The following is a 54,848-nucleotide window of genomic DNA, read 5'->3' as shown; positions in this document are numbered from 1 at the left end:
TCACATGACCTGCAATCGCTTGCGGGTTCCAGCACTCTGTCTGTAAATTATGCCAGAAAAATCGGCAAACACGGCAGCCATGTATCGGCCGATGCCGATACACATAAAACTAGCAAATATCGGCCCGATATATCGGCCGGCCGATATATCGGTCTACTACTAATAAATTCTTCATGCAAGTCTATTGTTGGGCCCACACAGTTTCATCCATGCAACTGTACACAAAGTATAAGTGTAATGACGTTCAAAGCGTGAATTTCATTCTTCAAATGAGATAAAGAAAATACACAATAACATCCTGTATCCTGACTGTATCCTGGCTACATACAGTACAGTGGATTGTAGACCCATCAAACAGATTCACAACAAGAGTGAGTGTCATCTTTTATCATTTCACTGAGCATTCTTATGGACAAAACACAAACATCCTGTTTCTCTGGATCTGCACAGGACACGGAAATCAACTTTCCTTCCTCCTCAATCCATTCACAAGCTCTCAACCCAAAACAGTACCCCATTACACACACACACACACAAGCACACAAACACATACATAAAGAAAAGCATTCTTGCTCATTTTCGATTGTGCGTGCACACATGAATAATACTTTTAATCACATAAATTACAGGGTTACAGAAGTTTTTCAAATTCTCCTTCTAAGCCCATCCATAAAAAAGCTAATCCAAAGAAATGAATATAATAGTCTCGCAAACTCTCTTCATATTCAGATTTCTAGCTGTCACATCCAGCTCTGCAACTATGCAACAAAAAATCTTTTGTTATCAAGCCAAATTAGTAGAGACAGATTTGATCCTCACAGCTTATAGACATCCTAAAACTTTACTGTCAAAGCTCTCTTTTGTCTCCTTACAGTTAACCCACATATGTAATTAATGTGAATGACAAATAAATTGTGCTTGGCAGCGATCACCTCACCAACACCTTTTACACACTGACAACAGATGTATGCCGGGGCCAAATAACAAACAGAAATGTTCCTACAGGGCAAACAGCTAAAAAACACTGCAGAAATGAAGTTTCGCTTTGTAGCACCTTATAAAATCTGTGAACCTGAATGAAACATGGGAATCTGCCAAACACATCCACGTTTGTGTGTAAGCAGTGCTGTGTGGGTGGACTATTGTCTACTCATTAGTATGCTTGTCTTTTCCGTTTGATTGTTTTTCTTAAACACAGCTGTGTGGAGAATCACACTCATGGATTTGACAACCTGAGAGTTACCACTTCCTATACAGCTGGACACTACTGTACAGTCCCCCACACACGCACACACATACACACGCACGCAAGTGTCCTTAAAAATACGATTCATAATATTCGTGTGCCTTCACTTGCCGTAACGGAAGGAAGAAATTGATTCTTGGCTACGAAGTTATGGATGAAAGACAAACATCCTGAATCTTTCTAACCCCTCCATACTTTTATTTAGATATGTGACATCATACGGAAGATTTGAGATCGTAACCAGGTCTTATCAATGAAAACTCTTATCAGTCTTAACAGACTCCGAGCCAGCTGTGACAACACATTTCCAAAGCAAAGAGAGGACACATCCTGGCCAACTCAGTGCACTTTCTGTAAAGCTAATTGTATTGTTTGTGGAGTGTTGCATCGGTCTGAACGTGATAATTCCCTGATCACAGCTGCTGTATAATGCTTATCGTCACAAACTGTTTATAATTAGCAACTTAATAGTCAAAGTATTGTGAGAACTATTCATAAAAAAGATTAATGCCAATGTCAAATTTTAAGCACAGTACATTTGAAATTAAATAGTGGATTGGGTGGAACCATCATTAAAATCCCATCATTTAAATAGCACATTAAAACCCATTACATAATTTGATGAAACACTTATATATTTAGGGCCCGAGCACACCGGGGTGCGAGGACCCTATTGTTTTTGCTCGGTTTATTATTATTATTATTATTATTAGGGCCCGAGCACACAAGTGTGAGGACCCTATTGTTTTTGCTCCGTTTATTATTATTAGGGCCCGAGCACCGAGGAGCAGGCCAGAATGGCCTGCACCGTGGGTGCAAAGCCCTATTGTTTTTGCTTCGTTTATTATTATTATTATTATTATTATTATTATTATTATTATTTTCCGAAATGAATCGCATTTTTGAAGGCCTAAACATGCTCAAAAACTCATGAAATTTTGCACACCCGTCAGAAGTGGTGAAAATTTACATGTGGTATAGGCGGCAGAAGTGGGCGTGTTGAAATGGCTCGATAGCGCCACCTGCAAAATTTCAAGAGAACAGCCCCCCCGCTACGAAAAACATACAGATACGAATTTTGGTAGGATCGTCTATCACCCCAAGACCTACAAAAAAGTCTCTTGGAACTAAGCTCTTAACCCCACAGGAAGTCAGCCATTTTGAATTTTCTCTGTCATTTTTTCACATTGCCAAGCGTCGTACTTTAACGAACTCCTCCTAGAGATTTAATCCGATCATCATCATATTTGGTCAATCTCATCTAAAGGCATTTGTGATGTTAAATTGCGGAGATCTTGACTTTTCGTTGGAGGGTGTGTCCGTGGCGGCCTGACAAAGTTAGGCATTTTCGCCATGAAACAGGAAGTTGTTATAACTCAGGGATACAATGTCCAATCTGCCCCACATGCTTCACATGTTTGATAAGGGTCTTGGCCTGAACACATTTCAATGCCAATATTCAGCTTCAGTCATAGCGCCACCTAGAGGTAGCAGGAAATGCCATGTTTTGCGTTGTGATTTACTGCTCTTAGAGATTTAATAAAATCATCATCATATTTGGTCAGACTGATGTTAAGCCCTTTGCCGTGATAAATTGCGAAGATCTTGACTTTTCGTTGAAGGGCGTGTCCGTGGCGGCCTGGCAAAGTGTGATGTTTTGACATGAAACAGGAAGCTGTTGTAATTCAGGCATACATTATCCGATCTGCTCCAGACTTCACACGCTTGATAAGGGTCCCGGCCTGAACACGTCAATATAACAATAATCAGGTACCATCATAGCGCCACCTGCTGCACACAGGCGGTGTGGCACATCATTTTCCCTTTGAATATCCACCTGTATTTACCCACTTTAATTTATACCCCCCTGGTTTACTGTTTTACTAATGCCATAGGGTAGCGGTGCACATGCGTGCGAGGGCCCTTCCATCGCTGCTTGCAGCTTTAATTATTATTATTATTATTATTTATTCTTCTTCTTCTCCAAAGTGAATCGCATTTTTGAGGGGCGAAACATGCTCGAAAACTCAGGAAATTTTGCAGACATGTCAGAAGTGGCGAAAATTTACATGTGGCATAGGCGCCAGAAGTGGGCGTGTACAAATGGCTCGATAGCGCCACCTGCAAAATTTCAAGAGAACAGCCCCCCCACTACGAAAAACGTACAGATACGAAATTTGGTAGGATCATCTATCACCCCAAGACCTACAAAAAAGTCTCTTGGAGCGAAGCTCTAAACCCAACAGGAAGTCCGCCATTTTGAATTTTTGCCTTGATTTTTGTGCAAATTTGGTCATTTCCAGCCTTCATACTTTAACGAACTCCTCCTACAGATTTAATCCGATCATCGTCATATTTGGTCAATCTCATCTAAAGGCCTTTGCGATGTTAAATTGCGGAGATCTTGACTTTTCGTCAGAGGGTGTGTCCGTGGCGGCCTGACAAATTTCGGCATTTTCGCCATGAAACAGGAAGTGGCTCTAACTCAGGCATACAATGTCCAATCTGCCCCACGCTTCATACGTTTGATAAGGGTCTTGGCCTGAACACATTTCAATGCCAATATTCAACTTCACTCATAGCGCCACCTAGAGGTAGCAGGAAATGCCATGTTTTACGCCGTGATTTACTGCTCTTAGAGATTTAATCAAATCATCATCATATCTGGTCAGACTGATCTTAAGCCCTTTGCGATGATAAATTGTGAAGATCTTGACTTTTTGTTGGAGGGCGTGTCCGTGGCGGCCTGGCAAAGTGTGATGTTTCGCTATGAAACATGAAGTTGTTGTAATTCCGGCATACATTGTCCGATCTGCCCCCGACTTCACACGTTTGATAAGGGTCCTGGCCTGAACACATAAACATGGCATAATTCCATAATAGTCATAGCGCCACCTAGAGGCAGCAGGAAATACCATGTTTTAAGCTGTGACTTACTGCTCTTAGATATTTAAACATATCAACATCATATTTCACCAGTGTAATCTCAAGACCTTGTGTGATGATAAAAACCAACGACCTTGACTTTTCATCAAAGGGCGTGTCCGTGGCGGCCTCGCAAAGTATCGCTAAATGAAACGCATTTTGACAGGCTAAACAAGCTCAAAAAGTCATAAAACATTGCACACACGTCAGAAGTGGCGAAAATTTACATGTGGCATAGCCGCCAGAAGTGGGCGTGTAGAAATGGCTCAATCGCGCCACCTGCAAAATTTCAAGAGAACAGCCCCGCCGCTATGAAAAACCTACAGATACGAGATTTGGTAGGGTCATCTATCCCCCCAAGACCTACAAAAAAGTCTCTTGGAGGGAAGCTCTAAACCCCACAGGAAGTCAGCCATTTTGATTTTTCGCTGTGATTTCTGTGCAAATTTTGTCATTTCCAGCCTTCGTACTTTAACGAACTCCTCCTAGAGATTTTATCAGATCATCATCATATTTGGTCAGTATCATCTAAAGGCCTTTGCGATGTTAAATTGCGGAGCTTTTGACTTTTCGTTGGAGGGTGTGTCCGTGGCGGCCCGACAAAGTTCAGCGTTTTCGCCATGAAACAGGAAGTTGTTATAACTAAGGCATACAATGTTCAATCTGCCCCACACTTTATACGTTTGATAAGAGTCTTTGCCTGAACACATTTCAATGCCAATATTCAACATCAGTCATAGCGCCACCTAGAGGTAGCAGGAAATACCATGTTTTACGCTATGATTTGCTGCTCTTAGAGATTTAATCAAACCATCATCATATTTGGTCAGATTGATGTTAAGCCCTTTGTGGTGATAAATTGTGAAGATCTTGACTTTTTGTTTAAGGGCGTGTCCGTGGCGGCCTGGCAAAGTGTGGTGTTTCACCATGAAACAGGAAGCTGTTATAACTAAGGCATACAATGTTCAATCTGCCCCACACTTCACACGTTTGTTAAGGGTCCCATCCTGAACACGTCAATATAATAATAATCAGGTACAGTCATAGCGCCACCTGCTGCATACAGGCGGTGTGGCACATCAATTTTCCTTTGAATATCCACCTATATTTACCCACTTTAATTCGTATGCCCCTGGTTCACTGCTTTACTAATGCCATAGGGTAGCGGTGCACATGCGTGCGAGGGCCCTTCCATCGCTGCTTGCAGCTTTAATTATTATTATTATTATTATTTATTCTTCTTCTTCTCCAAAGTGAATCGCATTTTTGAGGGGCGAAACATGCTCGAAAACTCATGAAATTTTGCACACATGTCAGAAGTGGCGAAAATTTACATGTGGTATAGGCGCCAGAAGTGGGCGTGTAGAAATGGCTCGATAGCGCCACCTGCAAAATTTCAATAGAACAGCCCCCCGCTACGAAAAACGTACAGATACGAAATTTGGTAGGATCATCTATCACCCCAAGACCTACAAAAAAGTCTCTTGGAGCGAAGCTCTAAACCCAACAGGAAGTCCGCCATTTTGAATTTTTGCCTTGATTTTTGTGCAAATTTAGTCCTTTCCAGGCTTCATACTTTAACAAACTCCTCCTACAGATTTAATCCGATCATCGTCATATTTGGTCAATCTCATCTAAAGGCCTTTGCGATGTTAAATTGCGGAGATCTTGACTTTTCGTCAGAGGGTGTGTCCGTGTCGGCCTGACAAATTTCTGCATTTTCGCCATGAAACAGGAAGTGGCTCTAACTCAGGCATACAATGTCCAATCTGCCCCACGCTTCATACGTTTGATAAGTGTCTTGGCCTGAACACATTTCAATGCCAATATTCAACTTCACTCATAGCGCCACCTAGAGGTAGGAGGAAATGCCATGTTTTACGCTGTGATTTACTGCTCTTAGAGATTTAATCAAATCATCATCATATTTGGTCAGACTGATGTTAAGCCCTTTGCCGTGATAAATTGCGAAGATCTTGACTTTTCGTTGAAGGGCGTGTCCGTGGCAGCCTGGCAAAGTGTGATATTTCGCCATGAAACAGGAAGCTGTTGTAATTCAGACATACATAGTCCGATCTGCCCCCAACTTCACACGTTTCATAAGGGTCCTGGCCTGAGCACATCAACATGGCATAATTCAGTATCAGTCATAGCGCCACCTAGAGGCAGCAGGAAATACCACCTTTTATGCTGTGACTTACTGCTCTTAGAGATTTAACCATATCAACATCATATTTCATCAGTCTAATCTCAAGACCTTGTGTGATGATAAATAGCATCGACCTTGATTTTTTGTTAAAGGGCGTGTCCGTTGCGGCCTCGCAAAGTATCGCTAAATGAATCCCCTTTTTGACAGCCTAAACGAGCTCAAAAAGTCATGAAACATTGCACACGTGTCAAAAGTGGCAAATATTTTCATGTGATATAGGCTTCAGAACTTGGGGTGTTAAAATGGCTCTATAGCGGCACCTACAAAAATTCAATAGAGCAGCCCCCCCGCTACGTTAATCGCACAGATACGAAATGTGGTAGGATCATGTATCACCCCAAGACCTACAAAAAAGTCTCTTGGAGCAAAGCTCTAAACCCCACAGGAAGTCAGCCATTTTTAATTTTCTCTGTAATTTGAGTGCAAATTTTGCCATTTCTGGCCTTCGTATTTTAACAAACTCCTCCTTTAAATTAAATCAGATAATCATCATATTTGGTGAGTGTCATCTAAAGGGCTTTGCAATGCTAAATTGCGGAGATCTTGACATTTCAATGGAGGGTGTGTATGTGGCGGCTTGCCAAATTTCTGTGTTTCTCAATGAAACAGGAAGTTGTTCTAACTCAGGTTTAAAAAGTCCAATCTGACCCACGCTTCACAAGTTTGATAAGTATCCTGTCCTGAACACATCAATATGGCAATATTCAGTAAAAGTTATAGCGCCACCTGCTGGAAGCAGGAAATGACATGTTTTACACTGTGATTTACTGCTCATTGAAATGTATTCAGATCATCATCATATTTGGTCAGTCTGAACTTAGGGACTTCACAATGATAAATTGTGAAGATCTTGACATTTCGTTAAAGGGGCGTGTCTGTTGTGGCCTGTCAAAGTTTGATTTTTCGCCATGAGAAAGCTGTTGTAACTCAGACATGCAATGTCCGACCTGTCACAGACATCATACGTTTGACAAGGGTCCTGGCCTCAACACATCAATGTTACAACAATCAATTACAATCATAGCGCCACCTGCTGCATAAAGGAGTAGTGGCACTTCAAAGTTCCTTTGAATATCCACCTATATTTATCCACGGAAATTTCAATCCCCCTGGTTTATTGCTTTACTAAGGCCATAGAGTGGCGGTGCACATGAGTGCGAGGGCCCTTCCATCACTGCTTGCAGTTTTAATTATATTTATTAATGTTTGAATGTTGGGACCATTTGTTCACTGCTCAATATTTCATCCCCAATTTAATATCTTTTGCAGTTTAGCTTTTCAATTATTATCTGATTCATGCAGCCTAAAGTAAATACTGTGATCTAATCTAAAATGTATCCTAAGTGCGTCATGTCTTTGGTTAAAAGATTTGGTTTCTCAGACTTTTCCCAAAAGATGAATAATGATAATATGTCCATTTCAATGACTCAAGTGACAAGTGATTACATTTACTCCAAAATATGCTGGGTTGTTTAAACTTTAGGCTTGCTTTAATATGATAAGACTTTTAAAGTTCCCGTTCTTCCTGATCCCATTTTCAAACTTAAATATTATTTAAAGTATTATGTCAGTAGGGCTGGGCAAAAAAATAGATTTTTCAATTAATCGTTTTTTTTTATCGATTCTCAAAGAGCAGAATAGATTTGTTTTCATATTTTTTTCTGCAAACATTGAACGTAAGATTAACGTTAATTAAATTACTAGTCTTCTTCACTAGATGTCACCCTCTTTTTATGTTACCAAGGAGCCTGTCATTCCTTTATTCAGTGCTTAAAATGGCGGTTTTAGGTGCTTCATCAACGTTGATGCCACCTTCACATAAAAAGTAAGAGGTATGGAAGCATTTTAGATTTCGCAACCAAGACGACAACAATACTGTTGTGGCTTTTAATTTCTTTTTAATAATTACCCACTTGTAAACTTATGTTCACTGTTATTTTTTATTAATATAGTAAATGTATTAAATCTATATTCATTGAGTTGAATCGAGGATAAAAACCGACCCGAGAACCGGAACCGAAAATTAAATCGAGAATCGAAATCGAATCAATTTGATAGCTTGTGAATCAAAATTAAATCAATCTGAAACATCTGAATCGATACCCAGCACTATATTATAGCATAAATAATATCTGCAAAATGATAACGCTCAAAGTTCACTGCCAGTCGATATATTTTCTTTAACAGAATTCACCTTTCAAAGCAGCGAACGGCCAGTTTGGACTACAGCCTTCTACTTCCCAATTGAAACGTCAATAAAATAGCTTTTGACTAAACTCCGCCCACAGGAATACGTCAGTCGTCGCCAGCTTTGGCTCAAATGGCTCAGGTTAAGCTAAGCTGCTATCGAATCACAACACACTAAACAAACTACACATTTAGAACTCGTTACGTATTTCTGAAGGAGGGACTTAGAACAAGGAAGACATCATGCCGTTTTTTAGGACAGTGAAAGCAGCGGTATACAGATAAGTAAATTATGTGAAAAATACAGTGTTCTTTTACACATGGAACATGAACACATGTTATATTGCGCACTGTAAACACAATTAAAGCTTCAAAAACACAGAAAGAACTGGACCTTTAATTTGGCCCAACTACAAGTTAAAACAACCCAGTCGTTTTTAATGTTTTCCTTTACATTTATGCACGTTTTTGTTAAAAGTGAATTACAGAGTATTCAAGATAAACATACGTTGGAACTTTTAAACACCATGCTTTGTTAAATTCCAAAATACTTTTAATATATGCATAATTGGATATGAGAAATGAAATAGATTTTGCATGGTTTTCATGTAAACCTAGTCAAAAAGAGAGTAAAACACGCCTCTGTTTCACTGTGATCTTTATCTTAGGTCATGCCTGTATATTTCTGATTTGAACCACTGTTGAATAAGGTGTGCTATGAGGTAGGGCTTAAAATTGTGTTCATTAAGTCTTCCAGACAGTTTTGCAGGTATAGTCCTCAGGGCAGCTGTCAGTCTCCTGCTGCTGATAAATGTGAAGTTTAATATTGCTTTGGGGAAAACGTCAATTTATTTTGGTATGCATATAAAATTTCTGTTCTTGGGGGGAAAAACAGCCCATGAGCAAGTGTGATTTTTTACAGAGTATTCAAGGTCAATATTATTCACCTGAGTCGCATGCAGCTTTCTGTCTCCAGTTCTCTAGTGCATTACTAGAACTCAAGCCAAGTTTGCCTGAAGGTTTTCGGTCTGTGAAAGTTTCGATAGTTTGCTTTTTATTTGGAAATGAAATAAGCAGAAACAAGAATATGGGACCTTTATTCATTTTTACTAAAACAAACAAAAAAACGAGTATTCGGCTTGATTTTTCATTTCATTTTAGAAAATGGACAAGCGGATTCAATATTTGTTTTCCACATGTGGGCTATTCTCTTTATTTTATATTTATAGTTAGTTGTCATTATCATCCATAGTGTGAACGGCATATAAAACAATAAGTATTCATCATATTTGCGGGGTGGAAAGAAGCAGGATTCCGACACCTTAGTTAACTTCAAATTCAAGGACCTTTCAAGGACTTTCCAGGTCCAATACCCTCAATTTCAAGGACTAAATGTGGGGGACACATTTCAAGTGAGAGCAAGGTTACATTGTGTTACCTTTTAAGATACATTGTTAGTTTCCTTTCGAGGGAACTTGCGCTGCGTCACTGCGGTGAAACTTTGGAAACGCCTCCAGGGGTAAGTGCGTCTGAATGTGTATATAAAATTCAACCAATGGTGAGGCTTAAGACAGGGTGACGCGTGAGCCAGGAAGTATATCGCTATCTGAAACTTGGCCAAAGACTGCGTTACAGGAACAGTTTAGCACGTGTGCTTAAAAAGTCTAGAATTTTTATGATATTATCCTACACTACACAGGGAATTATATGGACTTTTGCCAGAAAACTTCTTGCATAAAATAGATTCAAGCACTTTCAATGACATGTATCTATGTATGTATATTTTCACAAATTTCCCAGGGCCTAGAATATTTCCCCCAGAATCACAAACTTCCAAGGATTGCAATTTGCAAGGACCCGTGGGAACCCTGAAGAAGATTGAAAACCATACTTGGGTAAAATTACTGTTAGATGTGCCAGTCACATTTGTATCTACCATTCTGTTGTATTTACATTTGATTGTCAATTTCTAAATGTTTACTTGAATAATATAGGTCAGGATATGCATATGTGAAAACTTGTGTTCATATGTATAGTGCATTTAGAAATCATTCAGACGCCCTTCACACTTTTATTTTTGCCATGTTGCAGCCTGATACTACAATCATTTAAAGTGCATCTATGTCAATTCTAAAAAAACATTTTTTACAAAATGATTGTGTATTTGATATAATACAATTATTTTCCACATACCTTACATTTTTGTAGCTCCAGATATATTGCTTTCCTTAACGCATTGATTTTGTACAAAGTTCATTGATCTGAAAAGCGCTGTGTCCCCAATTGGCCAGCTAATCTTCACAAACACTCACACTATAGACCAGTGGTTCCCAAACTTTTTCAGCGTGCGGCCCCCCTTGTGTATGGTGCATTCCTTAGCGGCCCCCAAAGAAAATTTGTGACAAAAAACTGTTCTAAAACTCAACATTTTAATAAAAAAAAACATTAAATTATACAAAAAAGTAGTGCTTTTGGTTAGTAGCCTTATTTTTTTTAGACGTAATTACACAGAATTCATGATAAATTAAAGCTCCCGTTCTGTCTGTGATTTTGAAGCTTTGATTGTGTTTATAGTGGGCAATATAACATGTGTTCATGTTTCACGTGTAAAAAAGCGGTATTTTTTTTACACAATTTACTTATCTGTATAGCGCTGTTTTCACTGTCCTCAAAACAGGCTGATGTCTTCCTTGTTTTGTGAAGTCCCTCCTTCAGAAATATGTATCGAGTTCTGATTGTGTAGTTTGTTTAGTGTGTTGTGATTCGATAGCAGCTTAGCTTAGCAGAACCATTTGAGCCAAAGTTGGTGACTGACGTATTCATGTGGGCGGAGTTTAGTCAATGAACTGTTTTACTGACGTCATTAAAGCAGGAAATAGAGGGCTGTAGTCCAAACCGGACGTTCGTTGTAGGCTTTTAAAGAGTAATCCTACTGAAGAAAATAAATCGCCTGGCAGTGAACTTTGAGCTTTATCATTTTACAGGTATTATTTATGCTATTATAGCAACATTACACACTAACTAGGGTTTAAAAAATGGTATCAGGAAAAACGTGACCTTTAATGTATTTCATAAAATGTCATAAAACTGGGGCCCCCCTGGCACCAATCTCGCGGCCCCCAGTTTGAAAACCACTGCTATAGACGGTTTCATCGGACGCACATACAGTGACGCGATTACGCGTTTGGTCCGAACTTTACTTCCGGTTTCAGGTTTTTTATAATGGTCTGACTAGTTGCTGGAACTGAACACTTGAACAAATTCCTCGTCGAAAATAACAAATGATTTGGTTTCCTAGGTAATCTGCGTGTTGTTTATTTTGCTTCTTATATAAATAAACTACTTTAAAAGGACTTTGTTGTTATTTATTTTTAGCGGTGTTTACCGGAAGTTACGCATTGACCACGAAAGACGCTTGTTTATGTTGTTACTGCTGAAACCATCTAGTTGATATAGTAGTTGCCTAGCAACATAAAAATCCGCCTTGCATTTTCATGTATTTAAAAAGCTTTTCGTGATCGGCCCCAAGTCCTGTTGAAAGTTAACCCTTCGGCTAAGTCTGAGGTCCTGAGCGATGTGGAACAGGTATTCATTTATGATATCTCAACCCTGACCAGTCTCTCATTCCAATAGATCCCATCACTGTTTGGATAGTACTGAGCGGTCCAAAAACAGTATAACATTTAAAATTGAGAGCAAACAGTCTTAATTGCTCAGTTTGACCAGGCGACCAGCTCTTGGAAAAGTCCTTCTTGTGCAAAACGTCTTCTATTTGAGAATTACAGAGGACGATTTTTCAGCGCAGCAGAATTTTTTGTAGCCTTCCCGAGATCTGTGCATTGCAGAGATCCTCCAGGCAGTATCTTGGTCCTCATGGCTTGGTTTTGCTCTGATATGCATTGTCATGTGAGTCCTATAGAAAGGTGTGTGCCTTTCCAAATCATGTCCAATCAATTTAATTTACAAAAGATTGACTCAAACCAAGATGTACTGTAAAACAACTTAGAAATGATCAAGAGAAATGAGAGGCACCTGAGCTTAATTTCAAGTGTTGTTGTAAAGAGTCTATGTAAATGTGATCATTCAGGTTTTTCCTTTTAATAAATTTACAGGCATTTCTAAAATTGTGTTTCTATTTTGTTTTTCATTTATCTACACTCAGTACCCCATAATCACAAAGAATTTAAACAATTCAAGTATCAGGCTGCAACATTAGGGTGACAAAATAAAGGGGAAGTGGGTCTTAAACCTTTCTAAATGCACTGTGTGTTCAAGTTTTAAGTGTTTTTATCATTAGTTATTGCTGAACATATTATTTGTATACTGTATGCTGAAGTTCACCAGACAGTTTTACAGGTATAGTGCTCAGGGCAGCTGTCAGTCTCCTGATGCTAATAAACCTAAAGTTTGATATTGCTTTGGGGGGGGAAGTATGATTTATTTTGGAATGCATATAAATGTTATGTTCTTGAGATGATAAACAACTTATGATTTTTTACTATGTATCATACTAAAGATTTTTCTCTCATGTTCTTTAGTGTATTACAACAGTGGTTACAACATTTTTTAATCATATGCTTACTATGCCAAGAGTTTCAGAGAACAAGCCTAGCTCTTATTGCACATGCAGCATTTCATTCACTGGACTGAATTTAAGAAGCCTGCAAACATACTGTGGTACTGTAGTCTGATCCTGAAAGTGATATACATGCTCCCTCTAGAGGCTACAGAAAGATGCTTCATCCTGTAGCTTCTGATACTTATGTCAATAAATATATCCCTAAAGATATAATTTCTTCTTTTCTGTTCTTAAAATATAAAGCTAACTTAGATTATGTCAGAAATGTCTTTGTAGACGTGCTCACCCATATTTACTTTTTTTTTGCTATATTTGATTGCTCCAATTTGTAATTTTACTTGTACATTGTTGAATATGCATATGTAATAAACGTCTAATAAAATAATCAACAGGAAATGTCCCTGTAAACTGAGCGCTTTTTATACTAAATGCTACTTTTTTTATAGATTAAAGACTCCCAACTGTGATGGTTGGAGTAAGGGATTGGGGTAGGTTATAAAATACAGTTTGTGCAGTATAAATATATTCCTATAGATTCTGGAATTATTTCAATGGTTACAATTTAATATATTCTGCCTTGGTATCTCAGGTTTTGATTTTACACAAATAATTCTATATTAACAACTATGTTTACATAACTTATAGTTTTATAGTGACAAGTAAATTCTCCACAGATACAGCATGAGGTTTTTTTAACACGTAGTATTCTGTGGTTTCATTGATTCCTTCCATTCCAAGGTTAAGAGGAAATCATGTGAACGTATAATTTGGCATATTAACAATGAACAAAATGGGAACAAAGCCAATAAACTCACTTGGCTTTGAGATGATATTGCATAATTCACCTGAATGATTGAAGAACACGATAAATACCTTGTTGAGTCAGAGTCGGCACAGGACCAAATAAAAAAAAAACACCTTGACTTGTTTCAATTCAATCCATGACAAATTAGACAACTTGGGTGTCCTGACAGCCTGAGGTGTGAAGCTGTTTTTAAGACTTGTCTAAAGCTCTGTAGCGACTATCATTATGGATTTTCAGACACATCCTTACCTCTAGGCCTATAACTACTGGTTCACAACAGGCTATTTTAGGCAAAACGCCCGTTGACTAAAGTGATAAAGCCCACAAGAACATTTCTATGGCTTTCTTACCCCCTACACAGACTAAATATAAGTGTTTTATTTTTGGCTAGTGTTTAAAGGAAATTACATCTACATTTTTGGGGTTTGTGACTTTGCTTACCTCGACACTCTTGATCTTGTTTCTGTCATTTTTGGGATTCACTAGCACTTGAACTTTCAAGTCGTCGTTTTCTTTCTTTCTTTAAAGGATGTTTTTTGGCGGCAAAAAGCGGGTTATTAAAGCAATTAAATCAAAACAAAGGGGAGTGTAGTTCTCGGCAACGTTGCCACGCTGAATTTATAAAAACAGTGAGTACGTGGTCGAACATACGTATGGTTACTGTACAGTAGTACTACGTGGTCAAAATATTAAATTATCTGTTGCATGAACTTAATGTCACACTAAAAAGCTTAGTTGATAAATTAAGGGTGGAAGAACTTAGAAAACTGTTCACATCTGTCGTGTCGTGGCTTCTTCTGTCACTCACCCAAATAACCTAGTGATGATGGGTCGTTCGCGAACGAGCCGTTCTAAGAACTGATTCTTTGTAACGAACGAGCAGAGCCGAATCCTTAGACGCAGGCAGGGGTGGGACCGTAAGAGCCGGCTCTTCTAAGGGAGCCGAGCCAGAAGAGCCGAATCTATGAAAAGAGCCGGAATGCCATCACTAAAATGTAGAGCCGGAGCTTTAGCCGAAAGAGCCGGACTGCCCATCACTTAAAATAACCACAAGGTGGAGACAAAACTTATATTTCCACGAACTTGTCAAAAGTTGAGTAGGCTATTTCTTGCTCTTGTCTTGTAGTAAGAATCTTTTGTCTTATGCATTATCCCGTTGTTGGCGTGCTAATAATCTAATCTATGATAGACAGACAGATCCAAAATAACCAAATGACCTTAGGCCAAACGTCAAGACTTAAAATAGCACACTCCCATGCCTACAATGTTTTACATTCACACTATAAACATTAATAAACACTCTAATTACATAAATAAGATTATCATGCCTTAAAGGGGACATTTGACATGATTTTCACAAGATGTCAAATAAATCTTTGGTGTCTCCAGAGTACGTATGTGAAGTTCTAGTTCAAAATAGCATATTCATAATTTATTATGTTGAAATTGCCACTTTGTAGGAGTGAGACAAATGTGCTGTTTTGGGTGTGTCCTTTTAAATGCAAATGAGCTGATCTCTGCACTAAATGGCAGTGCTGTGATTGGATACTACAGATTATCATTTGCAGGATATCCTGCATAGTATTATCCCCTTCTGACATCACAAGGGGAGGCAAATTTCAATGATGCTTGCAGAGAATGGTTTACCAGAACTAAGTTACTGGGTTAAAACTGGGAAAAAAACCTTTAAGATGGACAGCAGATGAACCAAATTCTTCCACATTCACCCGGTGGACAAAACAACAACTCACAGCAACAGTTTAAAACTAGACCAATTCTGCAGGAAAACCACAGACTTGGCAACAGCACAGTGCACATACTCTCTGTGTTTGAACTGTTCTTTAGGCAGTTTTAAGTAATGTGTATCTACTGAAACAACAGTGTTATCCACAAGAAACTAGAAGTGTAAATGTCTCAGGACACTTAACATAAATGACGCAAGTTGAGTGGAGTTATTAATTTGACACTTTTGAGTCAAGGGTTTAGTAAAAAGGGGATAGTGACCACCTTGGTAGTTGCGTGCTCGTGTGTGTGTGTGTGTGTGTGTGTGTGTGTGTGTGTGTGTGTGTGTGTGTGTGTGTGTGTGTGTGTGTGTGTGTGTGTGTGTGTGTGTGTGTGTGTGTGTGTGTGTGTGTGTGTGTGTGTGTGTGTGTGTTGAAAGGAAGAAAATATTTATTCCACACATTCATCTCTGTGTGCCAGAATTTGTGTTTTGTTTAAAGATCTTCCAGCATGGCAGGACATTTCCCTCATTCCAAAGGAAATGAAAATGAGTTCCTGTAGCTAGGAAGGATGCACTTTTATCATGAATGACAGGCAGATCAAATCCTTAGTCATCCCTTATTTTATAACCTAAAATCTAAATCTAAACACTGTCATGTTACTGTACCATCCACATAAATAGAGCAGTGACATGGCAGGATCACAGAGTTTTGTTGTGTCAGATGTGATATATGACCCAAGAGACCCAAGTGCAATCACAGCAAATTGAAGTTAATCTCAATGATCCGATTAGAGTGAAAAGACAAAAAGAACAAGAAAGAAGAAGGAAGATGAGGAAAGCATTCAATTAAATAAAAAAGATTTCATCCAGATTACAAGTCTGATGTTTAAAAAACAAGAACAGACCAATAGGGTTTTGATGAGGATGATACGAGAAATGACAATGGCAGCGACCAATTTTTCTATAGAGACAGAGTTGAAACTTAAAATGGCTAAACAAACAACTTTTTTTCTTTCTTTGCTAACATATACAGTAATAAGTAATAAGTTTAATTTCCTCTATATGATGACTAGATGTGTTATTACAGTATTTTTCTGTTAAAGAGGCAATGTGACAAACCTACGCTAGTGTGATATTTATTTATTTATTTGTTCTCCTTTCTCCTCTGTTAATGCAAGTTTCGTTTGTTCAGAATATGTATTGGATGTGTGACTAAGAAAAGGTAGAATTAATTTATATCCTAACAAATAGATGTATTGAAAGCCTAACTTTGTAATCGAGTGTGATTTTTGGCTTAAAGGCTATAAATATGGAAGTCACTGATTGATCAGGGCCGAACCTCGTGGGGAAGACTGCTCGCATTTTATTTTAAATTACAATTGTTTGCTGTAAAAAAAACTTCATTAAAGGGAAACCATATGCTTATGGTGATTCGTAAACTTCTTTTAAATAAGTCTGAGGTTTTTTTAAGAATATAGTTTACACTTGAACAAATCATAGACCTGAGTCCCAGAGCCGGATCCAGCTGAGCCTGCACGTACACCGCCCACGGTTACTGAAAACATCAACGCACAAAAGTCAACGGTAATAAAGAATCAAATACTTTGCAATGTGGTTTTCATTTATTGAAATGTTCATTTGCTTGGTTATGTGGATGATGAATTGCTGAATCATATGTGTGCAAGGTATTTTGGGGAATACAGGCGGTATATCAAATACAACACTATTGTAGTTTTTCCCTAACTAAAAATATGTTTTAGCAATTGTGAGGAGCTTGGCCATATAAAATGGTGTGATGTTTTGAAGCTTTGTAGTTTGAACATAAAATGCGATTAAATAATAAAATCATGTTTTTTAACACACACTGTGCTGTCTACAATCACTCACTGGTCCATAGTAATTGTTAGTCCCGAACAATGACTCGTGCTATCTGTTCATTATGGCAGGTGCAATATACCAAAGAGTTATGAAAAGGGGTATCATTAGCCTGGAATGAAAACAATGAAAGTGTGATGTAGTAAAACAAACCCTTGTGTGTATCAGAATGGCCAAAGTAAAGTCCTTTGATGTTCTCTGAAGTTGCAGGCACCAGTAAGGTTAATGTAAGCAAAGCTTCCTCACACAATGGATACCAGAGCCAAGAAACAGCCTGCGATTCAATGTTAGACAAACACCAGCTATCAAGTGCACAGAGGTCACATATGGGGTTTAAGAAACAAAAGAAAATAATTTTTGATGGATTGTGCAAAAGAACTCAAGTGCATGCTGTCACGAAACCAGAAAGGGGACGATGCATTCTTGTGATCCATTCATTTTATATTAAATAAAAAAAAGTTTTTGTTGTTATGGTGCATGCACCGTGCAACCTTTGAAGTGACCCATTTTATAATTATATTAAAACAATAATGAATATAAACAATAGCTCAGTAAAAAGTCAATCCCAGGTCTCAGAGCTCTCGATGGCCTTGTGCATGCTATTCTGGTCAGCCATTTTGAGACAACCAAACATAAAGCTTTGTATCAGCTTTGTTTCCTAAGATCTGTTCACAACTACACATACACAATAGTACACATGTGCTCCCCCCCAAAATGGTCTCATTCACAGAGGCTAGCATGCATTGTCTTGTTCTCCCACATGCACACAAATAGCATGGAAAATAACTAAAGATAACAGGACTTTGTCTCCTCACGGTCATTGAGAAACAGATCCAGGAAGAGTTAGGTCTCCAAAGATGCACTCTTTTGCAGCAGCCACACACGCACATGCACGCACGCACACACACATTTTGACTGGCAAGAGATTTATTTAAAAAAAAAAAAAAAACTAATAATATAAATGTATATTATTAAATCATTATGGCAAAATACTGACATTTTCATACATGGACAAAAAGGCCCTCATAACAAACTGTACAATCAAAAGGCCCACCAAGAAATAAACCCAAAAAACAAGAGATTGAATGCAGAGAATTCAAAAGATGAAGACAAATAATGAAAACAATTCATATACTTAATCGTCTAACATTCCAGTTACTATTTACTGTGCGGCAGGAAGTGGGCGTGACTCTGTACAGGAAGTGCCGTGGACACACCGAGAGGCCACTTTTGCTCTGCAGTCTGTGTAAACATGATTGTATTGCCAAGGCTTTCTCTCTTAAAAAATGGCATTTATAAGAATTAAAATAAAACTCTTATCTCCTCCAAAACAGTCTGGTTCAACACAATATATTACATTTATTTCAGAAACAGAGTATAATGAAAGATAAAGGTTAAACGTGTGAGTGGTTCCCTTACACATACAATTCAAAGAATTAGACGAGAGTCAATTCAACAGTTTGTTGTTGTTGGATGATACAGTGCATATGAAGTCATTACGGCTAATGACAGGAAAACCTAATATGAAAAATGACATTGAAGGTTGCTACTCATTTTAGAAAGGAAACTGCCCTTTGGCTCCTGTATTATTTGTATGAAATGAGCTTAAAGGGATTCTGTGTGATGTTACAATTAATGTGAAGGAAGAACACAGTCCGAAGCTCATCTAGATGTTACACCGGAGGTGCGCTATAACGGACGTCCGTAAGGAACTTATCGTCTCTCCTGGGCAGTGGAGGTTTCTTCTGGAAGTCTCTCTTCAGAATCATTTCCTCATTGGCGTATATGGGAGCTTCTGCGTCATCGGAGTGGTAGCCAGACTGGTAGCCGCTGGTCTGATTGGAAGACTCAGACGCCAAAGACTCCTTACTTTTGCACCGCAGAAGTGGGCTGAGGACGGAAGCACTCATGTTTAAATCTTCCTGGTTTTAGTGTATAAGCCTGTACGAAGGCCATGTTTACCTGACAATGTTTTCAACCAAAACTAGAACACTTTTTATGTGTTTTGGGGTCCTGATCCTGAACAACCTTTTGAAAACGACTTTGCAAACTTAAAAAAAAAAGAAACAATGCCACTATTATTTCCATCTATACTACAAAAACGGGAATCTGTGAAAATGGAGATGTCATGCAAAGTGCGAGTACTTGACAACCATAAAAACAATGTTGGCCTACAGGACTGTGTTTGTGATACTCAAGATACTGAGTTTATTATGCTTCCTCTTCAAAGCTTACCAAATGTTGCCAAAAGATGTTGTGACAAATGCAAAGGAGAAACTTAGTAACATTGTCATGTAAATATTTCCTAAGATCAAGATCATTGTGTATTGCTACTGTACACCATACCTGAAATTTGGTGTTCTTTGCACCTGTCGATCCAGAGCTTTCATCTGCTCACGTGATAAGCCCAGTCCACGGTCCATGTGACCGTTCTGTATGGAGATTATCATTATTTTTATTATTGTAAAACATGTATTTTGTGACACAAAATGCTTTGCAAGGTAATCTGTGGTAAATTTGCTATTCAACAGGTAACAGCAGCAAGGTCACAGGTTTTATTCCCATGAATTGGGTCTGCAATTTATGAATGCAAATGTGGTAACATCTAAATAATGGCGCTTTTCCATTGCATAGTACCCCACGGTTTGGGCTAGGGTCAGCTTACTTTTGGGGGCTTTGCACTGGGTGCAGTTCAGGCTCAACATTTCTACTCTGTTGTATTACTAAATGATAGTAAACAACGGTTTAAGAAGAATTAAATGATAGTTTTGCAAAACATTAAAGTTGTATGATTTCCTAAATGCCATGTGATGCTACTGTCTTAGTTAAGTACGAAATTACAGCTACTGTTAGCCAAAAACTTCAACCCCGTCACATTCAACCCTGTCACATTTTTATTATAACAGGGTTGAAACGTTGTGACGGGGTTGAATATTTGACACTTTTTAGTAGAGTACTCAATTGTAGACTTGTTATATTGTGATGTGACCTGTTAGAAATAATCGATTATGGTATTTTATGTTCAATAAAAATGGAAAGATCGATTGATGTTTGTGATCAATTAATCCTTAATGCTTTTGATTTAATGTTAAATACTTACTAAAATGTTTGTTTGTTTTTGCCAACTTTAATAAAATAAAATTTTATTGAATGTGATATCATTAATTTTACAGGTAAGAAATCCATGCTATATTAAATAATGATCATCACTTCAACCCTGTTATCATTTTCAACCCCGTTATGCTGAGTTCAACCCTGTTATTTGATAGTTTTTATTAATATTTTGGTGATAAAACGACAAATTAGGTCAATGTTTGTTTTGCTGTATGCAGAATTTACAGGACAGTCTGAAAAAAATGAAAGCCTGATTAAATTCTAATGTTAATGCATATTTTGTGATAAGACATGAAGACCAATGTTAGATAAAGTTTTCGTGACCTGATTTGGTATTCAAATGGTGAGTATTAAAAAATAAAATTCTACATGCAATAAATGATATCAAACAAGGGACATCTCATTGAAAAGCTTCTACAAGAATTTACTTGAAAATCTTTTTAAATCATATTTAAACAGGGTCCATGTTGTCTGTGACGGGGTTGAACTCCAAAACAACTTTCAGTAAAAAAAAACACTAAATATTGATTAGAATTTCATGCCTGAGGTGGGAAAATGTATTTTCTTAAAGGTTTGACTAATCCACTATCAGATGAAATGATCAAAAGTATAACTATTTAAGGTATATATTTAAAAAAAAGTATGACCCAAAAGGCACCCATCTCAGAGAATGACTCACCCGCATAATCGCTATAATGTAAAAGATTAGCTTTACCTTCATGCTAGCTTGCGCTGTCTTGAGTAAACCTGTTGTCATCTGTGCTTTGCTGTAAGTTCCCAAACTCCATTTTAGCGATGAAAAGGTTGAAAATCAGGAACACCATAACAGTTTTTTTCCAGACTTGCAGTTTGTGTCGGCACTTGCGCGATGCCAACGTCCGCATATATGCTTAAATGAGGCTCAGCGGAGTGCGTCAACTGATGCCACGGGTGTTTGTACAGAAACTGTCATGTGATAACATCTATGTGCAAACATCTATTTGTGGTGGTCAATTTTAATTTTATGGCGGACTGAGAAATAAATTAATGTATGGGAATGTACAACGACACTCTCACATGTATTATGTCACAGCAGTAGGCAGCACAAATATAACTACACGCCTATAATCCCTCCCACTCAAGTGTTACTTAACTCGATGGAAACGCTAACCAAGCCAAAGTGAGGTGGGCTGACCCGACCTGACCCAAACCAAACCGTGGGGTACTAAGCGATGGAAAAGCGCCATAAATGGTTATAAACACTGGCTGCTTACACCCACCAAGTCATTTTAAAACTCATGTTTAAATAGCTCCTTAAGGTAACATTTTCACGTTTTACAGTGCCAAAGGCTAAACCTAACCTTTTTAGTGATTAACTAGATCCTAGTTGTATTATGTAGAGCTCATTTACCATTACTGCAGTGTGCTCCAGGGGGATGTCCTCAAAAGTCGTCATAGTTATTGGCACTCCACAACTGTTTGTCTGCTGTGGTAACCTGTCAGGAGAGAGACGATTGCGACTATTGTTAGATTACTTTGACAAAAGAAAGGTTAAGCACATTTTATATCCAATTGTCAGTTCTTCTTCAACAACAGACCCAGATAATTGATGCTCAAAAGGATATAATTTAATCCGACTGGTGTTAAGGTCTATGATTTCATGAACAGCACAAAAACACCATGACACTTGACAGCAGATAGTGAAAACCAACCCCACAGGTGGAGCATTATCATAGTGGAGCTGGGCCTCCGCTCTGCTCGCTTGTAAAGTTATTTTAGATGTAGCATTGTGGTGAGGGGCTTCTGAATCTTCTTCCACATCTCCGTTTGTCAGTGGAATGTAGTCCTTTCCATCCTTAAACACAAGAGAGATATGTATTAATCACAAAAAATCACATTCAATATTAGAAAAATGTTAAAATGACACACAGACAGAAAGACAAGTCCATCCTGTTGAGCGCTGGCTTGTAGCAGATTTCCAAGATGCTCAACTAACTGAGTAAAAGTTGGCCTTTCTTTAGGTCGGTCAAGCCAGCAGTCCAGCATAGTCTGGTATCTGTAAGAAATTTAGATGGATTAGTTACATTGTTAGTTGCTACAGTACATAGGGCACCAATCTGATAACACAAACCTACCAACAACATAACATGAAGCCTGCTGTAATCACACATTACTACGATACAGTATAAACTGTATAAACTACTGTATGTCAGTGTTCTAAAATTAAATATTAGATTATTGACTTAAAGGGTTAATTTATCAAAAAATAAAATTGTTATTATTTACTCTCCATCAAGTGTACATATATTTAAAGTAATGATTTTTTTTTTTTACAATGGGACTGCATAGTGACTAACTATTCTCAAGCTTTAAAAGGATGCAAAAGTATCATTAAATACAGCTTGTGCTGTATATTCAAGTGTCCTGAAGGCGTACAAACGTGTTTGGTGAAAAAACAACTAAAATTAAAGATGCACCCTTATAACATTTTTTCAACGATACCGATTACCGATTATTCAGACTGACATCTGTCGAAAGTGATACAGATAGTTTGGTGGTTATATTGACTTTTATTTACTAAATTCTGAAGATTAAAGTCGCATAAAAAATGAAAATAAAATGAAAAACTTTCATTTGTTTTGGAATATTGTGGTATTTTTTGAGCTTTATTATTTTTTTAAAATTCATGTGCCCTCATAATCTTTAAAGGGGACACATCATGAAAATGTGACTTTTTCCATGTTTAAGTGCTATAATTGGGTCTGCCATTTAGTGCAGAGATCAACTCATTTTCATTTAAGAGTACACACCCAAAAATGGCACAATTTTCAGACGAACGGAACAATCTCTCTTTATTTCCGGTCATATGGTATGGCAGGTGGGCGGGGTCCGGGAGAAGATCGCTGCGATTAGCAATTAGCAACACGACCCAACTACAAAGCATCCAATCAGATCTCAATGGACAAATTCAAATCCAGCCCTGTTTTATTTCATTTCAGAAGCGGTATTTACTCGGATATACGTCACCGCGGGGAAAATTAGGCAATCGCTAGTTCCGTTTCATGGCGACTTTACATTTTCTGAATGTTATTCATTCATATAATGCCCTTTAATACTGAACATTAAACCAGTGATGCTTCTTTACATTTTCTATACACAGAGCCATGACTTTCAGCTGTTTTTAAACTTTCGGCCGATAGCCCAAAGAGTGAAAAAGTGCTTTTATCGACCAATCAGTTTAATCAATTTGTAAATGTAACACTGTTAGATGAAAGTTTTGACCTTTGTTTGTTCTCTTCATGTGAGAGATTGTATGCAAACAATGCAGTAATGCCTTAAGTATATGGCACTCATAGTCATTTAATAACGTTTAATAATGTTGTTTAATAATGTTTGTATCCTTTTGAAGCTTGAAGAGGTAGTCACCTTCCCCTGCTTTATAAACAAAAAAAAAATTCAAAACAACCAAGAAAAACAACGTAAGCCATCAGGGGTTTTAACACCATGGGGTGACTAAATAAGAACACATTTTTACATTTTGGTCTCCATCAGTAGTAAACTAAATTACCTACACACTATCGCTCAAATTATATATTAAACACTCACAGGAAACTATACTGCATATGGCTGGACTACTGTACCTGGATTAAGAACATCCCATGTTTCTGTTTCTTTTTAGTTTTACCCTAATACAAAAAGTTTGTAATAAAAGTGTTTCTAATTACATGTCAGGTGTGGCGTAGTCTGGAGCTCTCATTCTGGTTCCTTCCTTTAGCCTCCTGCAGAAAGACTCATCAATACACACACCCGGGTACGGCGATGCACCTGCACCAAAGGAGATCAGCAAATGTCAGCAAAGTACACAAGGATTTTTAATCAGTTCGTAACATATCAATGCTTATTTTACCCAGTGAGAAGATCTCCCAAAGCAGCACACCAAATGACCACACATCACTCTGCGTGGTATACACACGGTCAAAGATGGTCTCGGGTGCCATCCACTTCAGAGGAAGACGAGCCTGTGAGGAAGAGTGTGAGGAAGAGCATAAAACAGGGTAAATGCTAAAGTGTAAGTAATACGTTTTTTTTAATTAATATTCATAATAATAGTTCTTACATCTCCTTTACGGACGTAATCGGGGTCTTTATAAACATCTCTGGCCAGCCCAAAGTCACATATCTTCACCACATTGTTCTCAGAAAGTAGGATGTTTCTGGCTGCAAGGTCCCGATGAATACACTGGCAAACACATAGTAGCCAAAAGATTAACATTAATAGCAATAGATCCGCACCGGAGCTGCAGAGTAAATTGCTTTCAGGGAAGCAACAATTTAGTAAACTTTTAACTATCAAGGTTCAAGATTCAGATGTACAGTAACAAATGAATTGATGCGTGTGTACCTTTCTGGAGGCGAGGAACTCCATGCCTTTGGCAACCTGGAAGCTATAGCTGATGAGATCCTCCATTGTCAGTTGATCCCAGTCTGAACTCTCTGTACATAGATTACATATTGATTATGAGTTAATATATGACTATGTCTACACTTAAGTTTATCTTGGATGATCTGGGACTGAGTGATGAGCTACTAAACAACTTCAAAACAGTCCAGGTAGTCTGATGTACCTTGCTCATCCTGCACATTGTTTGTATTGGTCTCCTCTCCAAGTCTGGTGCACACCGCAGTGCCCGTGCAGATGTCCAGGCGAGTACTAGTTCCCAGACCCAGATCCCCCTCACACAAGTCCACTTCCTGCCGTACCTCCCTTTGGCTCTGCCGTGGCGTGCGCTTCTAAAACGCAGATGGATCAGTTTCCATTGTTGTTAAGTAAGCATGGCAGTCAGGGTCAAACATTACCAACACGTCAGATCTGTACTGTATCACATAAATACTAATGCAGTACACTTGGGTACACTTGGGTACATTGTGTGCAAGAAAGAACAACGGCTTTAACCTTATAAAAAATAAAAACAGAAGCCTGACAATTATTTGGCTGTTACTCAAGGTCTTGTATGAGGCTTTTGTGACCACATCAGAGGAAAAAGGAGTATTGTTAAAATAATGCCCTGCTGGGTCACACCAGAGGCAAAACTGATAAATATGTTTAAAATAGGCAGCGACTATTTACACTAAGGGCAAATAGCAATAGCTACTGTTTACACTACAGTAAGTGCAATAGAGAGGGGTGAGCGGGGTAAAAACTAACGCAGGGTTAATTGTAACGCAGCTACTTTACATATTACAGGGCCGAGCTTTTGGTCTTTTCTTTTATTGTCAAAAGATGATCTCCTGTGAATTTGTAAAAAGTTTTGATGTGTTTTGGTTAAGATATTTAACAAAGAGTGTTTTGAAGGCATGAAAGTAAAATTCTTCATCGTATGTTTTTTTAGATGTCTAAAAAAAGTTGGGTGTGTAAGTCACCAAATCCAACCTTATATTATTTTAATCACTGTCTTGTTACCTAAAACATAACACCATTTTGAAACATGTCAGCAACTCCTAGTAACTGATACTGGGATTGAAATCATTTCGCAGGGTTAGTTGTAAAACAGCGTTACAATTAAGCCTCACAATGATAATAAAATGAAAACAATGTAAATACTATTAATCAAAATGATAACTGTTAATACAAATATCAGGGGAAATAACTCACAATTATGATTTTTTTTGTCTTAATTTTGTGGCCCTTTCAATAAAAATCTATTAATATGCATTGATGCATAATGCAAGGATGGTTAGATGAAGGATCATGGATGGATGAATGGCAGATATATAAACAATATCCAACCAACTTTAGTATATAGACAGAATTGTATTGAATTTTGTTTAAACCAAATTTTCTAGCAGGTGTTACAACAAACCCTCTGTTTGTCACAATGAACCCCACCTATGGGGTAAGTTGTAACGTTTGCACTTTTGTCACTTTTATTGTAATTGTACGATATCGGTAGGTCCCACAAACAAACTTTAAGTGTTCATTTGTAGCAGAGATGTGTGTGTGTTGATGGTGTAAAAAATTATTAATCTAACTTAAATATTTTTTGAATAATAGAGCCAAAGTCAAAAAGCGTTAGGTTGTTTCCCCGCTCTCTCCTATTATTTACACAAAGTAAAAATATAGAGATCTTTTTTATTTACACAATATCAGCATTTTCTTAGCGATTGTCCATTTAAAGTAGGTGAAAATAAGTAAAATAAATAAATAATAAAATAATTAATTTAGCAATGTGTAAATAGTAATTAGATGCTAATTATATTAGCAAATACTATTTGCACCTCAGTATTTTTCTAGATGCAATAATTGACATAGAGTGTAAATGAATATATTTTTAAAAATTATTAAATGCATGCTGCATTATTAAGAGAATAAAAGCCCTCCCTACAGCGATCCCTAACCCTACCCAATAAATACTTTATTCTTAATAAACATGAATGTTAGGCACTTCATTTTCACTTTTCAAATAATTTCGTAATTTTACTGAAAACAAATTCGATAGGAAAAGGGAGATAAGCGAGGTTGGCAAAAGGCGTATTCAAACCAGCAACATCGCGCCAAAAGTCAGTCCCACAAGCCATACTCTCTACTGCCTGTGCCACTAAAGCCATTCATTTCTGTGCATCTTTTTTTACTTTAGTGGTCCAACCAGACATTGGTGGGCGGAGCTAGTCTAAGAGTCCCTGTTTGCACTTAGTGTAAATAGACCCTCCATTTAAAATATGGGTACAATAAGTGCTGCTACTAATAATCTATAGGCCTTTTACCTTGTAAGGGCTGTAATTTCCTCGCTTGCTTTTCAAATAACTGGAGAGGTTACCGTTTTTACAGTACTCCACAATCACCATCAAGGGTCCTGTAATAGTGAATGAGAGAGTGAGAGAAAATAAGTGACTGTTTTATTTGAAAACCCATAAACATTAAAGTAATAGTTCACAGAAAAATGAAAATTCTGCTATCATTTACTTGCTCCAAACTTGTATAATTTTTTGTTTTTGTTTCAATAAAATAAAATAAAAATATCCAAACAGAACTGGGGCACCACTCACTTCCATTGTATTATTTTTACAATGATTCCCCAGATGCTTGTTTACAATCATTCTTTAAAATATCCTCATTTGTGTTCATTAAAAATATAATAAATGATGACATAATTTTCATTTTTTTGTGAACTATCCCTTTAATACACATATTGTTGAACATTGTGTTTGCCTTTAGTAAAGGAATTGAGAGATTTGAAGATATGTAGAGCTCAAAACATGTATGCTCACCTCCTTGTTTGGTGCAGGCTCCTAAAAGGTTTACCACATTAAGATGGTGCCCAATGTGGATGAGAATCTTCAGCTCAGACATCAAAGCATGGTACTCACTGGCAGTGGCACCCTCTGTTGGAATTTGGGAATATTGCAGCCAAGTGTGTTAGGATACACAGGTCAGACACTCAAATGAGCATACTGTATATATAACATTTATAGTCGTTTGTAAATGTGTATGCATGTACTCATTTTTTTATGTTGCATAGCCTATGATTACAGTTGCTATGACTTAAAATGGTCACTATTCAAATGATCAAATCTGAAACATTGACATTGGCAAAAAATATGAGAATTTCTTGTAAACAAGATCCTCACAGGATTCTTACTTAACTGTTATGTTGTTAACATAAATTGTAGAAAATTATAAAAACAAAAAATACTAAATGCAACGTATAAACCGCATCTACAGCAGATGTGAGATCAGAGAAGAGCAGCTTCATACCCTTGAGCATCTTCACTGCTACCGTAGTGCAGGTGGTGGCCTTCTCAATACCATATGCAGTCGCTTCTACAACTTGACCAAATGCTCCTCTGCCCAGCGGCTCCCCTGGAAAACACATTTGTGAACCACTTGACATGTGCATGTACAGTAACATATTTGTTTTTAACTGTTTAAATGCTGATATTTCATTATTTAGCCAACATCAGAGATGATGTATCAGCAAGGCTCAGTCTTACCTAGTTTCAGTCTGTCACGAGGGAATTCCCATTTGCTGGCATCATAGGTCAGTCTTTCACAGTGTCCGTCCATTGGCATATCATCTGAGTCAAGGATCATTGACAGGTAGCCGGTTTTTAGATCTCCTTCATTAGGCTGTGAAAAAGGAGAGAGTGAAATTTAGCCATATAAAAGTTTAAAATAGTTTCCTAAGTTATATCTGTGAATTTGTCTCCTAACTTTTTGTGAGCAAGGGTTACCACAATGGATAAAACAATCTGGAGGGCTACTTTTTGATACTTATCTACTCAAAACGTTTTTGTTTTATTGGTTGATTCTATTTTATTTTACTTGTTGATATGCTTTATCAATGTTTAAAATGTTAACATACATGAAAAACATATAAAAATATGCAATATATTACAATTGAGACTATTAATAGTGTGTGCTTTGGCGGGCACCTCACAGACTCCCGTGTGCACCATGTTGGAGACCACTGGTCTCGTGTTTAGTTTACATAAAATTGTTTTTCAATTTTATTATTATGGTTTAATCTATTTACAGATAACTAAATCCCTAACGTATAAACAAGACAAACTGTGATTGGTTTCATTTCAAGTCAGACGGTCTCTCCTGTCTAAGTAGGCGGTTCTTGCCTACACTAAGCTGCGATGAGGACCAGACTTTATGCTGCAAGTCAAAAGTTTAGCTACATGAGACCATGATCTTCCAGAATCTCCTGCACTGTTCTGTTAAAAGCCCACTAATTGGTTTGCTGGAAGCTACCCCATCCCTACATACTGCCGAATTAAGGCCAGGGTACCACAGGGCCTGGGGCACAAAACGGTGTGCTCTATGTGACACACCAGAGCAGAATGTGGGCTGAGCACACAATAAAGACAGCCTGGAGAGTCACTTCGAATCAGTCAGAGAAGAGCAATGTGTGCGCTTGCGAGCATACAGAAGTGAGGGATGTACTGGAATGTTACCCGTTTCCTGTTGCGAATGACGAAGACAATAAGGAGCCAGAGGAACATGGCGATGACGACAGCACCGATAGGCATGATCAATTCAACATTCATCTTCTCTTCAGCACCTGTTGGATGGGTCACAAGAACACATGAACTGATTACTTGTCTTTAACCCAAATGTTTAATAACCAATAATGATTTGAAAAAAAAAGTGTATTAGTTCCATTTTTAAGCTATTAAAGGAACACTTCACTTATTTGAAAATATACTCATTTTCCAGCTCCCCTAGAGTTTAACATTACATTTTTACCGTTTTGAAATCTATTCAGCTGATCTCGGGGCTGGCGCTACCACTTTTAGCATAGCTTAGCATAATCCATTGAATCTGATTAGACCATTAGCATCGTGCTTAAAAATAACCAAAGAGTTGCGATATTTTTCCTATTTAAAACTTGACTATTTTGTAGTTACATCGTGTAGTAAGACCGACAGAAAATTAAAAGTTGTGATTTTTTAGGCAGATATGGCTAGGAACTATACTCTCCAACTGGCGTAATAATCAAGGACTTTGCTGCTGTAACATGGCTGCAGGAGGCGCAATAATATTACGCAGCAGCCGGAAATAGTCACCTTCGTAACTTTTAATAGCAGGGGACTATTTTCTGCCACTTTTCTGCCGGTCTTAATACACAATGTCACTACAGAAGAGTCAAGTTTTAAATAGGAAAAATATAAAAACGTTTTGGTTATTTTTTTATGCGTGATGCTAATGGTCTAATCAGATTCAATGGATTATGCTAAGCTATGCTAAAAGTAGTAGCGCCAGATCCGGAGATCAGCTGATTGCATTCCAAAACTGTAAAAATCAAAAGTTTAACTCTAGGGAAGCTGGAAAATAACTATATTTTCAAAAAAAGTGGAGTGTCCCTTTAATATTTGTTTATGATATATTTATAAAATAATATAATAAATGTCAAAATATTTAACCTGTTTAAAATTTCAGATTTTGTTATTAAACCAAATAAATGTTTCTATAAAGAAAGGCATAAATTCTTCGTGACAACCTGCCAGGAAATTTGTATTCAGTTGGGCGTTTATGATAGACACAATCGCGAGGAATTCGAATTGTGTGCTGACCTGATATTTAATCCAATCAAAATAAGCCTGAACATTAGAAAGCAATTTGAAGCCAAAATCAACACGCAGGAATTGGTTAACATGAAAAGGTAAAATGTGCCATGTTCTCTTATCTATACTACAGCATGCGACTGGTCAGTGGAGATATAGAGGACCAAGTTTATTTCTCTCTTTTTCTCTTCCGCTCTTTCTTCGCGTGAGAACCGCACTCCTTGTTAGCAGGCCTTACTGGCGTGTGACTGTCGCCTTTGCATTGACACATCAAGTAGAAACAGTGATGTTGAGAGATGAGTCACGTACACACTGTGTCTGTTTATGGCTGCTATTTATGTGTCTCTCTGTTCTGTTATGTGTGTGATGTGAACGACTGAAAGAATGCCTAGATGCAAGTGACTCAACCAATGATAGAGAGAGAGAGAGAGGGAGGGTGGGTCAATTTACTCTTCTTTGTGTTCTGGGATTTTGTTTTGTTTCCTTTTAGCACTCCGTAAAGGATGTGCGCTAACAGAGTCCCCTTCCTGACTGACTACAGAGAGCTATTTTTGCCACGGAGCTTTGATTAAAACACAATCTCTACTCAAATCCGGATTAAAGACACTGAACTCGCCTCAAATCAGTGACAATTTTAGACACCTCCTCTTAAAATGTGTCTTTGATGGCATGGGCACAATGTGATATTTGGAGTTACAATTTTGCACGATTTATGCATTCTAGTGCTGGGCATTCCCACAAAGATCATTAAAAGTTAATGGAAAATAAAGCAATAATCTCCCTGAAGCCATAGTTTACAGTGAATTTACTGTACAAAAGCTAATGAAAATGCAAAACTCATAAAAACAACCGATCCTAATTTTTATCTCCATAATTAACAAAATCCGAGATGATCAGACGGGTGATTCTCACGAAAACTTGGTTTTAAAAATGTCAAGCATGAAAATGTAAAAATTGCTTAAATTTTCTTTTTTTCCCACCAGACATTGAAAAACAAAGTCTGGAGTAAATGGGAACATTAATTTAAAAACTTTTACTTATCATTTAACACTTTTTGTAACATAATTTAAAAAATGAGTCCTAAAAAATCTCAAAATCAAACTTTATTAAAATTCTGTATGTGTGCTTAAACTGTTCTCAAAAAGTGTTGCGGAGGATGAGAACATCAGGCATGGACACATAATTTTCCTAATTTTTCTTCATTATTATTATTATTATTATACATGAATATTCAGTAAATATTTTTTCTGTCATCTAAAGTAGTCTAGCAAAACATCCATTTATTTTTTTTCTTAATATTTTTGTGTTAATTTGATTAAATTAAAACATAACGCATGTTCAAACACAGCCGGACACATTGCGGTGCGGTAATGAGAATTTCAGCAGAAAATGAGATAAAATTTACAATTATAAATTCTTATGTTGAAATCACACATTGTGCTAGGTGGAACACAGTATTGTGTTAATTCTGATGCTTTTTAATGTTACTATATTACACATTTTAAAGCTAAAATCATTAGTGCCGTGGTTTTTCAATGGTTTCGTGAGAAACACCCAGACATGGACTGTTTAAATAATATCCTCTATTAAAATGAGTGGAGGCTTGGACTCGGAAACAATATTACATCACGACTTAACAAACCCATAGGATTTTCACTTTAAAAAAAGGTTATTCCACATGCCTGGCAAGGTCACAAACATGTAATGATATTTCGGATATATCAGGGGCGTTTTCACCAAAGCATTTAAGCGCGGTGGAAAACGTCAGGCGGACGCCAACTGTGGGCGATTGCCAGCATTTCTAGGCACACGGGTTGCTATGATATTTCTGTTTTGTTTATCAGTTGTTGTTCAATGCACCGGTTAGTTGTTGTGGTATTTGTCCCGCCCCTCCTCTACTGTGATTGGAAGGATGGCTGAGTGAAAAGTAACGCTGATGAGCCAAAGTTAAACGTTTTAGGTCCTGTCCCAAATTGCGCACTTTACGTGGACTGTCTCATGGCTTTAAATTGCGCATGCTTGCTTAGTTTACGAGTCCGTAGGTTGTCCCATTTGTCATTTTTGCGCTTCGCAGTGCGCTCATCAGCACCCCCTTTGCACCCTTGATGCGGTCTTCAGCAAAGCCCGCATTGCTGCAGGCTCCACGCACTTGACCAACTCAGAAGTCCTTGCGAAAGAGCAATCAGACCAATCAGACAACAAATGGGAGGAGTTTACATTGATGAGCAACTTCTCTTCCTATTACCAGCGTGACGCTCAAGTCTGTCCCAAAATACGATTCCGGTGCACCCTCATGACTCATGTCAAGGGTCTTTAGTCTGCACTACATGATGTCATCAAAGTGTGACTCTCAGGGAAGTCCACAAGGTGCCATTTGGGACAGGGCCTTAAACTCTGGGTGCTCAGCGCTGGGCATGGAAAAACACTGAGCACCTTGGCACTCAGCGTGGACAAAGCTGCTCTCATTTCTGAAAGTGCAGCGCTTCCACTGGAAACAATTGAAAACATACACCGACCGCAGGCGAAAATGCCTTGGTGTACACAACCCCTTGTTCTTCCAACAAAGCAATTCAGAAATAATTTAACAAAGTGGTTAGCACTGAGCAAGCAAGCTGAACCAATCATAATCAAGGACTGGAACTATCCATTTAATAATTCATTTTTGAGGCAATGAAACATATTAATTGCATTTTTCTTCAGTGCAACGGTTTTGGGGTGAGCAAATGATGAAAGAATTTTAATGTTGGGGTGATCTGTCCCTTAAAGGAAAACTCAATATTTTATTATGTTCTTACCTCAACTTAGACAAATGAATACATACCTATCTTTTATCAATGCGTGCACTTCTAATCTTTGTACAGTGCCTCATGCATGTGTTAGCATTTAGCCTAGCCCCATTCATTCCTTAGGATCCAAACAGGGATGAATTTACAAGCCATCAAACACTTCCATGTTTTCTCTATTTAAAGACATGAGTAGTTAGTTACACGAGGAAGTATGGTGGCACAAAATAAAACTTTTGTTTGTTTGGAGCCATAGGAACGAATGGGGCTAGGCTAAATGCCAACACATTCAAGAAACGCCGCACAAAAATTAAAAGTGCATGCATTGAAAACAGACAGGTATGTATGAATTCATCTAAGTTGAGGTAAGAACATAGTAAAATATTGAAAAACGGTTATGTTTTCCTTTAAAGTTATTATGTTAATGTTAGTTGAGTAGTGTACTGTATATGATGACAGAATAGACTTACCATCGACAATGATACGGGCCTCATCAGAATCACAGCCATGCTGGTTACAAGCTGTACATACATACAGACCGCTGTCTTCTTTTTTCACCCGTTGGATGGTCAAGACACGATTCGACCTTTTAAGAATCACACCTGACAAACATCAACATGAATGTTACCATATGCCAGTAAGACAGTAAAATGCGTTAAGTAAGGTTAACGTGTGTGACATCATAAGCTGTAAAAGCAGCTCTTTAACACTATAAAAACATCACTGGTTTGGTTTCAACTGTAAACTACGGTTGGCCGAATGTTCAACCCCAAATTAGAGATGCTGTTTGGAATAGCTGGCTTAGAATTGGGATAAAAAGTTAGGAAAATAAAAATAGTTGGCCTTAGAGATTGCTTAAACCTTTGGGCAGGCAAACGTATACAAGACCCAACAGCTGTTTCCTCTAGCCAAATAATTTTCATACAGACATGCAAAACAACCCTGAGTTTGTGGCCATTCATAGATTTTTCCACAGTTGACAAAACTACAAACAGAGCTTTTGAATTTTGAAGCTTTTCCAAAAATGTTTCCCCTCACCTGATCCCTCTATGACAGTGTGGTTGTCTTTCGTCCACACCACACGAGGGGTTGGCGTTCCAGACACCTCACACACAAGAGTGGTGGAGTCGCTCACATTTACCCTCTGGTCAGTAAGATTGGTCACAATTCTGGACATCTCAAGAGCTGCAAAGCAAAATGAGCCGCTGTAATGTACATTCACAACCACTGCAATGCAATTCAACTGAAGAAAATTGCTCAAGCTCAAGCAGGAGGAGGGGTGAACTCACAAAGAAGTGAAAACTAATAGAAGTTTCAAGCACGTGACATAACTGGATCACACATTTCAGTGAAATTGCATTTCTAAGTTATGTTTGGGTAGGCTACATTTATATTTGCATGTGCACGGTGAAGGCAAATTGTTAGGGTAAAGAACCCTGAGTTTCCTCAACAAGATACGGTCTATTAGGGCCGGTTTCCCAGGCAGGGTTACTTAGTTACATTAGAACATTAAAGGGGACATTTTACAAGACTTTTTTAAGATTTCCAATAAGTCTTTGGTGTCCCCAGTACGTTAAGTTTTAGCTCAAAATATCATATAGATAATTTATTACAGCATGTTAAAATTGCCATTTTGTAGGTTTGAGCAAAAATGTGCCGTTTTTGGGTGTGTCCTTTATCGTGGGTTCACACCAGCCGCGTTTGAGGCGTCAAATTCGCGTCTACCGCGTCTAGTTTGCCGCTTGAACATTTTGAGTTTACTCGCTTTATTGGCGTGTGAAATTCTAGTCATCGAGACATTCACGCCGAAATTCGCGTCATGGGACACTGAAAAAAATTATTTATTGAATTTAATCAATTTTTTGGTGTAAGTGGTTGCAATCAATTTATTTATGCTACATTTAAACAAAAAAGATTAGTAGATTAAAATAAAATATAAAAATTTTTTTTAAATTTATCTTAAATAAATTGTTTGCAACCACTTATCTTAAAAAAATTGATTAAATTCAATGAATCATTTTTTTTAGTGGATGGGCTTCTGCGACTCCGCTCGCTTCCTTTAATCACGTCACTACTAAAGTTCACATTTTTCAACTCGCGTGTTTCCCGTGTCAACGCTCAAATAGACGCGCGAATGAGGCAGAATTGCGTCTACCTCGCCGCGCTAAACGCCTTATTCGCGCCGCGAGACCTCCAGACGCGCGTCAAACCGTCTTCACATTGCCTTAACATTGAAATCACTCGCGCTTGACACCTCTACCGCGGCTGGTCTGAGCGCAGCATTAAAATGCAAATGAGCTGATCTCTGCACTAAATGGCAGCGCAGTGGCTGGATAGTGCAGATTAAGGGGCGGTATTATCCCTTTCTGACATCACAGGGGAGCCAGATTTCAATGACCTATTTTTTCACATGCTTGCAGAGAATGGTTAACCAAAACTAAGTTACTGGGTTGATCTTTTTCAGATTGTCTAGGTTAATAGAAGCACTGGGGACCCAATTATAGCACTTAAACATATATAAAAAAGTCAGATTTTCATGATATGCGTAGTTTTACAAACAAACCTTACAAAAAACAATACTGGTCTTGAGACAAAACAATGGCACTGATATATGTTAAGATAAGTCAGAACAAGGTGTTTTTTCAATTGAGACAGCTCAAACCTGCATTTTAGTCTGGGATAAGCCCTGTTCAGGAAACCCCATAATTAACTAAATTTAAATAGCAATCGTATTTTTAAGAATAACATTGACTTTATAGTGCATTTATTGCGCACCTGAATTACGTTCATTACAATCCTTAAGTAAATTATTGTATGAAACTTGCACAGCTAAAACCCGATCACCCTAAAAGCACTGTGTGTAGCTGAATGTCGGACACACCTCTAAGTCTGAGATTGTGAAGTAAGCAGGTTCTCTCACTGGTCCGCCCGTTCTCCACCTGGCAAGCGTAGAGGCCCTGGTCTTTCATAGCGGCATTTGAAATGAGCAGGTCCAGTGTTGTATTGGTGCCCTGCAGGCCTAATATGGTAACATTTGGCTGGAGGGGTGGCACCAAAGTGAGGGTGTCACAGGGCACTGCCGCTTGAAGAGCATTCGGGTTTGCTATGTTTATTACTCGATACCAACGCAAGTTAGTGTAGAGCAGTCGATCGGCTACGCAGCGCAATACCACGTCTTCCCCCTCAATAGGATTGTTAGAGGGTAGCACACTGAGACTTAGAAAACCTGTGAGTGACAAAAGTAGGATGTTAGCATTGTAAGCTCCTATTGGCAGTAGGTAATTGAACAATTGTATACCATACAGTATGTAATATGGATATAGTATACAATAACTGATGTTACAATTATGAAAAGACTCTTGTAGTATGCAGATGGAAATGATGCATTTACTGAAGCACTTACGAGCTACTTGAAACACAACGACTCTCTCATCGTTTCCCATCTTGTTGGTGGCAATGCACCTGTAAAGAGCATGGTCAACTGCTTTCTGGATCTTTAGTGTGCTAATAGTCTGTGAAAAAGCACACATTGGAACATCAAAACTGTATCAGAGGGCAGTGGATAATTTAAAAATTTAAATACAGTCCAAATGCCTTGCTTCTGTTTTGCATTTAATGCACATTGGTATTTATTACATTTGTATTATCTAAGTCATAATATGAGCAAGAATTTAAATTATATTTGTAATGTGAAGTCATTTTTTTTTACAATTTTAGTAAAATAATTGTGGGTTTAATTCGCAATGAAAACGTAGTCATTGAAATGTATACCTTGAATGCACAATAAGTCTTTTAGGATTAAAGGGTCTGTCAAATGCATACTTTAATGTAAATGTAAAGGATTTCTCACTTTAATGACATTAGGCATTTGTTCGCTTTGGGGAAATCTGAGAATTCCTATCCTGGCATGATCTGAGATATTCCAAATATCATTTTGGGTGGTTCACTGGAAGGGATTCAATAACTTTTTGTTAGGGAGATAATTGGGGATGTTTACCTTCAGAGAGCGGTCAGTGATTGATGTGGGGCTGCCGATGGGATTTTTCCCTGTGTTGTTAAATATGTCCCTCCATTTGTCACACTTCACCACATTCTGCTCTGCCTTGGGTCTGTGAATAAACACACATTATATGTTGTAAACAAATAATTTTATACAGATTTCACTCTCAAGCTTACTAAAGGTTTAAAAGGCCTTTTTAAAATATTGTCTAAACCAATGGTCTCCACCAGGTTGACCCCACGGAGTCTGTGAGTCACCCACCAAAGCACATTCTATTAATAGCCTCAATTTTAATATTTATTTATTTATTACACTAATAAACGCTTATTTTTATGTATGTTAACATTTAAAAAAATTATCATTAAATAAATGATGATGATGAACATTAAATAAAATCAACAATTGTGGTAGCCCTTGCCCAAAAAAAGGTTGGAGACCCCCGGTTGCAAGTTTTCTCAAGATTTTATGAGTATCTATTTCGTTTACAGGCCAGGAGATTACAATTTTAAAAATCAATAATTCCAATATTTCGGCTGTGAAACCATGAAGCCACGTGTCAAGATATAAAATACATGTACAGATTGTCTCACAATAAGATGCCACATATAAGAAGACATTCAGAGATAAACACCTTACTATAGGCCTACACATCACCAGCTGGCACAATTAAATACAGTATTGCTACAATACTGTCACAATCTAAAACCATCCCATAATTCATTCGGTCATAGGTAGTTCATTTTCTACTACTGTTACACATCATGACCAGAGGGAATGATCAGAAATATCAATAAACAGAGATCAGGGTTAGACAGACATCAGTTCCTCATACTGTAGGTCAGACCATCAGAGACAAGACAAAGAAAGAAAGGAAACAGAACAAATAGATGAAAAAAAAACACAAAAATAGAACATTGAAACTAAATTGAAAGGTAAGGAGAAGTTTGTCCAGAGTAAACACTTGTTAGTAGGACGCATTGTGACATTGTGCTATTTTTTCTCGTTTGATCAAGGACAGAGGATTTGAATCCGTCTGGTTTAAGAACAACAGGAAGTTGTGATGAGGTTTACGGATGTAGGTGGGGGTGCAGTCTGAAGATAAGGCTTGCGTGATGGTTGACCCTGAACATTCATTACATGATCACAACATCTTTGGAAGAGGTGTTCTGTGAATTCAGTCTGCCAGTCAAAGTCAACCAAAACTCCCTGGTGATGGTTTTTTAGCATAATGGCATGATCCAAATAAGCAATCATTCTGGTTGGCCCAATAACAAAAGTTATTTCAGGATGAATGCCCAATTAGAACAAATCGTTCTCATGAACTGTACTGTGGGATGCATTTGCACACCATCCGTAAATAATTAAACTAACAAAAATGAAAGCAATGAATGGCAAGAAAATATTGTGAAAAATGAAACATATTATAGAAATGTGTTGTTTAAAAAGAAAACGAACAACATAAATGTAAAACATCTCGCCATAAAAATACAAATGCTAATGCAAATTATGTCATTTTTAGCTTGCTTTCTAACTTCTTGTAGAGTACAAATTAATATGACTGTAAGACAAAGGTTTCTAAATAAAGAATAGTTTGGTTACTGTTTCCTATTATAGCAAACTGTTTGTAGGGTCATGGGGAAATCCTGTTGTTCATGTAATATGATGTGCTTCAGCACGTACTGTACACCACTGTATGAACCATGTCATGCTATACCATTTGTAACCACCAAATATGTTTATTATGTACCGTATTATTTCATAAAATAAAGCATATTGAACAGAAAATGAGCAATAGTTGAAATGTCACTACTAAAGGTATTTTTTTAATGGTTTAAAGGGACATTTCACCCATTTGCATTAAGCTTTGTATAGTTAGAACCCCAGTTATGTTTTTGAATGGTCATGCATCATTTCTTCAGTTGTCGCTGAGACAGGAGAAATACAGATTTCAGTGTTGCACTTCCTTCTTTCAATGATGTAAAAATCATCATTTTGCATCATTGAAAGAAGGAAGTCCAATATCTATGTTGAGGGGGTGAGACTACAAACACCCCTTTTCTCTGTCAGATAGGCACCAAATTCTAAATGTATGTTACATTTCGACTACAAATATGACACACTTTCAATAAAGATTAATGTTTCTACGGGTGAAATGCTCCTTTAAAGGGCCCATACTATGAACACAACTACTAACTAAAAAACAACTCCTTTTTAAATCCCCATTAAACCAAAGCATTCTGCTGTTTTAATTCTCTTGTTAATGTGATGTCACACTAATAAAGCCCTGCCCACAGCCACTGACTGACTGGTTGATTTAACCCCAAAAGCTTTTCTAAACGTGTTTGTTAACATGCTGTAGGGCTAATGTGGCTAAAGATACTATTGGGCCCAATTATTCACCCGGCACAATGCAACAAATGCGTGACGCAAGTGTCTTTTGCTATTTCAACTGCCCAATTATCATTTTCACGTTTCACGTTATAAACGAGATGCAACGCGCGTTTGCTTATTACAAACATGGATGGGCAGCAGCACACAAACGTTTTTAAATATAAAAATTAAAGGATTAAAATGTTAAAGCTTATTATTGAGTCTCTTAGACATAAATAATGACCGATCACAAGACTTTAGAACCCTAAAGAGCTGCTTCACCTGTAGCCTGGTAAGTAATTGAATGTTTTGCTTTAAACAAATGCAAATATTGAAATGTTTTTTAATTCTACCCCCCGAATTTATTGTGTGATGACTTTGTACCTGTTGATATGGTGAGATAAGATCCTATTTAAGTAATGCTTTTAAAAACACTAACGGCGCTGTCCGAGTGCTGAAATGTTTCGGCTCTCTACACGTTTGTAAATTCTTTATTTTTTCTGTTTTTTACAAATAAACTATTTTAAAGTACAAACCTTTTTGCACATTTGTAAGTTATTCTTTGAGATATCACTGATCATGTAGGACAGGGTTCCCCAAATCTTACCCTGGAGGGCCGGAGCACTGCAGAGTTTGGCTCCAACCCTGATCAAACACACCTGTGCAAGCTAATTAAGGTCTTCATGATCAGTAGAAAATCACAGGTGTGTAAGTTTGATTAGGGTTGGACCTAAACTCTGTAGTGCTCCGGCCCTCCAGGGTAAGATTTGGGGAACCCTGATGTAGGATATCCATACATTTAAAAGTAACAGAAAGCAATTAAAAACCTGCTAATTTTACTTCCATGACTGAAAGAACACGACTTTTAAAGAGAATGTATAACACAAAAAAATAACAACTCATTTTTTTATCATCAATCTTGAACTGGTGGTCTTCTTCCTCCGCTTAATTTTTCAGTTTACAAATTCCACCATCTAAACAGGAATCGGCATGGCACCAGCACAACTGTCTTTTAAAGGGGATGAGAGATGAGACTCTCATTGGTTTATTGCATGTTGCGCCCCAAACACACCCATTACTCCTTATGAGAAAAGGAACAACCATTTTAGACTGTGTGCTAGGCGCACAAACCATTTTCATGTCGTTAAATTTTAAAAAAGTGGATTTGGACACACCCTTTTAGACTGTGCGCCATACACAGTACACTGTCCTGTATAGCAGTGAAGTCAAACAAGCACATAGCTTAAGACATGTGGCATATCACTTACTCAAATCTGATTGGACAGTCCTCCCTGGGCATCCACTGCCATTGTATTGTGACAGGACTGGATCCACCGCTAGCAGTACACCTAAGTGTAGGGCTACTGCCATACATATGAACATCTCGATCCATAGGTACTTCCTTCTCTAATATCCTAGGATGGTCTGTATACATGAACACACAATAACAAATAGGAATAAGAACAGTGCAAGAGAAGAGTAAAGATAAAGAGGAGACAAAAAGTTAACAATACCATTAACCAAAAGCTGAAAGGTCCTCTTTTGCTCCTCTCTGGTGATTTTATTTGTCATGACAACAGTGTAATTTCCAGCATCCTTTTCTGTAACATCGTATATAGTGAGAGATCCTCTGGCAGGATTCATTCTGTACTCATCCTTCGGTATTGGCTGGTCGTTTTTATACCTGAATGAATAGGAGTGAAAACAAAAAAAGTCTTTCCAAATTCATTCTTTATGGTGACAAAACACTCAAACACTCTGACAAAGCAGGTGTATGGATATGTATTGGCATAGTGTATACATAGCACAAATGCTTCACTCACCACTTGACAGTGGGCTCTGGATAAGCATAGTATTTAACAATGATTTTTGCCTCTTTAAGGCCAGCGGTTGTCTCCACAGTCTGAAACATCTGATCATTCAGGGCAATAAAAGGCTTCTCTGAAAATTTTAAACAAAAAATTTAAAACTTCTTAAAACGCCATATCCTTCTGGCTTGATAAAATTATGCCATTGAAAATCCCATTACTATGGGCTTTAGCCAATCATACTGTATGATGACAACAAAAACAAAGTTCACTGCTCATTTGGTAAAGCTGAGGTTACTTTTGTGTATTTGAGAATTTGAGATAATGGGCATACCATAGACGATGAGGGAGGCACGTGCAACCTTCTGCATTTGACCGGTGGAGGCTGTGCATATATATTCTCCCGTGTCATGTATGGTCACATTCTCTATAGTGAGAGTATTGGACAGTTCCAATGAGTTCCAAAGCTTCTTCCGGTTGGATTTCTCATAACGTGACCGTGGTATTGTGCTGTTGGCACTGCTCTGTAACAGAGGAGAGAAGAGGTTTAAAACTAGCCACAGAACTAGGTAATGTTAATCATAAAACTGCAGTATCCAAAGAGTTTGAAAGGCTGAATACGCAGTTCATTCTTGTGTTCATGTAGCTAGCAGAGCATTGCTTTAGCAGTGCAAAAGGTCATGCATACGATCAGGGAACTCACGATAACAGATTTTCACTGTACTGTAATGTTTTTTTGTTCAGGTTTTTTTTTATAAACAATACGGTCAGTCCAATTCATCTTTAGTATTGTTTCTTGTGTTTTATTTCTTTTTGGACGATGAATTATACTTAAAGGGGTGGTTCAATGGTATTTCATGCATTCTGACTAATAAACACAGTTATAGAGTTGTTCCCTCATGCTAAACGTAGGCAAAGAAAAAAAGCAGTTGGGCGTGTTACAGAGTATTTCTGTGCTAAATGCACTTCGCCAGGGTTTGTACAAGTTTCTGAAAGTTTTTTCGATTACGGGTCCAGCTGACGTTTCAGGGGTTTCTATACGTATCATTTATTTTTAAGGGCACTTCCTCCGGAAATCCCCGCCCACCCGTCAATCAGCGGGAGGCGCTAGAACTTACAAACATCACATCACGTGACACAGTTTTGTTTAATTTCAAAACTCAACATGGCATGAATGAAGAAGTGTGTTTTTGGATGTAAGGAGAAGAAATCCAGCCTTATGGAAACAATGGATATAGTTTATTATCTGGGGTAGCAGCTGAGTTTTGCGTGTGCGTTTGATGCGCTGGATTTCATCGAAAAGTCCCAACCGGGTCATGAGTTGCATGTGGTAAGTAAGACTACTGTCTTATGTTGAAAATAGGCGCGTGCATATTATATAAATGACACGAACATGTAATGAATCATAAGTTAAACAGTGTTGTATAGTGTTGCATGACTCGTACTCGCTCCTCCTGCGGTAGTCACTCCTTCTTCATTTTTTATTCGATATTGGAAAGATCCAGTAAAGCTAATCTTTCTTTTATAAATCTGATTAAACTAAAGACTCTTCGGAGATATAAAGGATGTAATACTAATCTATTAGGTACTCCAGATTAACATCAGAAATGCAAAAACAGCGTGTGTTATGTGAGCTTTAAAAGACGAGTAGAAAGGCAGAAAGAGTTTGTAACCATTGCGGCTCCTAGCAACATTTTAATGGGTGCAGAATTATTTATTTACAATATTATCATGTTTGTGCCATTAACACAATATTGGTAATCATGGGGGTGTATATCACGGTTATTGAAAATATGGAAAATTTTATAGCTTGAATCCACCTTAAGTAAGGGATAATGTAGAGGCAGCTGGTAGTTATCGGGATATAAGCCCCGACAGTGTGATCAGGACCCGACGCGAAGCGGAGGGTCTTGTATCACACTGAAGGGGCTTATTTCCCGATAACTACCGGCTGCCTCTACATTATCCCGCTTATTACATGGCTACTTGCCACATAAGAAAAAAACTGGACATGAATATGAATTTGAAACATTTTATTGGCATATTTGTTTTAAATTAACATTTTTATCCTTCCGCGAAACTTTGCACAGATGCATAAAATGATCGTAATACCTTATTAAAATCCTCTGCTTCATAGTTGTCTGTCTCCATTTTTTTCTCTTTTAGCCAGTCTTTGAGAAGTTTTAATGCCCATTCTGTATTTTTTTGTGTGTTGGCTTCGTAGCTGTCAGGCTCTATTTTGTCAAGTTCAGTCTCAGTAAGCTCTCTGTGTCTTGTCGTTGTTCGTTCTTCTATCCACTGTTTAAATGTTTTGTTTTTTCCGTACATGTTAAAATTAATGTCAAAATTGTCCATTCTTAATTGTGGCTGTCCAGTGTTTGTCACAAGATGGCGCCAAACAGTAATCTTTATTGGGGCGGAGCGATTTTAAATCGTACAAGTAGTACCGGCTATGCGTTATTACTTTGGAGCGGTTATTATTTGAAAAGAACGAACCTGCAAATGTCTCAACTGACAATCAGAATCAAGCATTCCAGAGAGCCGTGTAATAAGTTGCTATGTAAAATCACTATCTGCCATAATGCACACATGAAAATGTGAACTTATTAGAGCACTTACAATAGTTCCTAAATTGAAAAAATATAGTATTTGTGCTTTAAGGTCTACTGAAAAATGTTCATTTTTGATGTGGGAACACTGATTAATAAGCTAATGAACTTCTAAGTAATTCATCAATTATGTAATGTCCTGGTGTCAAGTTAAACATTGTCATGATTTTATTTCCTGCAGCTCCGTCCGGTGTTATAAGGCACATGGCATTCATGACTCAAAATTTCTATGAAATACCCGAGTTACCACTAATAATGAATAGAGATGAGTAGAAATGTGGAGAGATTATTATATATACCTCAATATTATTATGTACCTCCTTTAGTGCTTTGATGTTGCAGACAGATTAAGAAATATGTTTAGTTTTTCTGTCTGTTTCAACAGGCAACTGTAAGGAGACTGTGTTTTTTTCCATTATTGTTATTGTTTACTCAAACGCCGGAAGATTGTTTTTAGCTACTGACCTTCTCATGAAGGAAGGTCCACTGAAAGTCGATTCCCACATTAAGCTCAGTATGAGCAGTGCAGTTTAGCACAAGCCTCTCCCCCACCGTCAGCCTCTCCTGAGCTGGACTCAGGGTGAGGTCATAGATCTTGAATCCTGCGGAAGAGGGAAAGGGGTGTGTGAGGGACGCGACGGGTGGAGCATTGTTCTCTTGAGACCAGGGCAGCTGATCGCACACCAAATACTTCTATACAACCTGACTTTGAAGCATGCAGACTTATATCCCCAAACACAGAAGATTTATCAATTATACTGTAAATAAGTTGAAATAACTAAAAATAAAAGTCAGATAAAAAACATACTGTATGTCCAAAACAGAATTTATGAGATTTTACTAAAATTTTTTAAACAGTAATATTAATATACAGTATACATTTTAAGGTTCTCAAATCTGTCTTACCTACAACAGCCACAATGTAAGATGAGGAATGATAGGTCTCGTTTTGAATAACGGTTTCGCAGTAGACTACACCGGCATAGCTGACCACATGACTGTCGAGGATAAATCCTCTCTTGCTGTCCCAAAGCACCTCTTTTCCATCAGTGGCTCGTTCTTTTACTGGATATTTCTGTTTAAGGCAAAGACCATAAACATATATTATACAACTGCAAGAACTTTAAGCTTGAACAATTTGACATTGTCTTGCATTTGAAAATGTTGAAGTTATGAGCTAGTTCATCTTTGTTTCATTGTCTTTGATTGGTTTGAACTGGCTTTGTCATGTGTAAGATCGGTGTTAAATATGGGGTAATCATGTAAACCCATCCTATAAGTGTGCATGCATCTGTGTATCTGTGTAAAGTATAATGAGAGTATGTGTGAATATAAACTCACTGTGTAAAGTGTGACGTTTAGGTCCTCCACAGATACCACGCAGGGAATGACCACTCGCTCTCTTTCTTGAATAAACACCACATCAAAATCTTGAGCCATTCGGACAAATGGCATGCGGTAATCTGTAACCAATGAGATGTTTTTGTACACTGTAAACTTTAAAAGTAAAACAAACTAAAATAAAATGTATGTTGATTTTAGTTTTATTCTTAACAAAGTATATTATAAACCTTTACAGACCATAAAAAGCCAGAAGTTGCCATAAATAAATGTTTAAATGATACTTTTCCACATTAATTTTGAACTAATAACTAATATTATTGCTAATATTCTGACTGTCAATCTCACTGTCATTCACACACAACATTTAACTATTAAGACTGTAACAGAAAAATATTTTAGTAAACAAGGGTGGATGTAATTTTAAGTTTTCTTTGCAAAGCTAATTGTGATACAAGTTAAATAAGAGTCCTATGAGCAAAATGTCCTGAAACTGAATGTTCTAAAAATTGATGCAAAATTGTCTGTACTGTCTCTAGATGCTTTCCTGTTTTTCACAGTTTTTCTGACCGAAGCATTTCACACCCATGTAGGAGATGTTAAATGCTACATCTGATTTTGCTAAACTTTCCCTGCAGAAGCTTTTCTGTGTTGGATGCAAGAATATAAAACCAAAAGACAAGTCTCTGTGTTGATTTTCATTTCAACATCACCTGAGAAAATTAAATTGAGTTATACCAACGGTCTGTTGAATGCTGTATTCTGATTGGTTGAGAAATGTTCCATGGATATGCATTACTTTTTGATAACCGCACACCTAACTTCTCAAATGTCTTAAAAATAGGGACCAGAGCAATGTTTGTGATAACTGCGGTATAAGAGGAATAATTGACTTCGGTTCTTTGAATTATTTGAAAATAATGCAAACCCGCGGTGTAACGGCACTCGTGCCGCATTACCACCTTGGGTGTGCATTATTTTCTTATAATTCAATGGCCAGTCTTCAATTAATCCTTACTTTTTCCACAACACTAGGGCAAAGTACTACCTTGTACAAAGACATAAATCCCAACAGAAGTGGTCCCATCCTCTTTGGGCAGGTTTTTGTAGAAGCAGCGATACTCTCCAGTCTCATTGGCTACTGCCTTTGAGAGAGTTAAATTGCTACAGAACATCCCATCACCACTACAATCTGATATGGTAAGTCGGTTTTCAGAACGGGTTCGGTTGAAAGGTGTAGACCACTCCAGAATCTGGCGCCCCCTGTGTGATGGGCAGATATGACAATCAGCTGAGTCTGACAATATTTTTAACAAAATTACATACATTTTATTTTGCATAAATTAAAGAACAAAAAGAGTATCTACTTTCATCTTGAGATAGACAGACAGATGGACGGACAGACGGATAGATGGATAGACAGATAGATAGATATGATGACGTAACATAGTTAACTAGAGACAGGAGTGAGTTTACCTGCAGGTGATCTGTAGTGTATCCGAGGCATTGATTTTAAAAGTCTTTCCAGGGATGTTTAGAGTCGGAGGATCAGGCTCAAACCTGTGCTCGATCGCTGAAAGAAAACGCACACAAGAGCCTTTATACTGTATAATGCAGCTACTAATTACTGAAATATTCAACTAAAATCTAGATTACAGAGGGACTTTATTGAGACTTTCAGTATATGATTCATATTTTTTTCCTGACTTTATTTCACATGTGTCATTTTGTACTGTAGTGATGGGGACGGGACCGCCTATGCTGAGTCAAGATTGAGTCTTTGAAGGGTCAAGACCGAGTCGAGACAGAGTCCGTTGATTTTAAATACACTCAAGCCTGAGTCAAGCCCCAAGTCTTTGAGGAAGCAAGTCCGAGTCGAGACCAAGCCTGTTGATTTTTAAATACAGTCGAGTCCGAGTCTTTGAGGAAGCAAGTCTGAGTCAAGACCGAGTTGAGACCAAGACCATAAAAAACTTTTTCATATTCATGATTTAATATCACCCCCCCCCCCCAGTTAATAATCAACAGTTAGGCCTACAGTCTAAGCTAGATTGGGAATTGTTTAGCGGAGCAGTCTTAATCTGCTTTAACTATCATTAAAAAAAATCCCTGTCACATGCATCATCTTCTGCCTATTTTTCTAGAGATAAATAAATTGCTCTGATGGCAGTATCTTTGCATTGCACCGGATTTTCAAATAATGTTCGTCAACTTTGCATTTTATTATTATTGTTATGTGTTGTGTGGTTTTTTATATGAACATAAAAAAATGTTTTGTTCTCGAGGACTCGGTCTAAAATTACAAATCCTTCTCCTCCCACTGTGGTCCAAGACCGAGTCAAGAAGACCGAGTCTTTAAAGCAGGGGTGTCAAACATGCGGCCCGCGGGCCGGATACGGCCTGCAAAGGTGTCCAAGAGATTCAAGATTCAAGATTCAATAAATTTATTGCCATGTCAATCCGGCCCGCATGATGATTTATACAGTTTTATTAAATACATATTTTAAAAACCCTTTCAGGCGGGTGTCTAGTTCGTTTTTAATATGAGAGACTTGCAGAAAGCAGCAAAACGCGGAACATAGACTAAACATTATCAAGATATTGAGGTATCAATTGATGGTTTTAAAATTAGCCAAGTGAATCAAATAAAATTTCTAGGTGTTATTGTTGATCAAAAACTAACCTGGAAATATCATATTCAATATGTTTGCAGAAAAATAATGAAATCTGTTGGTATATTGAGTAGAATTCGCTCTTTAATTGATATTTCATGTATGAAAACATTATATTACAGTTTAATTTATCCTTATATTTTGTATTGTAATATTGTTTGGGGTGCAACATGCCAAACATATTTAAATAAGATTTTATTAATACAAAAGAAATTCTTAAGAATAATGAGTAACTCAAATAGATTGTCATCATCTGCTCCGCTTTTCATAAAATATAATATCTTGACAATATTTAATGTTAACATCTATTGCATAAACATCTTTATGTATAAGTATGTGAATATGGCAAAAATTATGCCCAGAGCTTTTAAAAACTTTTTCATGTATTCTTCGGATGTTCATGCTTACTCCACAAGGCGCTGCAAAGATTTTTATCTTCCTTTTTGTAGAACTACAGCTAATCATTCTACACTAAAATACAGAGGGCCTTTCCTATGGAATCATTTAGATTCTGCATTAAAGACTAAAATCACTTTAACCTCTTTTAAAGGAGAATTGAAAAAATGTTAATATACAAATAAGTTTATTTTGTAAATTTGTTATATTAAAATGATTTATGTATTGATTGTATTGTCTTGTTTGATCATGTAACATTATGTTTCATTTAATGAGATTTCGGGGAGGTGGTTTTATAAGACCTTAGGGTCTTCTCACTCTCTCCCGCACAGTATTTTTTTTTCTTTTGTTTCCTTTTATGGATTTATTAAAGTTGTATTTTAAATGTGCAAATAAACAAATCAAATCAAATCAAAATCAAACACGGTGCCCAAAAATCTTGCCATTTTATTGTTACCGCTCCGCTAAAGATCCACTGATTCCGGCGATCCACTTTGCGTTTTCCCGACCGCTCCGCAGCATCTCTGTGACGGTGTTCACTCTCTGCCTGGAGAGCGAAGACGACAGTTTCCGAAGTTCGTTGCATTAACAGGTAGATTCATTACATTATATCAGTTGTTAAACCGCAGAATTAGTAATTTGTACGTTTGTTTATGTATTTCTTCCGGTAATGATTTGCTGTCGGTGTTCTAAAAGTGCTAACAACTTAGCAAGCAAACAACAACAAAATATCCACATTCTTAGTATTAACGTTACAATGCTTGTCTAATCGATTTAATGTTCCCGATCAGATCTAAGTAAATATAAACACTAAATTTGCTGTTGTTGCCACACTTTGTAAGCCTTCACAAAATAACGACAGAGAACGGAAAGAGAGGCTGCTAAAGGCAGTTCAACATTGCAAACATGGATTCAAAGCTCCATCAAGCCAACAGGTAAATCATATTGAATGTTTAGCAGACTTTAATTCTTGTTATTATATTTCCCATTATAATCACTTAGTCTAAGTTGATGCTAGTAATATAACACATCATATTTATAATACTTTATTAAAACCACAATAATAGAACCACCCCCTTAGTGCCCTTTTTGCTTTTGGGCCATTGCCCCATCTAGCATTTTCATTTTCTAAATGACTGTTCTCATTACAAAGAAAAGTGAATGGTTTTGGCATTAAGGGAAAAGAAGTTAAATTAAAGCTTTTCAACCTAAAGCCAGTGGGTTTTGTACAGATGTAAATTTGTGTGTATAATATGTACAAAATGAGTGTGACTTATGAAATGTAGTTTTCACAGAGCTGTGTGTTTCTCTGGTTTTCTTGCTAAACCAACTAATTAATTGGTTTGTTTAGTTAATTTTAAGACAATTATCAGCACACTAAGGTTTAAAAAAATTATCCGGCCCTCACTTTGTGGCGTTATTTACCATCCGGCCCTCAGCCTAAAATGAGTTTGACACCTCTGCTTTAAAGGAACAAGTCCGAGACGAGTCCGAGAAATCTGTCTCTCTTAATACTAAAAATCCATCTGAATGTAGATACCGTTTCACAATTTTTAATTTTAACACAAAACACTGGAAATAGGCATCATATTTGCAGAGCAATAAGCATCGAAAGACAAGTAATATATTAGATCAAAAGTATTTCAGCATTCATCTTTTCAGGGTCTCAGGGCATGCTGGAGTTTAATCCTATACCTTTAGTTATGTCCAGCTTTATTTCTTGTAACTTCAAGATGTTCTCATTAATTTTTAAAGCACTTTGAAGGTGTTGGTCTCCATACATACATTTTCAGTACAATGAATATTGTATAACAGATTGTAAACAGAAACTAAGTCAGCCATTTTAACTTCAATCAGCTAGCTCAACTTGTTTTATTGCTTTTGGTCAAAGTGGATGCAGTTCAATTTTAGTTCATGTTAGCATAAGGTAACAGCTTGTTCCATTTAAATTTTTAAGGGTAACAGAGCCTTTTAATGTATTTGGTCAATCATCCTAACAGTCCAAATTACTACTTGTGTCTGTGTAAAAGCAAGGATACAAACAGTCAGTAGGCAGGGGATCAGAGTGTTTGGGAATTATTGCCTATGAAGTGGGCTGGTTTTATCGTAAGGGGTGTAGAAGTGTGGTAGGGCACAGCATGGCACAGTGCATTGTACAGAGAAGTGTGATGTGGGACCCTGGGATATTTTTCCACTGGAGCTGCATAGGACAGCGGAGTGGATGTGTCAAAACAGGAAGCAGGGGCAGATAGGCCGGGGCCGTGCTAAATGGCCCCACGCTCCAAAGCCTGATCCAGCACACCCAGCACAGAGAACACACACTCTTACAATCAATGATAAAACACATGTACTCCATAGAGACTGACGTATTTAACCTTTTTTAATAACATTTGAATTGCTCGCCACTGAAAGAACAATGGTGCTGAAGGCCTGATTGTATCTGATGAATAAGCGTGAACTGTGGGAATCATAAGATAAGGGCAAGAGAGAATAGGAGGATTTAACTGTTTTTATTGTGTAAAAATAATCCTCACTAAGTCAGATTTTGAAACTGTATCCTGAAACTATAAGCTCAAATTGTAAAAATTTATTTTTAACCAGTGGTGAAACAGACTGGGACACACATAAATATTTAGCAATATTAGATCATATTTTGCATTGTTGATAAATCCTTTTATAAATGTGCTATAAAGTGTTCCTCAAAACAATGCCATAGACCAATTTTGATTCAACAAAAAGCCTTTCGGTCAAGACGTTTTTGTGAGACATTAATGCTATGTGGATATGAAAGGACCCTTTAGAAACCTTTATTTTTATAAAGGTATGACAAACTTTTTGTTGCTATAATAAAATGTAATAAATAAACTAAAAACAGTTATAATAATTTAAATAACAATTAAATGTTTTATTAAAATATCCTAAAATGTATAGTGACAACACGACAGGGGCTATGTTTCTTCTATTATTCACAAAGATAACTTTCGTACCCTACAAGAGGATTTCTAAAGAAGTATATCATATAAAGTCAAATTAACTCTTAGCAATTCAATTAACAAAGCGTAATACAACTACCGTTTAATGAATTGGTTAGTAGGCTATTGATTGATTGGTATCGGTATTAGTCTCTGCATGATAACATAATGATTTAAAAATGTAGGTCCTACCTATAACCAGGGTGATGGTCAGAAGAAAGTCGACGAAAGGAAGAACGTGAGATTTCTTTGCCATCACGCGACAGTAAAGCTGAAGCGTCCCGGCATGAAACCAAACTTCAAAAGTTAGAAAAAAATAAAACTCCTCATCACGTTTATAAAAGACTGATCTGCTCTTCAAGATACGGTTTTAAATATACTTGTATATACGAAGGAAAAACTAACTATATACGGGAGGAGGAGAAATCCTCGCGTTGCTTTGAAACTGACAGGACAGGAACCTGTTGCGCGCTCACTGATGGGCTCGCGCTGGACAGACGCGCGACTGGAAGTGCGCTCATGGACAAGACGAGATGAGGGAGGAGCGCAACACTCTATAAAAATCAAACATTTCGGGTTTATTTTATGTTATGTTTGAGGCCGAAGGTCCACATCTAGACCTTTAGTGCCAACCCAGACGATGACTTTATCAGGGATCAATTACGACAGGAACTTAACTCAATCAAGAAGTGCAGATATGCGGTTGCACTTAAAAGACGAAGAAGACGCTTATTTGCACTTTACTGACCACTGATTCCGGTCCTAGCTTATCTAAAACGGCTATCAATGTGGTTAACATTTACGCATTTGGCAAACGCTTTTAACCATGAGCAACATTATTTTAATCAGTAGGCTATGTTTGTTGGCGAACAATCAAACCCTTGACCTCGACTACAAGATCCAGCTGATCTATGGGAACACACATTAAATAACAGTGCTTATTATATCTTACAAAAGTTTTGTATATGTAGGCTACACTGTAAAAATTATGTCAAATAATTTGTGCACAAACAAGCATTTTAATTTTTATTAAAGCATTTGGCAGACACTTTAATCCAAAGTGACTTACAATGCATTCAAAATAATAAATCATTCTTTTCAATATGTGGGTTCACTGGGCTTGAACCCATGACCTTATGAGGCTAAAGTCATGCTCTACAAGTTGAGCCTACAAAAACACCAAAAGCAAACCACTTTTTAATAAAAAATAATCAATTACAATAAGCATGAGACATGTTCAGGATCAAAACACCCTTGAGTACACTAGACCGGCATGTGAGAAATTAATAAAAAGAGTGTGCAGACTTGTGTCTAAGCAGTCACACACAGCCTAATTTTGCAGAGGAAGACCCTTTAACCATTCCATTGTCTGTAAACAATTTAGGTGGCCATGTTTCCTGTACCGTAAAGTTACAGGACCACAATTATAACAGTGTCTCTTTTTTCTCTTCTCTGGAGGTAAGGAGGTTGGCTGAGTATTGGTAACCTCCCTTGTTTTTTTAGCAAGTTGAGATAGAATGTCCTAGAGAAGCCGCCGGTGGGATATGGGTGGGTCGAGAAAATAACGCTGGGGAGGGGACAACTTTTGTTGTGTAACAGTAAGCTTGCATGTCACAGGACGTTTCAAGGCAAACAATGCAGTAGAAAGGGTCACGTATTGTGTATGAGTGATGGACAATGCAATTTTGGGGGGGATATTTTGTTTATACAGTACTTGTTAGGGTAAACATTTAGATTTAAACTTTCTTAAACATTCTTACTAGTATAAAAATTTAAAGAAAACACCCTGAAAAAATAAGTTTTACAATAAAAATTAAAGGTGTGGTATTTTAGAACAAAAGTGACTGGCTGTCATGTTTATTTAAATAAGGACAATACAAAAATATGATTTCAGTCAGACTGAAATATGCATTGCACATAGATAGTAAAAGCTAATTTGTATCTCTGGTCAAAATCATGTTTCAACTATTGAACTATTAATTAAAGTCATCATAGGAAAGAAAATCTTTGATCTTTGACTGGTTAGATTGTTTTAAGGAACACTATTTATTGATTTGTTTTACATTTTTATACACTTAAACCAATAAAGTTATACTTTGGTTTGTTTAGTTGAGTTGTTGTTTGTTGGGACACAGTATGGTCTTAGAAAGCCTGAATGATTCAGGTGGGAGTTTGATCAAATGGGTTAGAGTTTAGGTCTCAAACCACCACATGTTTCCTGTCCTGGTCATTTCTACTGGGAGTAATAGCATTTAAAACACTTCCCCCCTGAGCTGGAGATCAGGAAAAAGAGAGAACTTCCTATCTTTTGGAACAGTGCTAACAGCGGGCATGGAAAACCCCCCAAAAGGCAACTCTCGTGTTGGTTTGTCCTTTAGATGTGCTATTATCTACTGTATCAGTTAGTAAAGAGCAAAACAATACCAGCAGTGATGTAAACCAGTCTTGTAATTATTTAATACTTCCAGAAAGATGCAAGAATAACTTACGGGTAACATCTTATGTAATTTATCAACATTATAAACAGGTAAAAAGAAGAGGCTTAAAGGAACAGTATGTAAGAAATTTATATGAATTAATCATAATTTACATTTCAAATACTTATATCACTCACAACAGTGGTCCGGCCAGGATATTGTCATTTAAAAAGTGGAGTTGCAGCCCTCAACTGATGTTTTTGTTGTCATTTTGTATATTGGCCACTAGTTGTGTGATTGCAGTACCAGTTTTAGCCACAAGTTTTGTGATTGCAATACCAGTTTTGGCCACAATCCTACATACTGTTCCTTTAAGCATAATTTGACATACCCCTTTTATTATTAGGAGGTAGAATTAATATTTAATCATAAAAAAGTGTTGTACTGTAATTGAACAGCTTATTGCATGTTAGGAATATAAAGCTTATATCTTCCCAAACATTTAATGCAGTTATCAAACCCACTGAACAAAGCAAATAGCAGTTTTTACGCAAAAAAAGCAGTTTCATTGGGAAGGTGTTATGTGCAGTGCAAAATTTAAATTTGACCAGTTTTACCAGGTAACAACATGGAAACGTAGTTAAACATAGTTTAGACACTTTAACAAACTACATTTACATCAATGCATTTATGAGATGCTTATACAAAGCAACTTACAATGCATTCAATGTATACTTTTTTCAGTATATTCCCTGGGAATTAAACCCACA

The 54,848-nt window shown here is 37.4% G+C and overlaps 1 protein-coding gene across 1 annotated transcript; it reads right to left on the bottom strand.

Annotated features, from left to right (window-relative positions):
* Positions 1-18,487: 18,487 nt before the first annotated feature.
* On the bottom strand, positions 18,488-52,160 carry kdr (kinase insert domain receptor (a type III receptor tyrosine kinase)). Its single transcript, XM_073855959.1, has 30 exons — positions 51,854-52,160; positions 47,098-47,194; positions 46,670-46,884; positions 45,622-45,743; positions 45,187-45,355; positions 44,746-44,882; positions 42,006-42,195; positions 41,687-41,804; positions 41,378-41,547; positions 41,132-41,288; positions 37,491-37,602; positions 36,897-37,005; positions 36,375-36,719; positions 34,532-34,678; positions 33,964-34,095; positions 29,601-29,707; positions 28,632-28,767; positions 28,396-28,500; positions 27,909-28,022; positions 27,405-27,493; positions 25,268-25,433; positions 25,045-25,136; positions 24,760-24,882; positions 24,550-24,661; positions 24,368-24,467; positions 22,584-22,698; positions 22,355-22,488; positions 22,054-22,138; positions 19,896-19,981; positions 18,488-19,439 (listed from the first exon to the last, which is right to left on the bottom strand). Exons 1-30 carry the CDS (start codon positions 51,915-51,917, stop codon positions 19,223-19,225), a joined length of 4,065 nt encoding a protein of 1,354 aa, XP_073712060.1. The 5' UTR covers positions 51,918-52,160; the 3' UTR covers positions 18,488-19,222.
* Between the last annotated feature and the right edge of the window lie 2,688 nt (positions 52,161-54,848).

Source organism: Misgurnus anguillicaudatus, chromosome 18 (genome assembly GCF_027580225.2).
Source record: "Misgurnus anguillicaudatus chromosome 18, ASM2758022v2, whole genome shotgun sequence".
Taxonomy (NCBI): Eukaryota; Metazoa; Chordata; class Actinopteri; order Cypriniformes; family Cobitidae; genus Misgurnus; species Misgurnus anguillicaudatus.
This window is presented reverse-complemented; position numbering and strand designations above follow the sequence as displayed.

Coding starts and splice junctions, on each gene's coding strand:
- kdr (XM_073855959.1), bottom strand. CDS start 51,917: ATGGCAAAGAAATCTCACGTTCTTCCTTTCGTCGACTTTCTTCTGACC. Junction 24,468..24,549: donor TTGGGAGATCTTCTCACTGG/GTAAAATAAGCA, acceptor CCTTTGGTGCAG/GTGCATCGCCGTACCCGGGT. Junction 22,699..24,367: donor GACTACGCCACACCTGACAT/GTAATTAGAAAC, acceptor AATTTCTTACAG/ATACCAGACTATGCTGGACT.